Raw genomic sequence first — 72,089 nt, forward strand, 5'->3', positions numbered from 1 at the left:
AAGAAATTAGGAATTTCCAAGCGTAGTCGCTTCCAAGAAATTCAATTCCAAGAGGGGTTGGAATAGATCGAAACAATAATGTTTGTGGTCGATCGCTTTATCTCAACAAATTCTAAGTTTGGAGGACTCTAAGTACTCTAAGCTTGGAGTGAGCACGAACCCCCACAGTTCGGCTTTTGGTCTCTCCTATAAAGAAGAAAGGGGGGGTAGAAGAAGGGATGTTGCAAATCCCAGATAAAAAGAAGAGAAATTGAATTTAAAAACTCTAAAATAGTGGGAACTTTTAGAAAGAAAAAAATACCTCGAAATGGGTCGCCAGAAAATTTGGCAAGAAAAAGTCGCCAGAAAGTTGGATGGAAAAGTCATCAGAGGTCGCCAGAAAGTTAGCCGGAGCTGACGTGGCACCGGCTGCGGACGTGTTAGTCGGACGCTGACATGGTAGTCGGCTGCTGACGTGGACTGGGTGCTGACGCGGATCAGGCTTCTGGGCTGTCGTCAGTGGGCTTCAGGCCTGCTTCTTCATTTATGGGCCAAGGCTGGACTCCTTCTGCTTCTGGGCTGAGGGATGCTATCTCGCTTCTAGGCCTTGGCTGGTCTTCTTCTGGGATGGGTTGCGCAGGGTTGACTAAAGTAGGGGTTGGGATGATCAGGAAGGGCTGCCGGCGGTTCAAGATGGAATAGCTTCTTGTTGCTGGTTTGAGGGCCTTTTGGCCGGTTTAGGGAATAACTTTTCAGATTTCGGGTGTTTAGAGTATGGGCTCTGCTGGTGGTGGAGTACTGCTGCAGGAAGCGGGGAGGAAAGCGTTGAACCAGGCAGGGGGATTTTCATTATTTCCGAAGGCCGGTTCTTGGGGTGGCACCCGCCGGTTCTGGATTCCTGGAGTTAGGAGCTTCAAGATGGGTGGCGGAGGTTTCTGGGATTTGAAGGCTACGATTTTAGGGTTTCAGGGTTAGGGCTTCATGCTGATAACGTGTTTTAGGGAAACGATATTTGAAAGAGAATTGTTGTGTGTTCTCATTGATAATAGGGGCCTCTTTATATAGAGGATTACAATGCATAGAGTCTGAATTGTACAAGGAAAGATAATCATACAATAAATGGAAATCTCTAAGATATTCTCCGAGATTATCTCTAACTAAAACCCTATTACCACTAGGTCAAGTAACCTAGAGTTTGGGCCAAACACAATTTGGATTTACTTAAACAAAAGCTTGATAAATCCAAAATTTCTGAAATCAACTTCCCTAAGAAATGGATTATAGATTTCTCTTGCCTCAAAGTTTCTTATAGTGCAAGCAAGCAACTCAGCCTGCCAGAATCTCTGTCTTTAAAGATGCATTTGAATAGGAAAATATCATCTCAACATTTTTGTAGAATATTCTGTAAATATTTACTTTCCTTGTACATATAGATTACGTCTCTCTGTATAATTGTAGGAGATCGTTTCTTATTAGGATTACTCTTGTATCACTTTATAAATCCTATTCTTTGGAGGTGAATATTATTGAAGCATTCCAAACACATTGAATTCTTATTTTCTATTTGGTATCAAAGCATGCTCAATACCTGCACTGTATTCCTCTGAAACCCGAAACCGGAATTTTTTACGAACTTAACGAACTACCTGATCAAATTGATTTTCTCCACCATCCCAAGTCTATTTTTAAATTGCCACAGTCAACCTTGAAAGCCGTAGCATAGCACCATCATGTGGGTAGCTGACAAGCTGACAAGCCCTGCTGCCCTAGTCGAAATCCTGCTATAGCCGACAAGCCTTCTGCAACTGGCAAGCCTTACTTCACTGCTACAATTCCTGTTCTTTTATTTCTCATGAACATGTCCCTATTTTTGCTAAATGGAGGATGACGCGGCCACCCTTGCACTCCACAACATGCCTCCTATTATCAACCATTATCATACCACCGCTCAAGATAACTCAGCGTTTCCAACTGGCGTTGCCTTGAATGAATCCAACTACACCATATGGGCACCTCTTATGAAGATGAGGATTGGAGCATGAGGAAAGGTCGGCTACCTCACTGGAGCTAGAGCCGCACCAAATGTAGATTCTACTGAATTTGAAGTTTGGGACACAGAGAATGAAAAAGTGAAGAGTTGGCTAATTGATTCCATGAAGCCATCCCTCATGAATCAGTATATCTGACTCCCAATAGCCAAAGATGTGTGGGAAGTTGTTGAGAAGACCTTTTATGATAATTCTGATGAAACCAGGATTGTTGAATTAAACAAGAAGTGCTTTGGAGCAAAACAGAATGGCCGAACTCTTCCTACCTACTACAATGAATTCGTGGGAATGTTTCAGGAAATTGATCAGCATATTGCCTCTTAGAATAATACAATGGCTGCAGTTGTTTAAGAGACCATTGCCATGACACTAATGCGAGTTCACATGTTCCTTAGTGGACTCGATTCAGAGTATGATCAAGTCTGTGGTGAGATTCTACGCAAAGACCCGAAATTCGACTTGAAGCAAAGCTATGCATATGTTTGGAAGGTGCATTCTGAGCGGCAGGCAATGGGACACGCCTCTGAATCTTATGCCATGGTTGTCCAATGTAAACAGGGGCCCTCCTCAGGCTTCTCAACTCCCTCATAACGTCGCCCTCCATGTAAAACACATCCATATGCAAATACAAAGTGTCCGGTTTGTGGAGATTTGGGTCATAGCAAGCAACGGTGTTATGAAGTGATTGGCTACCCTGATTGGTAGGATTTCACCAAGAAACAGTGAAGGAACCTTAGAAAAGCTGGCATGGCTACTACAGAGGAAACGCATCCATCTAGTGCCTCCGCTAATGTAGCACAGTCAGGTATAAAGGGTAAGGTATCTGTGAATAGTTCTTGGATAATTGATACAGGTGCATCTGACCATATGACTAATGATCCTAGTCACTTAGAAAAGCTAAAACCCTCCTCTCAAAATATTGTTTCTGCTGTTGACGGTACTCCAACTCCGGTTACCGGAGAAGGTTCTGTTGTCTTATCTAATACATTGACCCTTGATTCTGTGTTGGTTGTTCCCTCATTGGCATATAATCTCCTATATATTGGCCAAATTATTCTAGCACTAGCATGTATTGTGACCTTTTATCCATCTTTCTGTGTGACCTTTTATCCATCTTTCTGTGTGTTTCAGGACATTCTGACCCGGCGGATTCTTGGTTATGGTGTTAGAAGGGGGAAGCTCTACTACTTGGATCTGACAGAGAGTGGAGAACAACAGTTGTTAGGACAAGTGAATCAGGTCAATCGAGTAGAGAATGCTAAGGAAACTGTGTGGCTATGACATCGTCGTATGGGTCATCTATCTTTTAGTTATCTTAAGAAACTACAACCTCATTTGTTTTTGGTTGTCAGTGATTTTGATTTTCGCTGTGATGTATGTGAATTGGCTAAAAGTCATAGAATTTCATATTCACCTAGTCTTAATAAAAGTCTCATTCCATTTATGAAGATTCATTCGGATGTCTAGGGTCCTGCCAAGATCACTTCCCTTTCTGGAGCTCGGTATTATGTGACTTTTATTGATGATTGTACTCGTATGACTTGGGTATCTCTATTAAAGAACAAGAGTGATGTATGTTCCATGTTCTATGTTCCATGATTTTCGTAAAATGGTGTCCACGCAATACCACCAGTTTATTCGTGTTTTCCAGTCTGACAATGGTGGTGAATATGTTAATGGCCCTATGCAGGAGTTTATGCAATCTCATGGAATTCGACATCAGACTTCAATTAACTCATATACTCCTCAACATAATGGATTAGCAGAAAGGAAGAATCGACAGTTACTTGAAGTTGTCCGTGCTTCTTTGTTTGGCATGCATGTACCTCGTGAATATTGGGGAGAAGCTGTGAAGTCCGCTACCTACCTCATTAATTGTACTCCTTCTCGGGTAATTGAATTCCAAAATCCTCAGCAGAAACTTTAGAAACTTCCATCGCTACCAAACCTTGAACCTCGCGTGTTTGGATGCGTAGCCTATGTTCATATTCCCAAGCCTCAAAGCAGCAAGCTTGATCGTCATGCCCATAAGTGTATATTTGTTGGTTATGCAGAATTCAAACAGGGTTATCGTTGTTATGATCCTCTTATTGGCACTATGTATGTTTCTCTTGATGTTGCGTTTCGCGAATCAGAGCCTTATTATTCAGGGGGAGTTTCAGAGTCTTCCCTTTAAGAGGAGAGAAATTGTGAAAGAAATCCTCGGGATTTATTTGCATTTGACGAATTCGAAGACTTAGAGGCCTTGGAGTCAAAATTTGGAGTTGGGAACTCTCCAATATTAGTTGAAAACGACATAGACGATGAGGCAGGAACGAAAAAGAATCTGGAGTATTGGGAGAATTGGGCGCTGGACCAGTTAGTGGACCAGTGGGGCCTTCAGATAGAGATGGTGACCTGACCATGGGGTCCTCAGGTGAAGATGGTAGGGGAGATAGACAAGTTGGTGGACCCGTGGGGCCTTCAGATGGATAGCTTTTTGACTCCACAAGCTGACGGCTTGTTTCCAGCCGATCATTTGGCTCCAGCCGACCACTTGACAAGGTAAATAATGCTGATGCTGCAAGCCAACTTGATGATTTGTCAGAAAGGACAGATGCAACATGCCAACATATTACTGTGCAGCCCCAAAGTGGCCTTGACTTGTCAAACAGAGACCCTACGCGCCAGGAGACTGACACACAACTTGAGGGTGACAACGATGCATTAATGCATCCTGGAAAATATGGAACATCATAAACTAATGAATTACTCATTGATAAGCCCAGCTATGATGCACGTTTAGGGTTTAGGGTTTACTCATTGCTTTGGCAGATCCTAAGTGGACTCAAGTGATGAATGAAGGACTAGAGGCTTTGCAGAAAAATTTGACTGGGGATATTGTGACTATGCTTGCTGGAAAGAAGACTGTTGGATGCCGATGGGTGTTTACAGTAAAACTTAACTCTAATGGGAGCATTGACAGGTACAAAGCCAGATTAGTTACCAAAGGTTACACTCAGCGCTATGAAATTGATTATGAAGAGACGTTTACCCCTGTAGCAAAGATCAATACTGTTCAAATCTTGATTTCACTTGCAGCAACTAAAGATCGTCCTCTACATCAGTTTGATGAGAAGAATGCGTTTCTTAATGGTAACTTGGAGGAAGAAGTGTATATGGACATGCTGCCAGGAGTCAAAAATTTGCCTTATCATACTGGCAAGGTTTGTAAGTTGAAGAAGTCTCTTTATGGTTTGAAGCAGTCTTCGAGAGCTTGGTTTGGAAGATTCTCCAAATTTCTGAGGATGTTTGGATATAAACAAAGAAACTCATATCACACTTTGTTCATCTAGCGTAGTCAGGGTAAGATTACCGCTCTGATTGTATATGTTGATGATATGATTGTCACAGGGGATGACTTAAAAGAGATGGAGGCTCTACAAAAGTATCTTTCTAAGGAGTTCGAGATGAAGGATCTTAGGCAATTAAAGTACTTTCTTGGAATTGAGGTTGCAAGGTCTAAGAAGGGGATTTCGTTGTCCCAACGTAAGTATGTGCTTGACTTGTTAGCTGAAACCGAGATGCTTGACTGTAATCCTATTGAGACACTGATCGAGATGAACCACAACCTTGCTGTCTATCCAGATCAAGTTCCGACTGATAAAGGAAGGTACCAACGTCTAGTAGGGAGGCTTATTTATCTTTCACATACTAGGCCTGATATTGCTTATGTTGTAAGTGTGGTTAGTCAGTTTATGCAGTGTCCCAGTGAAGACCATATGGATGCAGTATATCGTATTTTGAGATACCTTAAGATATAACCTGGAAGAGGTTTGTTGTTTGAAAAAAAGGGTGAGCTGGAAGTTGTGGGGTACACGGATGTAGACTGGGCTGGCTTTAGACAGACAGACGGTCCACATTTGGGTATTTATTTGTTGGAGGAAACCTGGTGACTTGGCGCAGCAAGAAATAGAAGGTTGTTGCTATGTCAAGTGCTGAAACTGAGTTTCGAGGTATGGCACATGGAGTTTGTGAGATGTTGTGGATTCGTAATGTGTTGAAAGATTTGGGTTTTAAACTCAAGAAACCTATGGACTTGCATTGTGATAGCACATCTGCTATTGAAATTGCTTGCAATCCTATTCAGCATGACCGGACTAAGCATGTGAAAGTAGATCGACATTTCATTAAGGAAAATCTGGACAGAAAGATTATTTGTTTTCCTTTTGTGTATACAGAAGATCAATTAGAAGATGTTCTTACGAAAGGAGTGTCAAGGAAAGTGTTAGACAACTCGATTGACAAGATGGGCATGATTGACATCTATGCACCAACTTGAGGGGGAGTGTAGAATATTCTGTAAATATTTATTTTTATTGTACATATAGATTACGTCTCTCTGTATAATTGTAGGAGATCGGTTCCTATTCAGATTAATCTTATATCACTTTATAAACCCTATTCTTTGGAGGTGAATATTATTGAAGCATTCCAAACACATTGAATTCTTATTTTCTACTATTTTTTAAAAATTGGCATTCCACAAACAAAAGCATATAATACAGATGCGTCAAAACAACATATGGAAACCAAAACTACCTACAATAAAAAATAAAAAATAGTACTTATAAAAGACTTGGAAAATAACAATGTGGGTTAAGCAATGGTTTTCAGTAGAAAGACAAAGTCAAATGATTCTCACCTTGACAATAGCCTTCTGGGTACTCAAGGCCGCAACTCTATCTCTAACATCTGTATTATGCATTTATGCATTTGGAAATTACCTAACAAGAAATTCGTAACTTGTGATGAACTGGCCATTTAGATATACAGCAAACATAAATTGCAAACTTAATGGTGAAAATCATCATTAGCTACTATTACTATTTAACCATTCATGCTCAAGTGCAAGGCCATGAGAATAAACTCAAAAATAAATATGTGAAAGTAGAATTAAAGATCCAAACTCACTAGGACATAATTCGATCTTCTTTTTGAAATTGCAGTCTGCTTTGGTGGACAACTATGATATGTATTTTAGAAATGGGGAGTGAAATCCACACTCTATGTTTCTTTTTTTAGTATCTTAACATCACATGTTTACAATCCACACTACAAAATGACAAAACTTAAGACACTATAAAAGGAAACATAGAGTGTGGATTGTAAAATGGAGAGTGTGGATTTCATTTCTTTGAGAAAAAAATAGAACAAAGAAAAATCAATCTTAAGGTAAAAAAAAAATAATAATAAAATAAAAAATAAAAAAACAATATTAAGATTTGCAAGATATAGAACAAGGTCGTCATTCATGATGATATAGTGATTATAGTCTTATGGTGAACCTGACCTGCCCATCACTGAAAGTGAAAATTATGGAGCTTAAGCATTTTTTGTTTTATCAAGATTGTGTTGTCCGAATTATGGAGTTCTGGGAATGGTTTGGGAGAGAGATCTAGGGAGATATTCCGGATCACATTTATTACATTTCTGTCAGGTGCAGACGGAGATTTTTCTGGTCAGAATTATTATTAATCTTAATTGAATTGTTTTAAAAAGAAATTAGTCTTAAATTACATTCTGTACTAAGATGAATTTCCATAATAAAAGAAAAGATCTTACTCCTATGAACATCACTGCATTCCTTATTATCACAATGTTGTTGTTTAAAAAATTTGCAGTAAACATTAGTGCCAATCATCATGACTTTCACACAAATGACTTTTTTTTCAATCTACTTGTCACTTATTCTTTCACAATAACTTTGTTTACCCATCTCTTTTACCGACTTGAAGATTTCTCACGGACTTTTTTGATTTCCACACTACTTTGTTGATGATTGCTTATTGAGTCCTTGGTTTGGCGTATGTAATCTTAATATCTAAAAGTTTAATCTTTCTTGGAAGAATGATTCGTGTTATGAGTCTAAACTATACCATAAGGAAGTATTGGAAAACAGAATCACCAAAATGTGAGACAAATTTTGTCGAAGAACCACTAGGCTTTCTTGAAAAGCAGAATCACCAGAATGGTACAGATATCTTTGGATTGGATCGTTGAGACGAGAATGCACGTGGTTGTCGATACAAGGAATGTGTTATCTAGCTCTTATTTTTATTTTTTCAAAAAAAAAAAGAAAAGGTAGATATGTTATTGACCCCCAATAAAACTTTTATTGGGAGGCAATAAACTTTTTATTAGGGGGCAATAAAAATGTAATCTCCTCATCTTCTTCCTCAATTAAAATTTTATTTATCTAATTTTGGGGAGATTAGTCTCTTTTCCTAATGCCCAAATTTTATTGGTTTTATTGCCCTCCAATAAATTTTTATTGCTAATAAAAGTTTATTGCCCCCCAGTAAAAGGTTAATAGGGCAATAAACTTTTTATTGGGGAGCAATAAAACTTTTATTTAGGGATGGCAACGGGGAGGGTAGGGTAAGGGGATTAAATTACCATCCCCATACCCGACTTCATTCCTCATCCCCTTACCCGCCCCAATCCCCGTAATAAGAAACTGAGGATTCCCCGTCCCCGTCCCCATTGGGGATTAGGTCCCCGTACCCGCCCCAATCCCCGTTAACAATATTACTAATTTATTATATAAAAATTCATTCAAATAATTATCGATTGTAAACTATGAAGTTAAAATCAAACATCAACATAAAATAAATTTTTTTATTTCAATCAAACAAAAACAAATATAAGTCTCGCTAAAAAAAAACGATAAAAGTCTGCATTCGACAAAAAAATTCCACAATCAACTGCTTAGTGTAACCTAACAACTTACTCATTCCCTCGAACAAGGTGAATTGAATAATATCAAAAATATATTGACAAAATTTAACTATTGACAAAAAGATGAAGTTTACATAGATATATATTTATAAATAATATCAAAAAAATATATAATAAATATATATATATATATATATTTTAGATAATTCTTATTGGGTGGGTATGGGGATGGGGATCAAAATACCATCCCCACCCCATACCCGATTTCAGAATTCGAATACTGGGGATCCCCATCCCCGTTACCCGATTTCCCCCAAAAATTTTCCCCATTAGGGTCGAATACTCGATGGGTACCCTATCCTATGGGGATTATTGCCATCCCTACTTTTATTAGCTTTTATTAGGGGGCTATAACAGCTTTTATTGAGGGTCAATAAACTTTTATTGGGGGCAATAAAACTTTTATTAGCTTTTATTAGGGGGAATAAAACTTTTATTAACTTTTATTGGGAGGTAATAACGGCTTTTATTGAGGGTAAATAGACCACCTAAGTTTTTTATGAGATCTCTGACGACCTTCTCGTAGGTGGATCTCCAGCAATCTCTTCGGTGACCTCCGACGACCGGCGAGGTTCTGAAACTAAAGTCCCGCGACCTCTAGTAAAATTTTGGCAAAATCTCTAGTGACCTCACACTCTCTTTCCCACTTTTACTTGACCCCAATAAACTTTTATTGCCTCTCAATAAAACCCAATGAGCTTTTATTGCTCCCCAATAAAAGGTTTTGAATTGATGTATTCTCCTCATCTTCTTCTTCAATCAAAGTTTTATTTGTCTAATATTAGGGAGATTAGTCCATTTTCCCCCAATAAACTTTTATTGCCCCCCAATAAAAGCAATAAAAGTTTAACGAATTTTATTGGGGGTGGGGGGAAGGAATAAAAGTTTCTGACAATCTTTCTAAAGAACTCCGGCGAAGTCCAGCAACCAGTGACCGGAGTCCCGCAAAGTCTCCAATGACTTTTCCCTATTCCACTCTCTCTATATGTGACAAAGGGGGAGAGGGCAGATGAGTCCCAAAAATAATCAAAAAACAATAAAAAAAAAATTAATTGGGTATTAGTGCAAAAATATGTAATTTGTTGGGTAAGTGGGCAATCTTATAAGATGTTGGGGTAAATGGAGTTAGAGTAGCTCAATTTTGGATAAATGGATATTTTCCCCCATTATTAGTGAGAAACAACCAATTGTATCAAATTGCATTAGCCAAAATAAACTAAAATCTACAGACAGAAAAAAAAAAAAAAAAAAAAACAAACAAACAAACAGACAAATAGTTGGAGATATGCTTCTACTATTCTATGGAATTAAAGCTATCAACTAATCCCATATTTTTTAACATGCTTGTTAAAGACTGAAACTTAATTATACAGGTTTGGTGAGGGGATCAACAATCATTTTAGTTGTCCTGATGTACGTCTTCAACAACCACCTTAAGCTCTTCAGTATTCTTCCTTACATGAAGAAACTTCAACTCTATTTGCTTTGAGCTAGAAGACCTCTTGTTATTCTTTGCAAAGAAAATTGCAGCAGAATTTTCGCAAGTGATGGGTATCGATCTTTCTATGCTTGGAACAACCTGAGTGCAGCGAATACGATCTCTTAACCAAACTGCATGAGTAGTTGCATGACTTGGTGCAATAAATTCAGACTACATGATAGATAAGGTAGCCTCAGTTTGCTTTGAACTGCTCCATGATATTGCTCCACCAGCCATGAGGAAAACAAAATCAGAAGTCGACTTCAAATCATCCTTATCACCTGCATATGATATGAGTCAGAATACCCAATCACAGCTAATGATTCACCGTTCTTGTACACTAACTTGTAGTCTCTAGTTTTCTTTCAGGTATTTTAAAACTTTCTTGTTTGATATCCAATGAATTTCTTCTAGATTAACTTGATACCTACCAAGCATAGTAACAGCAAAAGCTATATCTGGGTGAGTACAAACCTAGACACACATCAAACTTCCTACGAGTGAAGCGTAATACTGGTTTTTCATGGCATTCTTCTCAAAATCATTCTTCGAACGCTGTGACTTATTGAATTTATCACCTTTGCTCATAGGTAAAATCTTCACGTGCGCAATTTTCCATAGAAAAACACCTTAGCATTTTATCTATGTAACTCTCTTGAGAAATTCCCTATAGGCCCTATTTTCTATCTCTTGTGATTTTGATTCCCAACACAAAAGATGTTTCCCCTAGGTCCTTTATCTCAAAAGACTTGGATAAGAATGCTTAAGTCGATCTATACAGTGGTGTTCACCCGGTCAGTTGGTTTGGTGCTCAATCACTGTTGGATGTAAATCTAATGGTGGAAAAAAAAAAGTGATCTTAAAAGGAAAAAATTTGTTGGGGACCAGAACATATTGAGATGTGAAATGGTGCCACTCCATGAACAATAAGGTGCATATGTTAGGGGAATATAAGAAATAATGAGCAAATGCAAAGTATCTTTGAAAATTAAATAGAAAATATTGAGTCCTTGTTTGGTTGGTATGATGCATACAAAGACATATCTCAGACATATCTTGCTTTTATGTCTGAGTCCTTTGTTTTGTACAGAAATCTTGCAATGCCAACACAAATAACAGATGAAAGCGACTCCTTTGCTGCATGCAGAAATACACCAAAACTGGACACTGTATAAAATGCCATTGAAAATCGAATATCTGTTGCACAGATTTGTCCTGCATGGACGGCCCTGATTCATCTGGTCCCTCCCTTAAATCCCAGTGTAAGACATATCCTAAATCTGTATGTTGTAATAGGACTAGTGCTCCATATCAGAGGCTGGGGACAATTCCAGTTCCCTATTTGGGGGTGGTGGTTGAGAGCTATATGGTGAAAGTAAGTGAGCAAATGAACACTCAGAGAAAGAGAGAATCTCACTTGAGATATTCAGATCTAAATAATTCATATATCTTCTTCTCTCATCCCCCTGTGGTCCTTCTCTATCTTTTCCTTTCAATTTAAGGGATGCAAGGGTGGGGAGTCTCTTGCTATTTTGTTCAAAAATGGTTAGGTGCTTCACAAGTTGCATAAAGCCAGAACTTACAGTTACTCTGCGCTGTGGCTTCCTTATAGCAACCACTAGGAAACAACTAGTACCCCAAGATGGCTTACTGATTTTTTTCTATAATTGCATCGACTCCTTTGAAATGAATTTACAAGATCTCAAAATCTCAACTTCATAAAAGCTATGATCTGCAAAAGTGGTTCGATGTGAGCTATCAATACAAGTGTGTTATTTGATTGAGATAAAAGCATCATGGTTTACTTGATGAGGATGACAAGATTGTAGGTACGTGATCTTTACCTTAGGGAAGGAGGAGAGGAGAGGCAATCTTTTTAGCCTCTCTGGACCGAAGTTGCGATCGAAATGAAATAAAGACCCAACTCTCGTACTCTAATTTATTACCCAAAAAGCCTTTTCAATAAAAACGTTTTCTTTATCTTTTTTCTTGGGAAAGAAATCACTACTATTTATTAACAAAGAAGCATGCTAACCAATAATAAGAGCATAACGAGCAAGCAAGCCAACAACCTGTTGCATTAGCCTCAAGAAAAATGTGCTTAAGATAAAATCGGATGGGCAAAAGTGTAACATGCCCTTAACATTGTCTGCCTTAGCATCAACATGAAGAACAAATTTGAAGGTATTTGGCTATTATAGAACTAGGGTTAACATTGAACTATATATAGTACTATTGTAGCTTGCACATTACTAATAATTTTCCCCTTAAGGGTTTTGAATTTGAGCAATTTATTAATATGAACTGATCGAGTATTTGTCTTATGTAACACATCTAAACAACGAATTGCAATTCAAACAAATACAACCTAATACCAAAATTATCCTCAACTTGTAAAACAAAGATAATAAAAGACAGGCGAGAGAGGTCTAGAGTTGGAAAGACAGAGGTTGGCGTTGAGGCCTGTCCGGCGGCGCTCCCGCGTTGATGGCGACTTCCTGCCCCGTCGACGAGTGGTGGGTGTTGCCGGACGGGTTCCTGGGGCTCTAGGATTCTTCTTTTTCTCTGGGTTTAAGTGCTCTTGGCTGTGTATGCTTTTTCATCTATCTCAAGTAGCAGCGCAGACGCTAGTGAAGGGTGCTCGACTATCGGCGACAGGAAGGTGTTCAGTGACCAAATCGTGGCGGCGGCAGGCCATGGATCGTATGGCACTGGTCTTTTCTCTGAGGCATGTGGCTAGGTGGAGGATAGAGTGTTTGAAAGGGATTTTCAAATTGATGGGAGGTCGGATTGGTCTCAGATCAATTTGGGATGGATTTGCACAATGGGTCGGTAATGAGTTCAGCCAAGGCGGATGGTGGTGGCCTGATATCCCAAGCTGGTCGTGGCAGAGTACTTGGCTTGGGTATCTTCGGTGGGGCGTGCTCACTTAGCTGCACTCATGGTGGTTTGCTGGCGATCTGTTGTCAATGGTGAGGAAGATGGAAGTGGTTCAACATAGCTTGGTACTTTGTTTTATTAGGTTTTTATGTTTTGGTTTTTGGTTAGTTACTGGGCGGGTGGAGGTGGCGGTGCCTGAGCGGTTGGTCAATCATGGCAGTTTCTTTCAGTTTTTTATTAGAGTTTTAGTTTCAGGTTTTTAGTTAGGTCAAATAAAACGTCCCTACTCAATTGAGCTAGGGTTTGGAGGTTTTGGTCGTGGTGTGGAGCCATCTATATGGTGTTACTCCTGCGAACAATATGTTACAATTTCGATGCTGTTTGGTTATCAACGGAAAGGTGGATTTCCCTTACACGTGGTCTGGCGGTTTATGAACACGGTGTGGAAGAGGGTGGAGTGGTTCGTCTGGATGTTGGTGGCGAGGTCGTATCGTGACATTTGGGATTGGTTATCATTCTTTGTAGCCTGGGGTAATAGGCGTAAAAATTGGTTAGGGGTTGGACCTTTTCGGTTCATGGAAGTTACTATTAGTGACGGACCCATAACTAGGGATCTTGGTAGGAATATGTGTCATGGTGTTGATACCACAACCGGGTATTCCAATGCTTTGTAATTTTTTTGGTTATTAATGAATTCTATTTCTTCTCAAAAAAAAAAAGATAATAAAAGACAAAGTGAGGCTATTTCCACCCTATTAAATATTTTTTTCACCATTTCTTCTAATTTATGGAGTCAAAGTTCCAATATTGTCCATCCGATTCAATTTTATTTTATTTCTTAAAAAATAACAAAATTGAACAAACAATCCAACCCAGCCCCTCCCACTGTTAACACCCACAACCATCTTGTATTGCTGCCACTTATGGCTTCCTTATCAAAATATTGACGAAAATTAAATTTCCTCAATTATATACCCTTAAATTAGCATTTGTTGTTTCTCAAAAAAAAAAAAAAAAAAAAATTAGCATTTGTTGAACTCTGCTAGAGTGATTGAATCGCACCAACTTTTATGATCGACTATTAACTATCGAACTAAAACTGCACTACGAGCCTGCTTCATATATTGTTAGTCCAATTTGTGACAAGGCACGACTTATGTATGAGTGAAATATGTGCAAAGCATATTCAATTCCAAGGTGAAGAAACCAGTGCTCTAGATATGTTGTAACTTGTTTGATAATTAAATCAAGGCCTCAACTGAACGGTAGGATATTTCAAGGTCGCAAACACTACATTAGATTCTTAATGCATCACAGCAGCTTTAGAAGATGGTTCGTCTCAAGACGTATGATATTGGATGTTGTACAATTTTTATTAGTAAAAGAGAAGAAAAAGATCAACATTCATGAAGTGAATGATGAAAAAGAAAAATTCAATTCGAACGGTGGAAGGAGGAGAAGGTACATGTTGAAGGTGTTATAGGTTTTGTTTGATAAAACTTTTTAAATCATATTAATTAAATGGTAAAATTAGAATTTTCAGTCAAAAATTGAGGTGTAGAGTGAAAAGAGTATTTAGTAGAGTGAAAATAGCCTCATCCTAAAAGACAATAAGATGGTTAGACGAATCTGTTAGCGAGGCAGTCCAACTGATCCAACCGAAGAACTTCTCCGAAAACCCCTAAACACTATGCTTCCTACTCATCCAAAGCGTCATTAGAGCACCAAATACCTATGACAGACAACTGCTTATTGGCTAACCAAGAACTCAAAATCATGCTTGAGGGGGTAAAATATGGTCCCGAGTGATTCAATAAAGGGCATAATGTTCTCAGCAGAACCTGATAATCCACCATGTCTGCCCAATCCCGGCATTAATATTTCCGGAGAACCACCACCTTCCCTCGCACGTGCTACACTTCTCCCTCCGGCCAGCCAACAACTCCGTCCCTCCGTCGTGGGTCCCGCCGTTTGCCACGTATGAAAGGGGGACCATCTGCGCTTTACGAGAGAAAACGATTCTGTCTCCGTTTACGGTCTGCATCCAAGGAAGACAGACTTCCCTAAATGGAAAGCCGACGTGGACGCTCATCATTGGAGGAGATTTTCACGAGACTATAGGACGGCGCTACTCTGGTAGACCCCTATACCACAGAGTATGGACCAACGCTCAGTGAATCAGATCTCTCGCATCTTTTTGACACGCGTCGGTCTGTCATGCGTTTAGGGTTGTGAAGCCAAATCCCAATCCTTCCATCTCAATCTCAATTTAGGTTATTGAAAGCTTAATTTTTGTGCATGTAATTTGGGGATGATAAAAAATAGGTGAGGATTTGGTGGGTCATCAAAGGATTTGGATTTGGGAACTGTTAGATTGAAGTTTTTGGGATTGGGGTGGGGATTCAATTTCAATTCTTAAGAGGTCTTGTAGTGAAGAATTTCTGTGATTAGACCCATCTTAGGGTTGCAACTGGGGAGTGATTAATCAAATTCAATCTTGAAAGAGTGTGGATTTCTACATGGATTGCTTGTTGGACTGTATATGCATGCTGTGATCTTCATATATATGCATGTGATAGAAAGGTATAGGATTTACTTGGGGTCAACATAGTTCTATAACCACTCTCTGATGTTCAACAAATTTGCTTTGAATTTTTTCATCAAATGGTATTGTAGACAAAGCAATAAATTGTGGGTAGTAGCAAGCAATTGTTGGGTAATGCAAAACTAGTTTGAATATATGCTTTCATTTGTATGCACAAATCATGTGAGCTTATGAAGGATTCAATTCAAGGTTTCAAACCGAAAACAAATTGTGGGATGATTCAATTCAAGCCAACGATATGAGAACATTGATTATTAAGTCATTTTAAGTGTCAAAATCAGTGCTTGGTCCATCTTGTATGAACTTTCTTGAGTAATATACATATATTTACGGTTTTTTTTTTCTTTTTCTTTTTTTGAGAGGGTTTGGAACCCAGCACATATATTTAGGGTTCAGGGGAAAAGAAGCCTCTACAGCACATATGGTAATCAATGTGTGTTTCTTCTTCCCCAAGAAACAATAGCTCTGTTATTCATGGAGGATTCAGCAGCCTTTTGATGTTAACATGTATGATCACAAGGCATCATTGCGAGGCTCACCTTTCATGGTCAAATATCTCTCTTAGTCTATAAGGTTTTGCAGTAGCTAGCTAGTTCAATATATAGGGCTGAAAAGTTCTACATGTTTCATCCCACTCCCTGATATGCACCATTAAACCCTCTGTTACACTCTGAGTCACACCTTAGCTATATTATAGTCTTATAGACCCAGAAAATATCATCATGACCGACCCCGCTATAATGCGCCTTGACCAGAGCTGCTTGATGCTACAATGCTCCCAAAATTGCTTGCCACGCTCAGAAGACTTCTCTCATCGTTTTCCGACCAATGCCATTGCCTGCAGTGTACTATTCAGTCAATTCCTTCACAACTCGACACGTGTCCCTGGGTCCTATGTTGTTGTAAAGGAAGCCTGGGCTTTCTGTACTTCCTTGTTCGCCCTCCAATGGTGCGTGGCAACACGCGCGACCTTAATTTGTTCACCATTTTCACAGCGCAAAGTAGGGTTTGCCATTTCCATGTTCCTTTTCTCTGAGCACTTGGAAAAGACAGAGGAGATTGTGTGGTGGGGAAGTTGCAGAAAATGGGAGTGGAAGTAGCAAAAGGCCGAAAGTCAGTACACAACAAATCATACAAAATTACAAATTTACAAACTCGGTACTTGTTCTGAGCCTTGCCCTCTCTCATTTTCTCTTACAGCTTCATACTTTCTCTTCCTGAATCTCCAAACCCCAAACGCACACTCTCTCTTTCTCTCTTTTTTAAGAGACACACAGTACCCAAATCCAAAGCTATTACTCTTTCTCTCTGTCTCTCTTAGAAAACATTCACACCATTTGAAATCTCAAACCAAACCCAAGGCTTGATCTTTTTTGGCTGAAATGTACAGACCGGTGATGCTCATGGCCTCAGATTACCAGAGCACAACCCAAGATTCTTCCCGTTTTGGGAGCGAAGAATCCAAAAAACCCGAAACCACCACCAAAACCAGTACTAGCAGCAAAGGAAAATCAAGGAAGTCAGCTAAACCTAAAAGGCCAAAGCCCCAGAGAGGTGTTGGTGTGGCTCAGCTGGAGCGCCTCCGTCTCCAACAGAGAGGTGTGGGTGTGACCAAATTAACCCAAATGCCCCTCCCCCATATCCTACCGCAACCTCAACCTCAGACCCAAGTTATCCAAAATGTTGGTTTTCCAGATCACCAGCAGCGCCAGTTTCAATACTACCCAAACCCAGAAACCCGCGCCGACCCGCTTCTCAGCATTCCGGTACTCTACGGTGCGTCCAACTACGATGGAGCCATGAGTACTGGCTCTGGTTTGGTGGGCTTGGACCGCACCAGTTTGTTTGTTCAGACAGTTAGTGGGAATGGTGGTTCCGCTGGGTTTGGTTATGGGTACAATGTTCGTCTTCAAAATGATGTTGGTGGGTTGGTTATGGATCCGAACCAGTACGGTGTCGTTGGGGCTGGGGCTCCGAATCGTGGGGCTGTGTATGAGATCTCGAACGAGCTCTCTTCAATACCAAAGATGAAGCAGAAACCCTCCTCTTCTTCTTCATCTGAATATTGCTGCTGTTGCAAGCAGGTTTAGATTTCATTTTTGGAAAGAAAATTTATTATTTGCTTCTCAGAGATAACATGGGAATATAAAACAAAGAAAAGTGAAAATTTTGGAGCTTTTTATTTGTTTGATTCATTATTATAATATATTGCACATTTGCAGTCTAGTTAGAATGTTGCTCATTTCTTATTTCTTGGTTGTTGTAGAAGAAAAGATTCAATTGTGGAAACAACATGGGTTTTGGGGAATCTCCGGCTGTCTTTCCGATGGTCAACAGTTCTGATCTTCCCGGATTCGACCAACAAAACATCCCAAATGTCCGGGTAGCTGGGGAAATCGGCGTTGGTTTCAATGCTGGTACTTACTTGGACCGCCGCTCCAGTCTTGTTGATGAGGTAATTAAACTAAATCACCACCAAAAAAAAAAAATCCTACATTTTGATTTGAATTGATAAAAATCTCTTCTTCTTATATTTATGCCATGGAGAATTGGATGTGGAATTTGATTTGTTGTTTTTGGGAATTTGTAGAGTGTGGAGGTTAGGGCAGTTCACAGGAAGGGGAGACAAGCAGGTGGTGATATCATGAAGGAGTATGAATTCTTTCCTGATCACAACAACAACTCTTCTTCAGTAGTCTCATCAGGCACATATCCCATGGAGCATAATATAGTTGCTTCATCAACTAATTCTTCTTCAGTTGGTAGATCATCAGAAGCTTCTGATCAACATCTTGGTTCTGCTTTTGAGGGGGCTGACATGATGATGATGATGATGAGCAGTGGCCATAGTCCTGTTGATTTGTCACTCAAATTGTCTTTCTAGATGTTGAGGCAAAAAAAGTGTGTCTAATTTTGTTAATGCATATGGGAAAGAACCCAGATGCAACTTTTTGTTTTCCTTTTTTGTGGTTAAACTAATTAGCCCAGATGAAACAGCAGCTAGCTAGATTTTGTATTTCCTTTAATTCTTAATTAGCACTAGAACTTATGGCGTGGTATTGTAGCTCTGAGCTAGCTGTTTGATATAAGAAGCTATATGCTAGCTTTAGCTGTGTGTTTTTACCTTGAAGTAGCTGAAACTAAAAGCCCTAGAGGCTAGCTTGATCCCTCTTTAAAGAAAATGAAATGCGATTTCTGTTTTTAGGGTCGGTTTGTTTCTTTCTATGCACTGAAACACAAATGGGTATCTCTCTTTTCTGTTTATGTATGGCAGTCAAGCGAAACCCTCTGGTATTTTTTGAGCAATGTGAACAAAGTGAGCAATTAACTTCTGCTAATAATAATGGTCTTCTTCAATTCTTCTTTTTTATGCTTTAAAATCCCAATGAAACTTGTTTCATCAAGAGAGTAGTGGTACTTGTCTGTAGCTTCTACTTCTGATGAGTACACAAACCAGGCACATATTCCAGTACAAATCTGAAGACTATACTGGAATTGAGTATATCTATCTATCTCTATTTAGCTAGCTGTTCATATCATTATGTAGGAAGCAGCTGTCTGCAGGCAAGTACTGGCAGTAAGTATATGTACTCTCTATCTGTAGGAGTTGATCCGAGTAAAGGGTGTAATATAATTACACTGTGGCAGATGATGGAAGCTTTTTCTAGCTCTACGTTGATTGGTTGCACTTCTGCACAGAGGCACAGTGATCAACATATACTAATACACTCTGGCTACATTCTACATATATGTGTGTCCAGCTTTTCCTTTTTGCTTACTGATTTCTTGCTTTGGTATTTTGGGTTATTTTGTTAGTTTATTACTAGGACCTGGCTCAAATTTTATTGTATTGTAATACCCATCTATAAAGTGTGAGAACAAAAACTTTGGTGCTAATGGAATGACCATTTTCATGTCATTTTTGTGTTTTTAGCCCATTTATAGCATAATAACGTGATCTTGTGCGTTGTTAATTATAGAGTTGGTTTCGGTTTAGGGAGCAACAAATTATGGGCATCAAAAGTAGGGGTGTGCAAAACTTGGTACAAACTAGGGGTCATCATAGGCCGGGCTAGGGCCGGCCCTACCCTAAATTTTAAGGCTTGGAGTAGGGCCGGGCCGGGCCTAGTCAAAGTCAACAAAATTTAGGGCCAGGTAGGGTAGGGCCGAGGCTTAAATATGCTAACCCTTACCCGCCCGAAAAGCCCGAGTCACTAGGGCCAAAAGCGTCGGGTCGGGCCGGCCTTCTAAATAGGGCCGAAATGGGCCTAAAAGGGCTTTAATTTGTTTAACAAAAAGAAATACGTTATTCTTTTTTCCTTAAAATGTGGCTCTATGGTTATATAGGCAATATAAGACTCATTGTTTTTTGTTGATCATATTTTATATATATATATATATATATATATATATAGAGATTAATTTATAAGTTATAACATTTATAAATATTAGTTAATGAGGTTATAATTAATTAACTATCTCTCTAAATCTCTAAATTAATTTTTATTTAACAAAGGAAACAAGAATTAAAGAAAATAAAGCTTAGGAAATCAATTACCAAAAAAGAGATAAGTTGTATGCTACAGAAAAAAGAGAAATTTATTTTTAAAAGAAAAAATAGAAAATATTAGGGCTTAAACGGGCGAGCCTAGAGGGCCGGGCCGGACTTGGCCCTAATCGACTCAAACGGGTAGGGCCGAAGGGCCGGGCCGGCCCTCCCTAATGCAAGGGCCGGGTAGGGCTTAGGCCCTATGGGCCGGGCGGGCTTAGGGCCGAAGGGCCAATTGAGGACCCCTAGTACAAACCGACCAAATCGGCCATAACTGACAGATAAATATGGTTTGGTTAAAGTTTTTTAATTTTAAAAATTAAAATTGGTTAAAATCGGTTCAATACCGAACCAAACCATTTATGAACTGGGTTGGTCTGGTTTCTTTTGTACTTAAACTGCGGAACCCGAACCGACCGGTATGTTTGAAACATACGAGAAATTTATACACACATAATAAATATATATTCATTAGTCCGGTTTGCTCTAAGTAAGTTTTAAATCTCCAGTTATAACTTTATTCTCAACTGATATACTATCATATTGAATTCAAGGCTCAAAGGCCTGAAACCTTAGTATATAATCACTACAATTTTTTTGATCCTTTCATATCACATCTTTGATCTCTCAATCTCTCATTCTTTGACCTTTAATACTATCATATTAAGCTACTATTGATGGCTAAGTCGTTAAATAAGTGAATCAATTTGAATCTAATTTAAGTTTTAGTTTTGGACTATATGTTTTGGATTTGGAACCAAATTAGATTGGAACCACTTTGAATCATAAATAGCATGTTAATATTATATAGATGAAAACCGCCTGACCGACCAAACTAAACCATCTTTAATTGGATTGGATTGGGTCTGATTGAGCTTTTTTTTTTATGACCGGTTTTCCAAAATGCCTAAACCGCTCACTTTGGCATAGAGATGGTTTGGAGTCAAAACCAATCCAACCCAATCCGTGTGCAGCCCTAATCAAAAGAATTGGATTTCCAACAAAAAAAGGAATTTTAGATATTGAAGGAATTCAATTAATTTTTATTGAAAAAGAAAAACAAAATTTGATTACCAACCAATCAAATTAAAAAGTGTAAGATGAAAATGAAACCAATCAAAATTTGCTTTATTATACTGGTGTGATTTGTTGGGTCTCAACATGCGTCTCCCATATGGTTTGGTTTTGTCTTACAACAGTTCAGTTGTATAGTGTTACCTATTGTGTGGAATCAGATTGTTCCATTTAATGAAATGGAGAAATCCTCCTAATTTGCTTTGTTGTACTGATGTGCAAATAGGGGTGCTTATCCTAACAAGCATATAGATGACATTTTATACTCTAATTCCAAATCTCCTTATGAACAGTAACTCTCTTATGAATAGTGTGCTTCCCATTTTGCCCCTCATTTTTCCTAAATTGCAGCTATGCCATTCAACCTAGGTATAAAAACTCTAAACAACTACAGCCTATTTTTTTTTCCTCTCCCTTTCTCCTCGCTCTCAACTGAACTCTATGCTCCAGAGGTCTTGGAATTCAGTTAATTCACTATTTCAGAGCCTAGAGTGAGGCTGATGAAAGAGAGAAGGAAGGGTGGTGATGTTGCTGAGCTCTTTTGGTCTTTGAATCACTAAGTAATTGAAGACATGACGATCTTCTTCATTATCAGAGGTATTGGCTTGTTTTTTTCAAAATCAGTGTAAACCTTCATATATGGCTGATTTATGATTTGGGCTATGCGATTGCTTTCCTCGGAGGTGAAGACCTTGCTTACGTGGAATACGATTCCGATGTCTCGGTTAAGGATCTGAGTTGAAGAAATGCATGCCCAATTCTCAAAGTTGTCCATCAAGGGTAGCGCCAAGGCGCGGTGAGTGATGTTGGGCATCTTCTCTATTATGGGTTCTTTAATTTATGACTATGAAGATAATAATCTACAATTTAAGAGTTGGAATTTAAATGGGTTTGGCTGCATTTGCAGTACTGTGAAGGTATTGATCTTGAAGAAGACCTTAATGGGGAGGTGGTTGTGTCTGAACTTAATTAGAGAGATGTAAAAGCTTTGAACATGTCCAGAAGATGATTCAAGGTGAGCCTTGACATGTTTACCTTTTGTAACACTACATGCCTTTCAATAAAAGTTTACCCTTTTTGAGGAATTTCACAAAGAGAAGACAAGCTGCCATTGTGTGTGTGTGCACGTGCGTGTGTATCCTTTATATTCATGTAGATAAGCTACAAGCTAAATGCTTTTGTGACAAAAACTTTGTCTTTGGCAACTGATTTACGTAGAAGAATTGAAATAGAGAAAGACCTGCAACATATGAATTTGGTTGATTATTCAACATTTGGAGGTCTAACAAATCCATGTTTTATTACTGATTTAGAAATCAATTTGTTGTCTTTGAATTCTACTTGACAATTAATCTTAATTCATAACCAATAGAGAAATTGGACTTATTAATAGACGGTTTGTTTTCGTATCTGGGACTAATTAAATTTATGCTTTATCTACTGTTTGGCTAACTTTGAAGAGTCAATTTTTGTCAATTTTGATGAGATATATTTAGAGTTAGAGAACTCCTATAAGGATCAATTACTTTATTCCCGTCTAAAACACGATTTGGAAGCAACGGTTGACACTTGAATTGAAAGAACATCCCTTGCTACAAGCTGGAGATTAGGATACTTGGAGCCATTAAGCTTCCACCATAGTGAGATGCTAAATTCAGCTACTCTTGGAGGCTTTTCAAAAGGATCCAACAAATACCTATCTACCTCACTCTCCACAACAACTTCACAACTGTTTTCAAGCTATTTCTCCCATCGAGCATTTCAGCCATTTCGCCGGTCATATTCTTTGCTGCAGAACTACTAGTGCCATTGCCATTGCTCACAACCTCTCTTCCTCAATTTTTTTGACCATTTAGAGTAGCAGCAGATGACATGCACATACAAAATTGTTAAGGATACCAACAACTCCTTCACTTCAACTGATTTTTTTTTTCATACTTACAGTATCAAAATACAGCATTTTCACACAAATATGCTCAATATTCTTAAGTTTGTATTTGGGGTCCAAAACCAATGCTACTAACAGCATCTCATTCACATCATCTATGCTATCGAAATACTTCTGGAACTTTGTCATCATCTTCACAACCATCTGAACCATAAGCTTCTCAACTTCACTTCCATCTTGCATTTACGACATCCTAAATAATGCATTAATCTCTGCATTTACAGCAACAATATCGTGAAATTCTATATGTGCAGTAGAGTTAGTAGATGCACTGATCTGGAGTTTGACATTATAGAAGACTTTTAAAAACCCCACAAAAAATTCAGCCCTATCCCAATCTTAGTCCTTGGGAGGCCCTATCCTCTTCATCGGTTTTCCGTGTTTTGCCTTTTCAAGACCAGCTTCTTCTTCTTCTTCTTCTAATATTTCCTCATCCTCATCAAAATAGCTAGAATATTTCACATCTTCTTCTTCTGCCAGTCTAACAAATGCCTTCCTTAACTGAATTGCAGTCTCTAACATCAAAAATATAGAGTTCCATCTTGTTGGAACATTGAATGTACACACCTTCTTCTAGTTAGGCACTTCTTTTTCAACACATAGCTTAAATTCATCTAATCTAAATGAAGAACTCTTGACATATTTCACCTCATTCCTTATACTAGCTATTGATCTATCTAATATAGTCAAACCGGATTTCACAATCAAGTTTAAAATATGTGAAAGGCATCTAGCATGCTGCTTGCCTCACAAAACAAGGGATATAACCTAATTGGCAATTTTTTTTCTCAAATAATCAATGCCAACCTTATTTGCCGATGCATTATCAACACTCATAGTCAACACTTTATTAATTTTCCACTGAACTAAACACATTTCAAATATTTTTCCTATGGTTGTGCCCTGGTGATTGGAAATGACACAAAAGTTCAAGATTCTTTTGTGCATTTTCCACCCACTATCTATGAAATGGGCAGTCAACACCATGTAGTTCACATTTTGTACCGATGTTCATATACCGGTAGTGAGAGAAACCCTATGCTTGCTTAATTCCATTTTCAGCTCCTCTTTTCTTTCATCATACAATTCTAAAAACTTTCTTACAATGGCATGTCTAGATATGGGATTGTCCAATGAGGGATGGCTACTTCAAAAAAATGCCAAAATCCAGGTTTATCTACATGACTAAATGGTAGTTCATCGAGAACTATCATTTTACAGGCAGCTAAAGTACATGCTTCTTCTATTTAAGTTCTAGACACTAGACTATGGGAAGCCATCCCATCGTTAGTCAAAACTTGCTGCCCCTCTATATCAGCCCTACTAGGGTATTTTTTGCATACAGTCACAATGTGCCTTCCTAATGTGCTAGTACCACTAAAATAAGAATCTCTAGTAAGGTCAGTTTCACAACATCTGCACTTTGCTCTTACTTCACGTCCAACTTCCTGCTTCTTTCCATCCAGCAATTCCACCATAGGCCTATCTAACTTCTCGAAGTATACCCATACGATGGACCGCATACTGACCTTCAGGGCCTTGACTAGCTTCTTCATAGTCCTCTTCCTCTTACTTTTGACTGGTCTGGGAGGATGAGCAGATGCCAGAGCTATACGCGCAATCGTAGCTACTGGGTCTGGTTCTATTGGAGCTGTCAACAATGGCACACTAGCCTTCCCATTAGTAGCCATGCTATAATCACTTAGTACAGCCATGCTACAAATTAGATTTCAATCATTTCACATTAACAAGCACATTTCCAGTAAGGCAGTAACATTTCCAGCATAAGCTACATTAAAATCTATATCCAAATAAATAATCCAAAAAATACAACTCCCAAGCATATTTGCAGTCGCTAAAAATCAAAAATTTAAAGCATAGGATATAAAATTTCCATCAGATTTCAACCTCATTTTCTTAGCAAACACAAACACAAACACAATCAACCTCCAATCTACTTCGCATTTAAAAAACTCCTCTCAAGTTCAACCAAAAACTTCACTCTAGCAGAATTTCACAACAACTAAACAAAGAGACAAAAACCCAAAAAAAGAAACTCACAGATCTTAGCACTTGGCAGTGGTTTGCATTAGATATGGCGAATGAGAGAGACCAGTCTCAGCCATGCAGATGAAGTGAAGAGAGAGAGAGAGAGAGAGAGAAGTCTCAGTGTCTCGACTATGGCAGAGGAGAGGGAGAAAGAAGGAGGCGGCCTCTCGGTTCAGATTGGGATTTTGGAAAGAAATGAAGGCTGACGATTAGGTTTAGATATTTGAGTGAAGATTCTAATTTAGTGTGTCCAATCCTATGATAAGGATTTTGATTCTTATATTAGAACCAATAATACATGGACATTTGTTTCTTTTTATCTAAGACAGGCCTGACAAGTTTTTTCAACTTTGAAAGTCATGGCTCGGCTCGAACCATTTTGTTGAAAGTCAAGTCCCCAGCCCGAACCGTTTCGACAAAAAAGAAGAAGAAGTTATTTGGGAAGTTTATTCCCACGTCCATTAATGAGATGTATATCCATTTATGTTCATGATATTTGGTACCTCTCACGGGTGACGGGTACATGGTCCATAGGTTATTCTAAATCTAAGACAAATTTTAGGTATTCGCTGATAGGAACAACATAATCTCGATATATTAAATACAAATTGTGCCATGTAATTTTGGACTTTATTACTTTCCAACTATATATAGTGATATTATTGAAATAATCCATATGACAAGAAGGACATATATAACAACGGAAAACCCTCGAATAATATCAAAGGAAACCAAAGTTTGCTAGATGAGTCATCGCCGATTCTCCAACTCAGTTAGTCACTTAACTCAATTGTCCTTGGATTTAGATCCAAAAGTGGCAGTTGGAATAAAACTATTTCTTGTTAAGAAAAACAAAAAAATGAATTTATTTGCCTCATTATTCTCTACCAGTAAATTTCAATTAAAAAAGACACAACTAAGTAGAAATTGTTGAAGGAAAATCGACTTAGTGTGCCTTATCAAACTAGGAGTAGCAATAGAAGAGAATGTTCTAGAATTCTTAGTTCTATTCGGATTAGTTTTCCTTATAACATTAGAACATGTACTTTGTAATCCCTATATATAGGGCTCCTATTCTCAATAATGATATACAATTCTCTCATCAATCTCTCTATCAGCACGAGTTCTAACCACAAAACAAAAACCAAAACCCGAAAATCTTCTTTCACCACCGCAGCACCTAGCCCGAGCTAGCCGAGCCTTCGCCGCAGCCTGCCCTCGCACGCCCCGCGCTACGTCCTCCTTTGCTGCAGCCTGCGCGCTTGCCTGCTAGCTGCCCCTGCGCCCTGCGCCTACTCCGACTGCTGCCCCAGCAGCGCGCCTGCCCCCGCAGCTCCTCCGTGCCCCTGTGCACGTTGCTGCTCGCCTACGCACCCGCGCCACTGTAACCCTGAGTCGCTGCCCTGCCGTGCGTCGGCTACCCCGGCAATGCACCTGTCTCAACAGCCCTCCCCTCGCCTGCTGCAACCCATTGCCACTGCAACATCACCGCAGCTCCTGCTGCCCCACGTATTCGACACCGTTGCAAAGCCTTTACCATCTACTCGGTTTGCTTCGCTTCATCACGCCTGCATCAACACGCGCGTGATCCAAAACCCGAAATCAACAAGTGTTTTCAATAAAAGTTCCTGTTTTCCGAAATTTATATTTCCATTTTCTTTTCTCGGGGACTTGAAAACCTCCCTTCTTCTACATCCCACCTTTCTTATAACGTGGGTTCGATTCTTGAAAAGCGGAATCGTGGGGATTCACGCAATTAACGAACTAAGAGAGTTCGTAAGACTTCGGACTAAGAGTGTCCGCAAGCATCAATTTATGACCATATAAACATCATTGTTTCGGTCTAATCTAATCATTCTTGGAAATCGATTTCTTGGTAGCATAGCTCGGAAATCTTATTATTTAGTTGTCGTGGAAGTTTTAACTCCGAAACTAATATATTTCTTCTTCTTATTTCAGGATGTTAAAGCTTGATTTTCCTATCCTTGACTCAACTGGCTCGGAATATCATAGTTGGGTCACAGATGTTGAGAACCATCTCACCTCAAAAGGGATCCTACCCGTAATTCAGGCACCAAATCCCGAGCTCATATTTGAGCGTACAGCTACAAATAATTCCACTGCTCTCATCTTGTTGAGACGCCACATGGACAAATCACTTCGATTGGAGTACATGGCAATCAAGGATGCTAGAGAATTATGGGTTGCGTTAGAAGAGCGATTTGGTAATGTTAAGGATACCCTCCTCCCCGACTTGAAAGTTCAATGGAGCAATCTACGATTCGCTGACTTCAAGTCTGTAGCTGGATATAATTCAAAAGTTCTACGCCTCAAAACTATGTTGGGGTTCTGTGGACAACCTGTCACAGAGCAAGAACTAATTGAGAAAACTCTCTCCACCTTCCTCGTCTCAGCTATTTTGCTATCAAAGCAATATCGAACTGAATACAATACTGGACGGATCACAAGGTTTCATCAGCTAATTAATGTGATGTCTGTAGCTGAAAAACATGATAATATCCTCGTGAAGAATTATAATTCAAGGCCTATAGGAACTAAGAGCGTTCAAGAGGCGAATTATAATAATGCACCCAAAAGAGGGCGCAAGGAGCGGAACCCTAAAGGTAAGGGACACAACAGACGTTTTGATCCATATAACCACCCTACAAAGGAAGGTAATCGTCAGAATGAAGGATGAACATGTTGTAATACATGGCAACGTGGGAGAGGAGGCCGTGGGGCTCTAAGATGTGGAGGAGCCGCCCAAGGCCATGGGAATGGCGCCAACCCTTCTAGGGGATGCCACCCAAGTGCAAATAATACACCTCAATTAAGGGGAGGAAATCACAATGACATGTGTCATCGATGTGGATCGAGTGAGCATTGGTTCAAGCAATGCAATGCAAGCAAATAATTAGCTGTGCATTACAAGGCATATAGAGACTTTAGAGAGCATGAAGCCTATCTTGCCGAAGAAGAAGAAGATGGTGATGATGCCAACGTCAATCTCACCATAGCGGACTTCAAATATGACAAGAACTTGCACAAGGATGCTGCAGATTTTGATTAGTATAGTCCTTTATTTTTCCAAGAATTATGTAATGGCAATTATGCCTTAAATCAAGAATTATTGTATTAACTCTTTCCCTCTAGGTGTACTCAAGAGTAATTGTGATGTCTAGGCAAGGTTTGATATGAGAGAACAGTTTTAAAAGTGAGCAAAGGTCCACCAAAATCTCACCTTACCTAGTCACAACCAAATTGAAATTACCGAACGGATTAAGTGACTACGATTAGTCTACGATTTGATTTTTATGTTGGATTAGATTTTTGGTCATGAAACTTTGATGTAATCGTTGGCTATTATTAATAAAGTATCGATTTATTTTATTCAATGTCTTGGATATATTTTAATTTCAAACTTTATTATTTTTCAGTATTTTCCCGGAGAGCTAGATTGCCTTGTGGATAGTGCAACTACACATACCATCCTTCGAAATAGGCAACTATTTTTATGGATGACACCATCTCGATCTTCCGTGACTACGATGGCTGGATCATCTCAATTGATTCATGGTAGAGGACCAGCCTAATTTATGTTGCCAAATGGCACAGTTTTAAATGTCACTGATTGAAGCTCTTTATGCTCCTAGGGCAGGCAGAACCCTATTGAGCTTCAAAGATATAAGATCCAATAGTTTTCATGTGGAAACACATTGTGAGAATGGACAAGAATTCCTTTGCATCACCTCTAATGACTACGGACATAAACAATGTTATGAGAGATGATTTATGGGATTCCGACACATACTTTGGCATGACCGTTTGGGACATCCAGGTCGTGATATGATGATCCGTATATTAAAGACTTCACACGGACATCCATTTTTCAGAACTAAAAGAAGTAAAAATCAAATTTTGGACTCTGAAAGAGCCCCTGCGCCTCACGGCGTTGTTCACCCCCAAAACCGGCGATCCTTGGCCAGCTCTGCCGTCCCCTTGCGGCCTCAGGGTGGCATTGACACCACCAAGGCTCTTTTGTCTTCAAATTTTACTTCTCAAGTCTATTGTAACTTCGTGGCTCAACCAAAATCCTCCTTGGTTGTTTCTCAAGCCCATCATTCGTTCTGCAAAGCCTGCTCTTTAGCAAAATTAGGATCGAGACCATCCTATGCACATGACACTAAAGAAAATATTCTTACAAAGAATCCAAGGTGATATTTGTGGACCTATCCAACCAACTTCGGAACCATTTAGATATTTGGATTAATTTCAGTTTACCCCCCTGAGGTTTGGGGGTGTCATCATTTCACCCCCTGTACTTTCAATTTTGAATTTTTACCCCCTAAACTTTCCAATTTCAATCAACCGTGTCCAATTTCTACTATTCCGTCCAAATTCGACGTTAAGTTTGACTTTTGAGGGCTAAAATGGTCATTTCAACATAAAAAATTAAAAAAAAAAAAATTTTATTTTATTTTTCGGTTTCTTCGCTTTTTTTATTTTTTTTTATTTTATTTTTTTATGTTTCTTCGTTTTTATTTATTTATTTATTTTATTTTGTCTTCAACCTATACACCACAAGTTATAATAGGTTTATGAAAACAAAAAAATACTCTAGGTAGTTGAAAGCCGCTCGCTGGTCTACGATATTTGTGACATATCTCCGATAAAGTGAAGAATTTAGGATATATCCCTAATAAAGTGAAGAAATATCTGTAAAAAATAATTTTACACTTTATCTGTAAATAAATATCTGTAAAAAATGATTTTACACAGATATTTCTTCACTTTATTGGGGATATACAGATATTTATAGATAAAGTGTAAAATCATTTTTTACAGATATTTCTTCACTTTATTGGGGATATATCATAAAATTCTTCAATTTATTGGAGATATATCACAAATATCGTGGACCAAAAATGATTTTACACAGATATTTCTTCACTTTATTTGGGATATACAGATATTTATTTACAGATAAAGTGTAAAATTATTTTTTACAAATATTTCTTCACTTTATTGGGGATATATGCTAAAATTCTTCACTTTATCAGAGATATATCACAAATATCATAGACCAGCGAGCGGCTTTCAACCACGTAGAGTATTTTTTTTGTTTTTATAAACCTATTATAACTTGTGGTATATAGGTTGAAGACAAAATAAATAAATTAATTAAAAATTTTAAAAAAAAATGAAGAAACAGAAGGAAAAAAAAAACAAATTATTTTTTTAATTTTTAATTTTTTTTAATTTTTTTATGTTGAAATGACCATTTTAGCCCTCAAAAGTCAAACTTAACGTCCAATTTGGACGGAATAGTAGAAATTGGACACGGTTGATTGAAATTGGAAAGTTTAGGGGGTAAAAATTCAAAATTGAAAGTACAGGGGGTGAAATGATGACACCCCCAAACCTCAGGGGGGTAAACTGAAATTAATCCTAGATATTTTATGGTGTTGGTTGATGCATCGACACGCTAGTCACACGTCATGCAATTGTCAACTAGGAACGCTGCTTTTGCTAAACTCCTAGCCCAGATTATTAAGTTAAGGGCTCACCAGCCTGATCGTGCTATTAAGTCTATAATATTAGACAATGCTGGGGAGTTTATATCAAAAATTTTTGATGATTATTGTATGTCCATTGGGATTTATGTTGTATCCAGTTCTTCATGTTCACACCCAAAATGGTCTCGCAGAAGCCGCCATTAAAAGACTACAAATGGTCGCTAGGGCATTGGTAATGCGCACCAATCTCCCTATTTCTGCTTGGGGCTATGCAATATTGCATGCAGCTGTGCTTATTCGTCTGAGGCCTACTGCCACTCAACCCTTTTCTGCGTCCCAGATGGTGACTGGGTATGAACCTAATGTCTCACACTTACGCATATTTAGGTGTGCAGTATATGTGCATATTGCGCCGCCACAGCGCACCAAAATGGGTCCTCAACGACGATTAGGCGTTTACGTTGGATATGATTCTCCAACCATTGTCCGCTACATAGAACCCTTGACAAGTGATCTCTTTACTGCTAGATTTGCGGATCGTCACTTCCATGAGACAGTCTTCCCGTCGTTAGGGGGAGATAAGAACATAAATGTTCAACAGGAACGACAGGAATTGCCGTGGTCTATCCCCACTTTGTCTCATCTTGATCCCCGAACCACACAGTCTGAAATTGAAGTGCGGCGAATTCTTCATCTTCAGAATGTAGCAGAATCGATGTCTGATGCATTTTCTGATATCGCTAAAGTGACAAGATCACACATACCCGCTGCAAACGTGCCTGCAAGGATTGATGTCCCTAAAACTATAGGGCATGACGCCATCTCAAGAGTACATGAGCATGGCGGCAATGTCCCCTATATGGGTAATGCAATGGTCAGGCCAACGGCTCCTGCCAGGAAGCGCGGGAGGCCCATAGGTTCAATGGATTCTAGCCCAAGAAAGAAAGCGAGTTTGGCACAAAATAATCCATTAATCATCGATGTAAATAATCCATCTCATGAGAATATTCCAGATTATGGTTATGTGCAAGAGACATCATTGGCTGACGCTCCAATGTCAGAACCAACTCTAGAGGATAGAGAGATCTTCATGAATTACACTAGTGTACATGAGATGATGGATAGAAATTCTATGGCAATTGATGATGCATTTGCATATCATGCTGCAAAAGGAATTATATAATATGATGATGTCGAATGTCGCTCTGTCGAAGAATGTCAATGAAGAGCGGATTGGCCTAAATGGAAAGATGCGATCCAGGCTGAATTGGATTCACTAGCAAAGAGACAGGTATTTGGGCCTATAACGCAGACACCCCTAGATGTAAAACCTGTTGGCCATAAATGGGTCTTTGTTAGAAAGTGTAATGAGAAAAATGAGGTGGTTAGATATAAAGCTTGCCTCGTGGCGCAAGGTTTCTCACAACGCCCTGGAATCGACTACAAGGAGACATACTCTCCCGTAATGGACGTTATAACGTTCCGCTACCTTGTCAGTTTGGTAATTCCGAAAAACTTGACATGCAACTTATGGATGTGGTTACAGCATATCTCTATGGGGATCTAGATTCAGAGATATATATGAAGGTTCCAGATGGACTTCAATTACCCAAATCAAGTAGCTCTAAACCACAGAGCGCGTTTTCAATAAGATTAAAACGCTCACTATATGGATTAAAACAATCTAGATGGATGTGGTATAACCGTCTAAGTGACTACTTGATTGGGAAGAGATATATTAATAATGAAATATGCCCATGTGTGTTCATTAAAAGAAAAAGTTCCGGATTTGCAATCGTAGCAGTTTATGTCGATGACATGAACCTAATTGGAACTCTAGATGAGTTGAAAGAAACTGCTAAATACTTGAAATCCGAATTTGAGATGAAAGATCTTGGGAAAACACAGTTTGTCTCGGTTTAGAACTCGAACACCGTAGTGATGGGATTTTGATCCATCAATCTGCATATACTCAGAAAATCGTAAGGCGCTTTAATGAAGATAAAGCAAAGCCTGTGAGTACTCCCATGATTGGTCGTAGTCTTGAGCTAGGAAAAGATCTGATTCGTACAAAGGATGAGGAGGAAGAACTATTAGAGGCCGAAGTGCCCTATTTAAGTAGTGCAATAGGCGCATTATTGCAATTAGCTCAGTGCACAAGACCGGATATCTCATTTGCAGTGAACTTGTTAGCTCGACATAGCTTTGCGTCAACATGCCGCCATTGGATTTGTGTAAAGACAATCTTTCGATACCTAAGAGGTACGATTGATATGGGCTTATTCTTTCCCTACAGAGAGAAAAGGAATGACGGAAATTTGGGATTGGACCCCAAGTGGCAAAATGCCACCGTCCAAGGGTTGGTCGCCGGCCATGTTGCTGCAGCCAGCGCCGCCCATGGTGGCCGGCCTCACCCTATTCCCCTCCATCAAAACGACAATGATGTTTTGATGGGTTTTGCTGATGTAGGGTACCTCTCTGACCCTCACAAAGGTCGCTCCCAAACGAGTTACGTCTTTACCATGGGAAGCACTGCGATATCTTGGAGGTCTACAAAGCAGACCATTGTTGCTACTTCCTCAAATCATGCAGAGATTATTGCTCTACATGAAGCTGTGCATGAATGCATATGGTTAATGTCTGTAATTAGACATATTCAAGGAAGTTGTGGTTTGAAGTCTACCAACCTACATGCGTTTATGAGGATAATGCAGCTTGTATTGAGCAAATGAAGTTAGGTTTCATCAAGGGTGATAACACCAAGCATATATCGCCTAAGTTCTTTTATAATCAGCAACAACAATCACTTCTACAGATTGAAGTGAATCAAATCCGATTAGAGGATAATGTAGCGGACTTATTCACTAAGTCGTTACCTAAATCCACTTTCGAGAAACATGTGAAGAGCATCGGATTGAGAAAGTTATCCGAACTCCCATGATTGTAGCAATCATGGGGAGATATCGACATCAGGGGGAGCTATGATGTCTACATGTTCGATCTCGAAAAGTGAAGGACGTGTTGTACTCTTTTTCTCCTCCTCGAAGTAGTTTTTGTCCCACAGGGTTTTTTCACTCGAGCAAGGTTTTTAACGAGGCAACGGATGAAGCGTCACCACCAAGTTTGAGCGGCACAAGGAGGAGTGTTGAAGGAAAATCGACTTAGTGTGCCTTATCAAACTAGGAGTAGCAATAGGAGAGAATGTTCTAGAATTCCTAGTTCTATTCGGATTAGTTTTTCTTGTAACATTAGAACATGTACTTTGTAATCCCTATATATAGGGCTCATATTCTCAATAATGATACACAATTCAATCTCTCTCAAATATCTCATACTTAAATAGAAATGAATTAATTGACTACTAGAGCATGAGTTGTCGTACTGTCGATACCGGACAGTTAGAAAGTTTGACTTAACCCTAATCCTTTAGGCATCACCCATGTCTCCCTTTGACTATGACTTGACTAATAATATGGAAAGAATTTGGAACAATTTTGCATTCTAACAACCAACCAGTCCTCAATGATCTAAAGCACATTATGACGATCACATTATCATCAGAATTGCAAAGGGTGCCATATCCAATACAAAGAGTTCCTCAGCTTACTATCTTTTGCCACTGCTGATGACGGATTTTCAGTGATCATGACCTTAAGACTTGTTAGACTAGGCAGTAATGGAGGGAAGGTATTTTTGTATTCTTCTGGGAAAATGAGAGCCTACAATATCCAGAATTAGCCAATTAGAATGGGAAATTATTTAGTGACACACAAACTGACATAAACATGTATAAGCTGATAAGCAGATTGAACATGGAATGTCAATCAAAACCTATACCAAGCGTATAAACTCACCTCAACATTATTGGCGAATAGTCTTATTTCTTGGCAGGAACCAAATTCTTTCAAGAAACCTTTCAGAGTGGAAAAATGTTTCCACGACAAGTCGAAGGTGCTTTGCCAGTCCTAAAGTCGGATTATAGCCTTCGATAAATTTGGAGCTTCCATAGAAAAGCAAGAGTTGAAATATCCAAAAAAAATTAAAGTAAGCAGATTTGGAGTATTGATTGTGATCTTCACACTGCTGTGGCATCCACCTAATTCAAACTCTTGAAGGTATTGAGCATTGACGTTGATATACTTCAAGCTGTGGGAATAAATTAAGGTGTGGGACCCCCTTCTCGGGTCACCCACATAAGGCAACCCTCTTGAGGTGCCTATATCTCGAATCGAGTGTAAAAGATTCCAGATTTATTCCTGTAACTCGAATATATGAAAACATGCAGTCCCTAACTTCCAATGTTTTGAGATTATTATAACTTGAACTAGTATAGAGAAATAGTGTTGCAAGTGACATTTTGCCTCGGTCAATTAGAGAACATGAAGTTAGTGACAAATACTCCATGGAAGGGCACTCCGAAATCAATCTATGTATAACCGAGTAGTCCATGCGCACAGTCTTGAGGGACACATATTTCAGGGAAGGAAGGCTCAACTCGTTAGAGATCTTATCGATTGCTACATACTCCAAATTTAATGTTGTGATAGATTTTCCACCAAGGTTTTCCAAGGATAAGTAGTAGTAGTCTGGCCAGATACTTCCAAGGCTGATATCTAGTTCTTTTATGCTTCTCATAACTGCAAACCTTACCCATATATCGACTACAGTAACAGTTCTACCTTCTCCATGATATCTCATGTGAAGCCGGAATTTATCCAAGAGTTGTTTGTCTTTCAGACAGAATTCCAAATACCTTTCCAAGATGTTGATGAACTTTATGTTGTCCTCGTCATCAGTGTGTGTACCTCCCTGGTCGAAATCTATAACAGGGGACAAAGGCCACACTCCTTCCCATTGTTTGGAAAGAAAGCTCATGCGGAGGGCAGATTTGGTGGGAAGGAGTGACTGGATTTGGTGGATAACAAGGTTGGGTAAGTGAGGCTGTATCTTGTCCACCACCACCATCACTACTAGAATTCTGTTCATTTACATCAGTCCAGAACCGATGTAAAACTAAATTCTGACCGATTTCTTTGTGGCTGATGTAAAAGATATAGACATCACTTTAAGCACGTCACAGACCGATGTCCTAGATAACGACCAACATCGCTTCTTAAACACAAATCGATGTATAATCGTTACAATCATCATAATTTTGTATGTTAACTATATTTAATTCTTCATATTTTCATATTTTATGCTTAATAAAATATATCTCGAACAATATCTAAGTGAACATTTAAATCGATTACAATTTCAGAAATGATGTCTGGAACCCTTCTAGACATCGCTTGTTGTTTCAAAAACCGACGTGTTGTTTCATTATATACATCGCTTTTGTTTTATAAAACCAATGTTCTTTGTTTAATGATACATCAGTTTACTTTATGGTAGGTGATTTGTGCGTTGACAATAGATTACGTTTTGGTATTTAGAAATCGATGTGCACTGGTTTTGGGTACATCAGTTCTGTAAACACAATTCGATATATTGATAACATAAGACATCGATTTTCAATTTGGTACTGATTTCTAATCTCTCAACTGACATCGTTTTCCTTGGCATTACTGTTTTGTTATGCTTTTATATACTTCACTTTATTTTGACAAGCATAATGTGTAAAGTTTGCATCTAGCTGCTGTTGGGAAAAGAAATGCATTCCCATCATCCAAAAATTGAGGATTTCCATTAATTTCTTTTCAAATTCATGATTCAACATAGTTCACAAAATAAAACCTCAAAACTTACAAAGGCTAGCCTAGACATTTGATCCAGCTTTAGAATTCTTATCTGTAGCCACTTTAGTAAACCCTATTGGAATTATTTCAGTGTTTGGAGCAACCACACAATACTCAAGAAGGATCAGTCTCAATAACCTTGAACTCGACACTCCTCATTCCTCCTCTCACAATCAAGAGATCACCCTTCCTCACTAGGGTGTAGGCCTCCAGGAAATAATCTGCAACATATCAGAAGAGTACGTAAAGTATAATCAATTAGCAACTTCTGGTCTCTGCCTACTGAATGAAGTATAATCATGAAGAAATAAGTGCAAAAAGGAAGCTAAAGTAAACCTGGGCACTGAAAGACTTAAGGGGGTCCTTATCTTCCTTGAATTTTTTCTTGAATACACGGCGACCAAGGTTGGCAAGCTTAACTCTCTTGCTGGCTTCTTTAGTTGTTGCATTCAACAGATAAGCAGGCACAACTCGGTGAGAAGCAGGGGGCTTCTTGCTCAGAACCTTGTCATGTTTCAACAGATCTGCACAAAAAAAAAAAAAATTAATAATGCTCATGTCTTGCAACTTGAACTAATACAACGAGTATAATATAAGACTCAAATACATCCAACCACAGAAGTTTGGTACCTAGATCCTTTCGGTTAGCTACATATTTAAGCTGATTACTTCTCATTGGCTGATTACTTCTCAATAAAAATGGCCTAAAACAAACAAACAAACAGAGCACCAAGAAATCACAGGAGTGCTATGGGAAAACCAATTCCTCCAGCAAGCTGTACAACAGTAATAGAATTTCTGTTGTCCTATTGACATACAGCATAACAGGTACAAATGACCATGCATATAATTCCCCATTCATTTTTAAGCCTAAAAAACGTGTGTTACATACATTCGACTAGACTCAACATGTATCTAACTGCAAAACTGATGCTACCAAGGAAACAACTTGAGTACATGACAAAAGACCCTGATTAACTTTTGTATAAATAACAAATATAGTATATATCAATCTGTACACAAATTTCAATACTCAAACAACACAAGCCATCACAATTGAACTTGTTGTAACTCAAATTGCCTATTCAAGACCCAGTAGCAATTCTCATGTTCTTGGAAAACCCAACACGAACACCTACTTTTTAAGAGAGAGTGAAGAATAAAAATATTTATTCTATAGCAAAATAATATGTAGCAAATTATATAGCTTATATTTAAGAAGCTACAGAATAAAAATAATATGTAGCAAAATATTTTAACCCTCTATTCACTACTAGATCCTTTCGGTTAGTTATAGAATTCGGTTAGCTACATATTTAAACTGTTTGTTTGTTTGTTTGTTTACTTCTCAATAAAAATAAACTGCCAAATAAATTTCCAAGTTCAACAGATGTGTAAAAGTTTTGGTTAGCTATATATTTGCCAAATATATATAAACTATGCCATGTGTAAAACTTTCTCTAAGGTAACTCCTCAACAGTGGTTGATAATAAAACCAGTATCAATAATTTGAGATTAAAACATGGTGACATATGCCAAACTAATAGTAATATATATATCTTCAATAACTATAGAAAAGTCAAACTAACAGAACATATGCCTAAGATTAAAAGTAGACAGGTATCATATGCTTACTTGTCAAAGAAGCAGATCCACTCCCACCGTCAATTTCAACATCTTGTGTCAGTAGACCTTTATGGGGAATTGAATCAAACTTTCTTGAGTCATAATCATCTTGAAATGCACTACCAGAAAATCTTGTGAATAAAGAGTAAATAAAGGCCAAGCAAAAATAATACAATATCGTAATAGAATTAAAGAAAGAAAAATACTACAGATAAGTGTGGTTGGTGATTGTGTAGATGTATTCAATAGACAAAATAATCTTGAAACTTTCAAAAAGAATTGAGGGGAAAAAAAAAAGGACCTCAGCTACAGTAGTTCTACTCTCAACAGATGCAGCAGCATGAAGTGCATTAGACAAATCTTTTCTCATTTCTTCAACCTGTTTGATGGCATTTTTTATGGTATGATCGCGGTCAAGTACAAGTGAGGGCATTATTTTCTCTTCTTACAATTCTCTTTTAGCATCAGCCCACTGACTTTGATAAGGAAAATCATAATTTCAAGTTGTTAACACCCAAACAATAGTCCTTTGAATCTCAATAATATGGTTCCAATTCAAAAGGGTAATAACATAAATTCAAAACAACAATAACACAGTTCAATTAATCAACCAGTTCAAAAAAAAAAAAAAACAAAAAAAAAAAAAAGCAAGTTAAGGGCCTAGGATTAAGTCTCAAATGAAATTCATAAACAAGATTCAACCCAACGTACATAGTTAGCCTTGAACTAAAAGCTAACACTAACTAACCACATTCCAGAATATAATTCATCAAATGCTCTCCAAACAAGTAGATACAAATATACATTCCCAATAACATTGAAAAAGGATACAATGTAGATGGACACAAGAACATTATGTATAAACACTGTCCTCATATAAATAGGGCCTCGTAAAAGTCTTTTTGAGCTTCTGTGAGTTCACAATAAATCAAAGTTGATAGTGTCCCAGGAATCAACATCAGTAATAAACTTTAGGCAATGAGACACATAACACAATAACAAACCTCAAGCAACTCCCTTCAAAATTATTAATACAGTCTGCAAATCAAAGCCAGTCATCCTAAGTTGCCAAATCAAAACTCACAAAAGACACAAATAATAATATGCCAATAAATCATGTCACACCACACAGATAATAAAAATGGAGCACCATAACATATATATATATATATTCAATAATTCATACATATTTATAAGTACCATACATAAATTAAATGCTAAGAAAATAGCGCAGACCATTAATGTTTTTCATCTTTATTTTTTGTGTGTGGCATTCCTTATCTTTCTAAACCTTTCAGCTAAAAGATGAAGCAATGGAGCATAGGCTGTGCTCTTAAATCAAATAAATCTAGAAAACCCCCATGATCACAAAGAAACAAGAAACTTTCACACCATAAATATCTCAAACCTAATAAAGTAATTCTCTTTAGAGATATTGAGTAGCATAGTTATTGAACCAATAAGCTAAACAGTTGCAGGATATCAGTGTCCAAACCTGGAGCTAATCTTCATTGGTATGCCACTATAAGTTACTCTTTTCTTTTTTTTTCTTTTTTTTAAGCACATACTAATTGCCAGAGGCTAAATGGTATGTAGAAAGTGGAATAAAAGAAAGGGGGAACTGATCCTTCCCTCCTCTACACATTAGTAGAACTTATTTCTCCTATCAAGAAGCAACGTTTGCAGGTGGGGCAATCGAAACACAAATGTAAACCAAAGATATAACAAGCATTACCAAAGGATCCAAAAAGCTTCGAGAAATAATAAGAGGCAATACATCTAAAAAAAGTCCCAGAGCTGTTTCTGACATTGCAAAAACCTGCAAAACCATATTAAGAAATACAAGGGATTATAGCCAGCAACTAGAAAGACTGAATAACTCAGGCTTCTGATTTTCCTTTAAAAGGTACAGGAAACAATCTACATATATTTCTAGATGCAAATCCTAATTGCATCCCACAATAGCACTAAAGCTGCTATTAGTAAAACTTTCTTACTTCAAATGGGAGGTAAATTGATAAACCTACCAAATTCTCAGTTGCAACACGGAGTCTACCATGGACGGAAGCACCAGCCCCACCTCCCATGATAATTCCATTCAAAATTGAAATCTTCAATGAAGGGCGAATACAAGTGTGGAGAACTGAGGTAGTTTGTATCTCTTTACTGCATAAGACCCAATTAACTTAACATGGCTAGCATGGTAAAATAACTCATTCATCACCAACTATTCTCAAAAAATTATTACTTGGGTGTGAAAAACAAATAGCTAGGGATTTTGACCAATAATGAACTAACCTGATATTACAATTAGAAAAAACATTAGGGATGAACATTATACCTTCTGTAGCACTCTTGGATGAGGAGCTGAGAAGAGACATGCATCATTGATTGCAGGTGCGGAAGGAACCGAGTGAGAGGATGACCCTACAAATGTTAGAATAAAGCAATTATAACCAAAATTTCATAGCTCACAATTTCAATTTGTACAAGTTAAGATTGGAAGGAAGCAAGAGAGCACATACCCAAGCTGGATTTCACTTTCTCCAGAAATTCACAGTTCTTCAACCCACCCACAAACTCGTTGCTTCTTAAACTCTAAACAAAAACAATCATACTTCAACAATAGCCCATAAATCCATACAATAATTTTGCCCAAATGAAAACAATAGCCCACAAAAACAATCATACCTATAAAGATTACTTCGTCCCCGACCGGTGACTCGCAGCACTGTCCAACAATGGAATCGTAATCGAATCCTACAAACCCCGCAGTGACCTCCCAGTCGTTCTCTGAAGCCACTAGCACCGAATCATCGCCGCTCTCTTCCAGTCGCCGAGCTTCGATTCAAAGCACTAAGACTGAACGCCGTCGTTTAGAACGGCTTGGATGATGTCCTCATCCTCCTTGAAGCAGCGGCGTCGTCGTCCTAGTGGGAGGGCCGTGAGCTTCTCACTGGACCAAGTCGATGACGAATAAGCCGAGGACGGTAACAATGGCGGCGACTTCGACTGAGGAGGAAAGGCTCGAGTTTGTGAGGAGCTCGTGTTTGGGAGAATGGAGGTCGAGCTAGAGTCAAGACGCACAGAGCACGAGTTAGGGTTTCTATTTTGGGGTTGGTCGGGTTTTTTTTCTAAGTGTTGAAATTTTAAGTTTTAGAACCCGCTTCCCCAAAATCACTTAAACACTTAGCGCTTCCACCAAAATTTGGTTCCCGCAAATTTTGAAACAAAAATATAGATATCAGTCATTTTAAGAACTGATGTTAATGATACACATTTAAATAGGTATTTTTTGAAAACGATGTAAGACTACTTTTTTACATCGTGGGCAAGTCTGACCGATTTAAATGTTATGATGTAAATGAACAGAATTCTAGTAGTGCATGGGGATTTGGTCATCTTGATCTTCTTCATCGCGTTTTACTATTTTTGTATTTGTAGCCTTGTCTGGTAGGTGCACTAGGGTTGTAGAAGTGGATCCAACTCATCCAAGTTTATAAATAGGGAAAATTTCACAAACAGTACATCAAGTAAAGGCCACTAATAAACTTATACATAATTTTCTAAACTGATCATTTTAGTACACGAAATCTGAATCTCGACCCACTATCCATACATGAAGTTAATGACGTCGTTAACTTTATGTCATTTTTCATTTGTCAAGGGGTAGTTTAGTACTCTCTGACTCTGACTCTTCTTTTTGGTCAAAAACAAAAAAAAGGTTCTTCTCTCTCTGACTCTCTCTCTCTCTCTCTCTCTCTCTCTCTCTCTCTCTCTCTCTCTCTTTCTCTCTCTCTCTCTCTCTCTTTCCACATACCAAAACCCAGAAAACTCTATGACTCCGGCAACCACTGCATCTCCTCCACCATCCAAATCCACACCCATCAAACTCAATCCCACTTCTAATTCTACCACAACCCTAATTCTAGCTTTAACCACCTCGCAGTACACTTTCAATTTACTCTCACATAGTCAACACCACAACCAATTTATGATTTCTGCACTTTCATTTCTTAATTCACCATAGCCACAACTCCACCCTAACAGCTCAATGCAATTAACCCAAACATCACTGGTTATCCATTTCAACAATTTAATCAATCTCCCAAGCCAAACAATAAACATAAACATTTCCATCAAAAATCTCGATAACAAGTCTTTAACTTCACCATAACGACCAAACTCAATTCCCCAGTTTTCGATCACTAACACAAGAACAAAATAGGACTCAAGTTCTAGATTATACCTTCAAATTCAGAAATAGACTTTGATCAACCCACTCTCAGTTCCCAGAACAAGCTTGATAATCCAAACCCAGTTCCCTAGCTCCACTGCCGAAGATGAACTGGTACGCAGGCCTCACTTTTATTTAGTTGAGCACTAAAGCACAGTCCTCAGATCCTCTGCGGCCAGCTTCAACCTCCTATCCTGCACCCCTTCATTCTCCTTATTTATGTAAAGCCACATCTCATCATCGGTCCCTTCCGTGCTGTCGCTGCCGATGAAGATGCGGTTCAAGTCGGCGTACTTGTTTAGCCATTGATCCGTTGGTTCTGTTCGCGTGGGTGGCGACCCATTGGAGAGAGGCCCTGGAGTCCTCGTAGCAAGCGGGTATGGGTTGGGTTGGGAATGGGTTGGGTTGGGAAGAGGCCGTACTCTACGGAGACCGCGATGACGCCGGCGGCAGAGCAGATGGTGGAGACGTAGTCGTGGTAGGTGGAGAAGAAGGAGGACACGGTAAGATATGGGTGTGAGAGAGAGAGAGAGAGAGAGAGAGAGAGAGAGAGAGAGAGAGAGAGAGAGAGAGAGAGGGGTGGCCAGAGTAAGAGAGAAATAGATGGGTGGCGAGAGCAAGAGATAGAGAGAGAGACCAATTTACCCCTTAAATTATACCAGGTGGCAGAGGTCTTCACGGCGTTAGTGACGGTGTGTCTGCAAAGTGGGTCAGGCTCCAGAGTCCGTGTACCAAAATGATTGGTTTGAAAAATTATGTATAAGTTTTATTAGTGGCATCTACTTGGTGTACTGTTTGTGAAATTTTCCCTTATAAATATTACCAGAATCCTTGACATAGTAGGAGACCTAGCTAGTCGAATCAAGCTCCAAGAATGGGGATTTTAAAATAACGCATATAATTACTCTGAATTCTAGCAAATTAAAAAAAGAGTTCCAACAAGTACATTAATTTTTTTCAGAACAATTTCCACTAATTCCAGAAAAAAAATTATGCATAATCAAATATTACTCGAGTACTCGAGAAACTAAGTACTAATTAAGAGATACAATTGAGCTCAATTATAGACCATAGTCACCATACCATATTAAACTATTATTATTATGATTTTAAAGTGGAACTAGAATAAGGAATGACGACCAAACAAACTAAATAGGGTTTTCTCTCTCTCCAAAAAACTCGGACTCGGCGCCTCAGTTTTGCAATTTTATTCTCGTCCGGCGGCGCTCGAGATCGGCGTTGGCTCGCCATGCCGGTATTGGGTGGCTGCCGGGCGGGTATTTGAAAGCTATGCCCGTAGTCTCATGAGTACGGTGCCTCTGGCTTGAGGTTTTGAGCAGAATGGATTATGATGGAGTCCAGGTCAGCCAGATTTGTGCAGGTATGGTGGATGTTGACAGCTTCCAGGACGCAGCGGTGGGCTTCCTCGGCATGGAACTTCCAGGACCTGTGGCGGCGTGGCTGTGGAGGTTTCTGGCGGTTTGATGTAGCGATAGGGCTTTGGTGTTCTGAGACGACTGGGGCGGCGTGGCTATGGTGAATCTGTTTGGATCGTGGTGGCGGCGTGGCTGGGGGTATCTGCGGGTTCCATGTGGGTGGTCATGGCTATTGTGGATTGGGCGGCGTGGTCGACGGTTGGAGGTTGGAGATGGTGTGGCGGGCTTGGGTCATCCCTTTGCTGCTGGGCCTTGAGCTGGGCCCATGTTCTTGGGGCTACTCCCTTGGGCTGGGGTGTTTTTGCCCTAGGCCCTTCCTATGTTTTTAGTTTATCTATTTACAATAATTTCCTTGTATTAGGAAGCTACACATTTCTATGCATTCTATGTACCTCTAGCGCCTTTGGAGTAGTACCAAAGGTGGATTCCGCTATCTCTACGTTTTTGACTGTATAATGAGTAGGTCTATTTCTATGTATCACTGTGTGTACTACCACTATCTTCTTGTTTGCCTATGCCCTTAAATGGCAGCGGAAGGGTATGTAACGGCCTATTCTAGCTTGTGATGAACATTACAATCATTAATCGATTGATTCAAAAAAAAAAAAAAAAAGTGGAACTAGAATAAGAAGAGTACAACGATAGCATATTATAACATCTAAACTTAGTGAAGAAATACAATTATTCTCGAATAGGACATCCTAAATTACACTATAATTTTTTATTGTTAAGCAAGCATATGCTTTACTGACTACTATAACATACTAGTATTAATTAATATTTTTCACCAAGTTCCAACTTGACTGTGAAATTGTTGCTATCATATGTATCATCTCAGTCACTGAGTTGTAAAACAGCTCCTTCATGAATGCCCGAAGCCCACAACACTGCACGCTCTCAAGAACAACTCTGCTACCATGGATTCGGAGAACCCTATTTTCTATATCATCCACGTCAGGAGGTACTTTATTCTTCAAGTCGATCACCGACAGTGATATTTTCGGGGACTACAACCTCAAAACGAGTGGTGTCCGTTCTGATGCTGACTTTGATTTTGTTAATAACATGGAGGGTAGCATCTTCGGGAATTCCATAGTCCTCCACGGTTATTTCATCATCACTTAGTGACATCCCATCCTGTTAATGCTTGGATCCGTGGGGATCTAATTAACGATAAGTAAGAGAGAGAGAGAGAGAGAGAGAGAGAGAGAGTGACACAAGATGTATAGTCGTTCGTCTCCCGCTTTAGCGGGAAACTACGTCCACTTGAATGTTGTACTAGTGTGTCGAGCCTTGCGGCCTAACAAGATTACAAGAGATGTAATAGGATTGGATGGAATGGTGTTTAAGTGGGAGGAGGCATTCCTTTATAGGTGAAGGAAGCCATCTCCTTTACATTTTCTTAGATGTGGGATGACTAAAATCACTATTCTAGTCTAGAAATGCCTAGTTGTGAGGGCATGTTGGCAAGGCCGGAAAGGTGGCTTCCCGGCGACGGATTTGCGACTTCCGGATACCGTAGCGTAGCTTGAACATAGGGCTACAAGATGCAAGTAGCGGTTGGGCCTCACCATGGCTTGTGAGTGTCCCAAAGAGGGTGTTAATTATGCTTGGTGATGTAGCAAATAGCCTTGCTAGTAGAGGTATCTACAAGTCCCCGAAGTCCCCAAGTAAGAGGAGCTTCTTGGTTGGGGAGTTATAACCACGAAGTCATCAAGCATAAGTAACCGGGCGGCACGGAGCCCCTACAAGTCCCCGAACTCCGTAAGCAAGAAGGGACTCATTAACCTGCACAACAAAGACAAAAAATAGGCATATGTAGAATGCTTGTTGCGTTGGGCAACAAATGTGAGTTGCATTGATATGCGTTGGCATATACGAATGTATGAGGTGCGTGATACATGATCGTGTGAGCATATGGATTGCATATGATAAATGTGTGACGCGCGCAAGGAGACGAACGAGGTCGAGTTTGACGGGGTTATGCTCGTGAGATGCAAGTTGCATGAGCGCCGCGAAGGTATGCTTTTGTAACTTATGAATGATGACCGCGCGTACGGTTTGTGTCTGTTTGGTTTTCGGTCGTATTAATGGAACGCGAAAAGAATTTGATTTGTCGCGGTCGGTAAACGACAAATGGTAGAAAAATTCAATGTTCCATTAACGTGTGGTGTGTCGAGTAGACATGAGCGTAAAGCTCGAGGATTGCCGGGAAGGCATGAGCGGAAGCTCGTGGGTTGTCGGGAAGGCATGAGCGGAAGCTCGGGGTGCCGGGAAGGCATGAGTGGAAGCTCGGGGTGCCGGGAAGGCATGAGCGGGAACTCGGGGTGCCGGGAAGGCATGAGCGGGAAGCTCGTGGATGCCGGGAAGGCATGAGCGGAAAGCTCGTGAGCGGAAGCTCAAGGGTTGCCGGGAAGGCATGAGCGGAAGCTCGGGGTGCCGGGAAGGCATGAGCAGAAGCTCAAGGGTTGCCGGGAAGGCATGAGCGGAAGCTCGGGGTGCCGGGAAGGCATGAGCGGAAGCTCGTGGGTGCCGGGAAGGCATGAGCGGAAGCTCGGGGTGCCGGGAAGGCATGAGCGGAAAGCTCGTGAGCGGAAGCTCAAGGGTTGCCGGGAAGGCATGAGTGGAAGCTCGGGGTGCCGGGAAGCATGAGCGTGAAAGCCCGGCGGTACGAAAGCTCGGCGGTGCGGCTGAGGTGAGAGCATGAAAGCTCGGCGGTGCCGCTGAGGCACGAGCGCGGAGCTCGGTGTTGCCATGAGGCATTAACGGGTAGCTCGATGGTGATGCCCTGAGGCATGAGCGTTGCCGTTGCTAATTATGCTGGGTTGTATGTATAAGTCCCCGAAGTCCCCAGTCAAGGAGGGTGTTCTTGCGGGTTGATACCAAAGCGTAGCTTTGTGCCGTATATCAAGCATAATTAGTGCGAGTGTGTCGTCCATCTAGAATTGGTTGGAGCGAACGCTTTTGCTCTTTCGGGTGGGCCCCTGCCAGGCCCTGCGAGGAGTCCCCCACTCCTGGCTATAGACCTCCGGATGGTCGGAAAATTGTTTGATGAGGGGAGCTGCGCGGAGCAGAGGGTGTTGGGTAGCGAGCCCAATCTTTGGTACTCAAGCGTCGGGGTTAACTGCCGGATCAATGGCTGCCGTGGGCTGTGTTAACTAGTCCCTTTGCTATTTCTCGGAGGAGAAACTTGACTGCAATGCCGCGTAGCGGTCATTGTCATTATGAGGCGTTGTCTTACCGCTTGGTGGTTGAATGAAAAATGATAAACACATAGAGCAAGTAATAATATTTTGTTCGAGTGTCCCATGTTTATTTAATTGAGTTGCAATTAAAAATAGAAGCATGGCATATGTGTATAGCATGTACTTGTAATGTGGAAGCCTATATCATTTTTGCATTTTTTGTAGATATGCTAAAGGATCATTGAGATCGGTATGTGAAGCATGACATATCTAGTATGTGAGATCTAGAAAGTGTTGCCAAATCTACGAAATGTTGTAGGCATGCTTAAAAGTTATGGAAGCACGTAAAGATATATCAAGTGTGATATTCTATAAGCATGCTTAAAAGTAGTGAAAGCATGTAACGGCTCTAATTGCGAGAGCGTAAGAGATAAGACATAGTAACTTATCTTATGCCGATTTGGAGGCTAGCGGAGTTGGCCGAGCATGGCGGTCCATTGCTTGTGGCGGATAAAGTATTCCGATAATGTACGTCAACTCGTAGTTGAGATTGAATGCTCAATAGAAATAGTTGAATTTCCTTGAAACAAAATAGATGATTAATATGTAGATTTGTAAAATCAACATAAATAATTTGCATATGTACTTTGATAAAATTCGAAGCAAAGTGTATAGTAAGTAATAGTTGATGATAAATAAGTTGCATTATATATCCATTTTGAGTGTCAAATTTGTGAGGAACGGAATTCCTTATGTGTAATGATTGAACATAGCCTCGGCCGCATCATATATATGTAAGTGCATTAGTCATATGGCACAAGTGAGAATCACTTTGATGTATTCATGCAATAGCCTATATATGTGTATGAGCAAAATCTACTATGAATTTCAATTGGGCCATGAAATTTGTTGACACCTACATGTGTAGACCTTGTAAACATGTATGGATTGAAGGCTGGAGTTCCATATACATGACCACGTACGTGCAGACGCACATTTGAATCCTATTCGAATTAGGTGAAATAATGAAATGTGATTATACTGTGATCATGAGATATTGAACTTAGATAGGCACAAAGGTCATTTACACACGAAGTACAATGTGTGAAAGTATGAATGAGTACTTGTTGCTAGATTGCTAGTTCACAAATATAATCATATTAGTCACAAGCTAATGAAGCCATGCAAAATGCAATTTCAGATTGTGAGCTACCGTCACTGATGACCATAAATCAAAGTATAGTTTATATAATAGTGGTATTGATGACATGTTTGATTATATGCTTGTAACATGAGTTTCGAATTGGCAATGAAATGCTACAGAAACATGTCACCGTGTTTCGAATTAGAGGTGAGAATGTTATATACGCATGGTAGTTCGCAATTTGGACTTGGCCAAATATGCATGGTTGACTTCCATATCCAATTCATACGTGGGCATGCTCTGTTAATCAACTTGGATCATAAGAATATAGATATAGCTATATATATATACATATAGCTCATGCCATCACATGCAATTGAGGATAGGACAAGACTAGTCATTAAGACTTGTGACGCACTAGACGTCCAGTGGAGGCATATATGCACAATTAACACAGGCATAATTGGCAAGGCATTAGACATGTGCTTTCACATGATAATTAGCTTATGTGTCCATAGAGGATGGGGGAGGCACAAGAAGTCCATGCATAAACGGTGGGGGCGCAGACATATATCATGAAGACATGAACGTAATTAAACATGAAGGTACATGTATGTGAAGGCATCAAGCAATTAAACATGTGTAAGCTATGCGCATGTAATGTGTCTGGTGACCCCGTTATCGAGACATGTGGCTACGGACATGCACCAAACATATATGTGTAGGCTATGCACGTGGCTATGTATTCACAGGTGAGCTGCATGCTTGCAGGGTTGCACACGTGTGTTAGGTACTTAAGTGAGATGATTGCAGGTTTCACATGGCCATGTGCAGCTTGCAGTGGTTTATGTTTATAAACCAACAAGAAATTAGTCGGAGTCAATGAAACTTATCTTTGAAGTTTGAACTGGAGATTTGCGCGGATAACTGAGGGCCGACCAACAACTGAGACGACCTCAAGTTCAATTTGATCAGATGGAAGTGCAGCGATCTCCGAAGAGTGGGCGGTGAACGAAGTGAACACCAAAGAGTAAGGTGATCGACGTTGAAGCACCATGACGGTGAACGGGGTTCTAGTCACCTGAGCTCCGGGCAGCGGAGATCTCGTCAGCGGCGTTCCAATCAGCGATGAGCCTGGCGGCTGGCTGAGCTGTGGCTAGCCGGTGGCTCGTTAGCGGAACTGGTGGTGGTTTTGAGCCAGCGGAGGAGCTTGGCCAGTTGCGGAGACATGGTGTTCTTGACGCGTGAGGTCAGCGGAGACCCAAGGTCGCCGGAGGCTCAGAGAGAGGCGGAGACAGCAGGCCTAGCGGTGCTTGAAGAAATGGGTTCTTGGCGGAAGTTTTGCTTGGCTGAAGCTTTGCTTGGCTGTTAGCGGTGGTGCCCGGAGGCCAGCGGTGGTTCCCGGCGAAGGCAGCTTGGAGACCCGTAGCGTTTGTTGCTTGCTAGTGTCTAGCGGAGGTTGGAGCGGAAGAGAGGTTCCGCTGACGTAAAGTAGCGGAGCAGTTGAAGTTGGCGGTGCAGCCGGTGCTGGCTGCCGGTGCTGGTTCTAGCGACCATTGCAACTGATGGAGCCTAGCGGAAGAGAGCTACCGCTGACAATGATTGGCGGAGGATGCCGGCGTTGCCGCTGGCGGAGGTACTCCCTAGCGGTGTCACTGGCGGTGTAGCTGGGAAGCATGCTTTGGCGCTGGTTGGAGCATTCGACGGAGCTCGGTCAGCGGTGCCTGGAGCTCGGCGAAGCTGGAGTGCAGCGGAGGAGGTCCGCTGACGGATATTGGCGGAAGGAGTGGAAGAATATGCCGCTGGATGTGCTTAGCGGAGGATTTCTTGGCGGACTTGGCAGAGCTGCTAGGCCTGGCGATAAAACTCAGCGGAGAAGCTCGGCGGAGGTTGCCCAGCGGAGCGAAGCTTTAGGACATGAGCGGGTCATGGACGGCGGAGCTCTTGGCCGGCGGACTGTGATCAGCGATGGTAGGCCAAGAAAGGTCTGCCGGCGGTAGCTATGGCTAGCGGAGGTGGTGTGCCTAACAATTGTGGCTGTTGGAGCTTTCTTAGCGGTCGTGGCCGGCGGAGTTTGGCTTTTGTCCAGCGGAGCGGAGGACGGTCGACGGAGGGACCTTGGCATAGGGGCTGTCTCGGTGCTCAGCAGAGCACTTGGTTGTGACTTTGAGCTCGGCGGAGGCTCGGAGTTCAGCGGAGGATAGCTAGCGGTGGCAGCTGGTTGGCGGAGCGGATCCTTGCTCGTGGTCTTGCAACCTGGCGGAAGATGCCCGCGGTGAACAGTCTAGCGGAGCGGAGCATGGTGCTCGGCGGAGACCTTGGCCAGACTTGGACCTCTGGACAAGCTTGGCGGAGCGTTAGCCGCTGGATACGCGTGGAGGAGCATTAGCCGCTAGGGCTGGGCTGTCGGTGCCGGAACTGATGCTTGACGTTTGTCGGCGACAGGCGAGAGTCAAGAACCGTTGGGTGATGAGCGACAGGTGCTGGGTGACGAGTGAACCGCTAGGCCTGCTTGCTATATTAACGCCAATGTTTGGAGTCAAACCCTGCAATTTGAACACTAGCGGTAGGGGTTGCTGGCGGTGCGGAGCTTGTGCTGTGGTGGCGCTGATGCTGGCACTTTGTTGCTGGCGTGCTGGCAATGGGCGCTGGCATGCCTGCTCTAGGCTGGGCTGGCGGAGTGGAGCCGCTGATGATGATTGCAATTTGGTGCTTGGGCGCCCAGAGAAGTTTTCTGGGTGTCCAGAGTAGTTAGCGCCATTTTTTTTTTTTTTTTTGTGTAGGTCAGCGTTGACCACTCCAATTCGGCGTTGACCAACCTTGACTAGGCTTTGATAGACCCTAATGGGCGTTGACCAAGCATGATGGGCGTTGACCAAGCCCTAATTTGATGTTTACCGAAGTTCATGGTACGTGACGAAGCCATTGTATTGGCTTCCCACAGACGGCGTCAATGTTAATGCTTGGATCCGTGGGGATCTAATTAACGATAAGTAAGAGAGAGAGAGAGAGAGAGAGAGAGTGACACAAGATGTATAGTGGTTCGTCTCCCGCTTTAGCGGGAAACTACGTCCACTTGAATGTTGTACTAGTGTGTCGAGCCTTGCGGCCTAACAAGATTACAAGAGATGTAATAGGATTGGATGGAATGGTGTTTAAGTGGGAGGAGGCATTCCTTTATAGGTGAAGGAAGCCATCTCCTTTACATTTTCTTAGATGTGGGATGACTAAAATCACTATTCTAGTCTAGAAATGCCTAGTTGTGAGGGCATGTTGGCAAGGCCGGAAAGGTGGCTTCCCGGTGACGGATTTGCGACTTCCGGATACCGTAGCGTAGCTTGAACATAGGGCTACAAGATGCAAGTAGCGGTTGGGCCTCACCATGGCTTGTGGGTGTCCCAAAGAGGGTGTTAATTATGCTTGGTGATGTAGCAAATAGCCTTGCTAGTAGAGGTATCTACACATCCCAATTCAGTTGTTGCCTATTTGGTGCGATAGGGATAAAAGCTTCTTCCGAAATCATCTGTTTCAATTTCTCAATGCTTGCAGTAATTGGAATATCCAGAGGAATTCTTGCTCAGCCCCAAAGAACCTTGATCTTCAAGGTCTATTAAAACACAAACCATTTCATTATATTGTGCACATGAATATACTATTCACAATTAGGAGTATTAGCTATAGGTATAGTAATTATTACAACATAAATGTTCTAAGAGATGAAGCTCATTGAGTGGAAAGAAGATTACCTTAGGGAAAAGGTTTACTGTAGAATCCTCACTATCGCTATCCATTGTGCAGGGTTGGAAGAAGTGTTTTCAGCTGGTAAAAATGTGTGCCACTAGCTAGTTTTCAATGCATGGGAAGAATTATTAGCCAGGTAGCTTTTAAAAATATCTTTTCATGAAATTAGCATGGGATTGCTTGAATGTGATTTTCATGTGAAAAGTACCTTCATGCATATTTTCTTCTAAAACTGTGGAGACTTTTAGATTACTTATGAAGAAACAGCAGTCTCATCTTGACTGCTCCATGGCTCATGAAAAGACTCGTGAAAAGAGACATTTTGCGAAAATAAAGATGTAAGGATAAAAATGAAAAACCCTAATCTATTGGGCCTTTTCAGTTTAATTGAACTGGCCACAAGTATATTTGCAAATATATATTATGAAGTATATAATGCTCATTGTTAAATCACTTTGCACGTAGATGTTCTGTCTCATAATTCATTAGGACTAGGTATTGCGGTTCACGCGATGCTGCAGGTGTTTAGCTTAATAATACTACACTAGAATAGGTGCCCGCGCGTTGCTGCGGGTGTTCAAACAGAATCCGCAAGCTTGGATAGCTAGAGACTTATATTTGCAACTAACATTACTATTAATATAAGTGTTTTGATAACGTGCAAATATATAATACAACTGCTGTTGACACAGCTTGTCAAAAATATATTGTTCTACTTATAGGCTAACCTAGCTACATTTGATCGGTCTGCTGAGAAGAGGTGTTGATGTTTGTTACCACGTATCAGCGGAGGTTTTTCAAAATGATGCTTCCTCCAGTTACATTTATACCAAAAGTGATAGCAGTTGTTGAAGAGTCGTTAGCCTAGCCAAAAAGGTGCTACATAGTTGTGGAGGTTGTTCAAAAAAGTGTTTCCTCCATTTGTATTTACAGGAAAAGCCACATCACACTTCAATCTATTTTTTCTTTGTTCAGTGTGTGTCTGTTGTTGAGGCCGCTGATTCAATACTTGTCTCTGTATCATTGTGAAAGCAAGAAGTTATAAAAGGTGTGAAAGAATTTATGAGTGGAAAAATGGAGTTGAAATGTATGTAGTTGTTACCAGCGAGGTTTTTTCTCTGGATTGGTAGCAAACAATTGTTTCTTGCTTCTATCAACCAATCTTTTTTTTTTTTCATACAGTGGATGAGCTGGTGTGCTGGTACCTGGTTGATGATCTGTGTGTGGAAAGATTGCTTTTACTATGAAGTCGTTTGTCTTAGTGATTTGGATTTGGAAAACATGGATCTGCCCGTGTTTGTAATATCTCTGGTGGCAGTGTTTCTTTTTATTACCAACAACATTTAAACATTCATACCTGAATTCAAAATACTTGCAAATTTGATAGCTCGCTGTTACCAATATCTGCAAAACAAAAGAGGACCACTCTTTGTATGAGAGTTCTACTTTGTAATACCTGGAACCCGAAAAAAACAAATTTACTTACCACTACGTTGCTTTGCAAAATCTACTTGACAATATTGCTTTATGCCATTTGCAGGTGTGTCCAGAACCAAGTACAACTGCATTGAAGTTCCTGGCTTGTCCTTCTTTACAATCCTGATATCTGTGTCAGCTCATTCAACTAATAACAATAACAATAACAGAGAGAAATGATCACACTTGGAAAACTTACAACAGAAAGCAAAAGGCATAACAACAAAACTTGAAGAGCAACATATTTGATATTTCAAAGCTAGTTGTAGACATGTGATCAAGTATCTAATTTAACCCTCTACAAAAAATCCCCTAACGATATTTAAATATAAAGATTTAAGGTGATAGGTTTTGCTTAAATAAAAAATAAAAAAAACAATAAATCAAATGTTCAATACAGAAAGACACATGAAAGACAAAAAGAAACAATGATAACATGTTAACTATGCTGAGACTGAATCCTCTACAAAATAACATAGATACATAATGATATACCAGAAAAGAAAACTAAAAATAAAATACAGGCTTCTCTAATGACAACACTAAACAGTAGAATAAGGAAGAGTGGCAATCTAATGATACACAACCTTTATTGCATTAAATCTATAAATAGAAAACAAAATGCAGATGAAGATACATTAGTGTAACAATGGCATGCAGAAAAAATAAATGGCATAAAAAAAAAAACAAAACTGAAGACACTTTATTTTCTTCTGTTAAGCAAAACAACAAATAAAACTAACCAAATTAGATGAGTTTACCTCCAACAGAGACTCCAAAAGTAAGACCTCTTTCCTCAGAAACATCTGCTCTACGTTAACTGTAGACATTAATACATTGATCATTAGCTTTAGTTCATTAAGCATTCATAAAACTCAATTAAAAGTCCATTGCAAAATCTCACAACCGTCTCCCTTAGAAAGGCAGAAAGCAAATTCAAATTCAGAGATTGCATATTAAAAAGATTTAACAAAAAAAAATAACAGGGAAAAAATTTGATTAAATAAAAACAACCATAATTTTTTTGACGCTGTGTGTATACTATATCCACTGAATATTGGTTTTGCAGATCAGGATTACCTAAATGTTGTTTATAGTTTGTGAGATGGCAAGAGTGAGCTTTGAGGTTACATCACTACGAATAAGTGCGCACGTCCTTGGAAGATTCCTGGGGTGCTTCTTTTCATTCACTCCTAAAAACAGAACCTTTAGCTTTGATGCTTCAAATATGGCTGGCCCAAAATATCGTTGCAACCTAATGAATCAAACAGACAAATGAACACCAAATTCTTGTTCTATTTCTTTTCAACCCAATCCTTTTCCCTCAGAATCTTCAAAAAAAATTGGATCTTGGGACCATTGAAAATATAAAACCCAGACTACCAAACAAAGCCAAATCACATACACTAATCTAATCAAAAATCACAAAACAAATCCATGAAATTAAGGAAGCCACCGTATAACTGAAGAACATCCAAATCCTACCAAGTGAAAGAGTTTGTTTTATTTGAATAATTGTGGAAATCCTAATCTGGTTTGTGATGACCAAGTCTTTAGGAAGACCAATTCTTTAGGAATATCCCTAAAGATTAGGAGACATAGTTTAGTTGTTGTTATCAGTTGAGTAGACTAGTCATACTGTAGTAGACTAGCTGTTGCTTTCTTTTCGTAGAGTTGGTTGTAGGTTTACTATTTAAACCATGCTGATTAGTCAATAAAGGCACTTTCGAATTCCAGAAAATCCTCTTCTTGTTTACTACTTTCTGTAAAAGCTATTTTCTATCAGTGGTATCAGAACCCCCACTGGGCCTGAGGTCGGGAGAAAGCAGCAGCTTCCAACCATTATTTAATTGCTGAACTGTTGTCACAAAAAATAATGGTACCCAACTCTTCTCTTACTTTTGCTGAAAAGAAAACCACAAAATCCAAACCCAGGTTAATTGAAAACTACTTAGATTAGTTCTGAACAGGAACAACAAACTGGAGCTCAAACAAATTCAAACCCATCACCGTATATTCATGGAAAAAATGACAGACCAACAAAAAAAGTAAATCAAACAAATTCAAACCCATCGTAGGATACCTGGGATGATCAGTTCACTCAATTTCTGTTCCAATCGACCATCAACTTCTTCCCATCTCCCTCTTCTTCAGTCTCAAACTCTCTCTCTCTCTATCCCTAGATAGATATAACGCAGCCTGCAGCTCTCTCTCTTTCTCTCACGCTATTTCTCTCTCAAACTGAAGCCCTCTGTCTATTTACCTCTCGGTGGAGTGAGGTATCATAGACACGATACCACTGAGCAGGACCCCAGGTGTCAAAGCAAAAGATACACACACTGTGTGAAGCGAAGAACAAAGACACTAAAACTTTGAAGTTTGAAATGATATACAGGTGTCGGGCAAGAAAGATGAAGTAAGGACAACGTCGTCTTTTCAGCCAGCACCGGCTCGGCTGGAGCCGTCACTGTTCATAAGCCGATGAACAGTGACTTGAGAATTAGTATATAGTAAATTTGCAAACATTACATACATTATACATGCACAATGACACTCAAACATAGCAACCTACATGTACATTGATCAAAAGGCACTACTTGGTAACCAAAAGTAAAAACAATTTCTCACTCAGTTAAGAAAAACCAAAATTCACAGTGACCAAAAGCAACCAAGAAGAATGATGCTTCAAAAAGAAAACCCTATCGCCCTTGAATCTTCCAGCCATAACGATCAACACAATTTCCAGGATAATGCTTGCCCTGCATAGTATAAAATGTAAAGAATCCCTTCAGGTGCAAAGTAAACGCAGCGGAAAAATAAAAAAAACCATTTCACAATAACTTCCAATCTCTACTGTAATTTCATGGTAGAAGGAAGTTTGTAGTTTTTCCAAATTTGAAACAACTTGAGATTTTTATACAGTTGAAAAGTTGCTTTGGAATCGTACATAGCTTTCATGAGTTATCGCATCATTTCTATACCTCGAAGCAATTCAAAAACATTTCTCCAAACTTGCACTCTAAACCAACACAGAAGGAAGAATAAAACACACTGATTCCTAGACAAAAAATTAGTACTGTAAAACAATAACTACATGCAGGTCAATAATACTGTCCTTCACAAAGATAGAATCTCTCACTAATATACCAAATCTCAGTATGACATAAGAAGTTATAGATCAAATAACTATATATATAGGTGTCAACTGAAGGAAGAAGATGTAGATACTGATAGAAGTTTCAAATTTAAGATGTAGATTTTACTTTTTAATCGGTCATGCACTCATGCTAGTTTGAGGAAACAGATTGTCCCTTAAAACTTAATAAGACATGTTGAATTAAGAACTAATAAGCCCCATACACATGAACGATCAGCTCGTGCAAAGCAGAGTAAGCGAGTAAGAAGATGAAGAAGAAAAAACTCATCAAACTCAGAGGATTTTTTATTTTTTTTTCTAAACAACAGAAAAGCTGAATGAACTTCAAAAGCAAGATCACAACGAGCCATCAGTAGAGCCTAGAAACAGAGTATTACTCCAATTGGAGTAATTGAAATTATGGTATACTTTTTGGAACAATTCAAAAACGAACTGAAATTACATGATGGTATACTTTTTCAATTACTCTGTTGCAATCAGTGTTACCATAATAATATTCACAATGAGGCTAGAAACAATTCAGCTTAATTCAAAGATGAATCTAGTAGAGCCTAGAAAGGTTACATATAAGATAACCTTAATATATTGACTCAATTGGGCCATTAGACCTAGTTGGAAACATAAGTACATGGCTTTCTCATGAGATTTAGTTAAATCACAACTAAAACTTAATTATCTTTTCACACAGTGATGATTACAATAGAAACATGACCATTAGTATCATGAGTCCTGACATCTGCTTAAATGCCATATCTACATGCAAGCTTATCATCTCGATCACAATCATTATAAGTAAAAACTGTACCGTCAATTCCCCATTAGCAATACATATTGATGTAGAAAAGAGTTTATTAGTGTCAAATTGTGTAAATTACAGAGGTAATTGACTTGAACATGAAGACAGCATTAAAAGCAAACTGTTTGAAGCCATTTAATTAACCCCATCAATTATCAAAAAAGCATAAAATCATGTAGCCTTATCCAAGTATCAGGCTTCACCCTATCAAAGTATCAAGCTTCACCCAAAATAATTATCAAATCACGCAACTCTTAGCAACTCATACCATTAGTTCAGTTTGAGACATGAATAAACTGACCAAGAATAACTTGTGAATTTACCCCTTCTGCAACCTAACAATGTAATAATGTCAACTCATGTACAAATGAACAATAAAATGAAAATGTTGTGAACAAACTCATTCGATAATACCCAGCATCATTTTTTAAATTCCATTAAGAACATCAAGTAAACATTTGTACTTGGATTTGAAATACTTGAAGATTTTGATAACACACTGTTCCCGATATCTGTAGAACCAAAAACAAATAACATTGTTAAAATAGTTGATCATCAAATTCGACAATTCATATTTAAGAAGTTTTCTTGAATGCAGTTGATGTTTTTCTGCAATGTATTGATCCTTGAATTCCTTTTTATATTGATAGATTTAAAAAACTAAAAGCAATGGAGAAAACGGTATGTACCTGTTTTTTGTCTATACTTATTGAATTATGTCTGTTTCTTTCAATAAGTTGGCCAACTTTCTTTTGTGATGATCATCCAACTTGGGTATAATGACAACAGAAGAATATCTCGAATCAGTACATTGATTAACTATTTTAAATGCTGATTTCTAGCGCAACAAGATGATAGTTGAAATGATACAGCAATGAAACTAATCAAACTATTGTCAAAGCTCAAATATGGGTTTTCAGTTTTGGTTTTAATTCAAATGTTAAGAAAATAGCCTAAAAAGGCAATAAAGGTTGAAAAGGTTTACTGAAGAAAATGCCACTATTGTTTTCAGAAAAGCAAGTTAAAGGAAGATAGTTGTGTTTCTTAAAATAGAATCAAACTTACCGATATGAATATCGTGGTGACCCTTGGAAATGAATATATATAACAGTTGGATTCAAAGTTGCTATGAATCTTACCTGTGATGCTGTTTTTGTATTGGAGTTAGCATATTATTTTGCATCATCCAAGAAGATCATTTTCTCCAATGTTTTCATTTCTTTCCTTCATTTTTTCTTCCAGTTTGTGCTGAATGAACTTCGGAATGGTTGGTTAAGGCTGTGATGAACCAATAGCATAATTATTCAGAAAAAGGAGAAGGAAAAAAAAGAAAAAAAAAGGGAAGATTAAAGCAAATTCAATGGAGCAGAAAAAGCACCCTTTATGAAAGCAACACACAACATTTTGAGGCCGTTTGTTTTTGGTTCTTCAGGATCCAAGCTGATGATGTGTATTTGGATTATAATGGAAACCATGAATTTCTGAAAATTTACATTTACTCATAGTTTCTAATGTCAATCAATTAAATCTAAGGTAGCCAACTTTCATTAGAACTACCACTCTTTTCTACATGCTACTGATCTATATCAAAAATTTATTTGGCAAGTATGATGGACTTCTTTATGCAATCTTCTAATGATCACAGTGATAACACCATTTAATGAAAACTTATGAAAGATGTATAATAAGGCAGTTAGGCTTAATCCTATGAAAATTCAGCGATGCTTATGTAATCTGGTAATGATGGAGATCGAGTAATAAGACCATTTAATGAAAACTTGTGATAGACAGGAAGGTAGTAGGGCTTAATCAATATGCTAAATAATTGTGGCTTTACAAACGTACACAACAGTAAGGCCTAATACTATCAAATTTCAGTTAAGCAAGCTAGTTTCAGTTGATAAGAAATGAAATGAGGGCAGATATCTTACACATAGGTAGACATATATGATGAACGATTATCTTGTTCCTACGTTTGAAATCAAGAAACTGAGCCACAACTGTTGTTTTCTCTGGAATAATGGCTTGTTCCACGATCTGACAATTGAAATTCAGTTAATACAGTAACTATAATTAATTTAATTTTCTTTTCTTAAATAAAGAGAACCATTACATCACATTCGCAGAGATTCTAACTTTACCTATGTAGTATAAGCCAATCAATTGCAGTATTTTTTTCTTCAGACCAATTTCAAAGATTGCACCAAAATTTTGCTAGCTGACTTGGATGGCTCGGTTCTTGATTGTAATTTTATGTGTGTAGTATAAGTCAACCAATAGCTTGATACTACAATTGGTTGACCTATACTACCCAGCTAAAGTACAACCGGAGTTATGACAGTGCTAAACGATTGTTGAAGCCAGATCAAGTTTCAGATCATGAGATACTGCACTGTAAACCGTAAATGTCACTTATGCATGCTATCTATGTTTTTAAAATATAAAGTAAAAGCTTATCATTATTTTGGACAATAGAAGAGATCTCGATATTAAATCATCAAAAAGTTTTATGCAGTTGAGAAGTTTTTGTACAAACCCTTAACCGTGAATCCTAAATTTTTAATTTGATTGTTGAAAGTGGATACTCAGTACAGCTAGAACATATACACACATCAGATATATAGTGTTTAATTTGAGTAGGCTGCGACACAATTTTTGATATAGATCAGTAGCATGTAGAAAGAGAGTGGTAGCCAACAGATGTTGAAGTAGTATAGCAAGTGATTGATAAGGATTTTGATTTGGAATTTGAGTAGGCTGTGACACAATTCAGCATGTAAAAGTTTGTTTCACTTATGTGTTTGTAGATCGAAGGAAATGGCAAACTGATTAATAAAAGTAATGAACAGAAAATGCTTATTCACAGAACATCAAGTAAATCGCTAAACTCAATCACAAAACACTAATGTTCTGAAATCAAACAACCAAAAGTACATAGCAATCAATCAGGAACGTAGAATAAGAACAAAAGCTAATACCTGATCAAGTTCTGGCCCCATAGGTGACAGAACTAATGCTGTGCAAGCTGGAAATTGTCAATGCCTTAGATGTGAAGCTTTTTAACATCTGTTTGAAAAAAGAGTATTCTTAGAAACAGAGTTGATCAGATAATGATAAAGTGACTGTCATAGGATGAGCAAAGTTGGTAACTAAATCTGATTATAACAACCTCTTACTTGTATGAGCTTCTTATATGAGTGTTGGACTGTCTAAAATAAAAATAAAAATAAATCATAAATCCAGTATTTTCTACTGAAATCCATAAATAGGATCATTTACTAAATAACAAAACAGGTGAAGGAGATTAAAAACGTAATCTTTCCTCTTTGTTTCCAGTGCAAACTTTTGTCTCTGAAAGTGTGAAAAGTTCTTGTTATGTTAGTTTCTAGATATAGGATTAAAGATCAAACTGCATTTTCCTAATATCAATGAGATTTTCAGAAGAAGGAAAAAAAGTGCGAGTTACAAAGAAGTTAACCCAGATTTTTCATGTGATATATTCCAAGAGTAAAAAGTCCTTTGATTTTCATGATCAAGTAATTAACGTTTTAGGCTAAATACTGTGTACTACTTTGTAATTTGAGTCCAAAATCAATTCAGTTTCTGGACTTTTAATTTCATCAAAAACACCCTCAGACTATGATTTCTCATTCGATAGATCACTCCGTCATGATTCCGTCAAATGAAGCTGTTAATCAGCTGACGTGGCATTTCAACTGATCACAAGTAGGTCCCACATGAAAGGCAAAACTTCCAAAATTTCAGAAAAATAACAAATTTATTTCTCGGTTTCTCTCTCATCTTCCTCTGCAATATCTTCTTAATTCTTTATATTTTGAAGACACATAGCAGAAGAATTCTCTCAAGAATCATAACCCAAGCCAAGTCATGGTGAGACAAATTCATAACCCAAGCTGTACCCAAACCAAAATCTTCCTCCACTATCAAGAATCAGTATATATATATGAGGGCGTTAGCCAAGTCAACCCCTCCCTTCGACAATTTGAAATATTTCTGAGAACATTGATAAGAGTTCAAGAGATATTTACTTAGAGCTGTGACTGTGGGGATTGTGGATATGTATCTAATTCCTCCGCCATTACAGTCTTCGTTATTGCTTCCACCGAGCGAGCACAAAGTCCTCCCGCCTTGTTCTTGTCACCTCTCTCGCTCCGATTTCTCTCTCAGGCTCGACACCCTGCCGTTCGGAGATGACACGCCGTTTTCGTCTTCGAAAACCCTTATCACCGGCGGCGGCGCCTGGTTCACTTTGATCTTTAAGCAAAGGAGACCATGAGAACAGATCTGATGGGAAAGAAAAAAAAATCCTAAATGTGAACATACCAATGAATCCAAAAAACCCCCAAAAACTCATCGATGATTATAAAGATATCGAGTTGCCGACGGATTGGCATCGAATCATAGATTAATACTTTAATTATTTTATTGTTTTCATGTTGAATCATTGCTTCAGGTTGAATCATCGATTAATACTTTCATCGAATCATCAAATCACTTTGGGATCTGTCTCTGTTTTATTGTTTTCGTGCGGAATCATTGTTTCAGGTTCCATGGATTCAATGAAAATTGTAGATTTTGTGCATTGCAGATGAAGGTGAAGAAGTAAGAAGATATTGAAGAGGAAGATGAATTGAGGAGAGAGTGAGAGAGAGAAATAAATTTGTGTTAAAGGAAAAACATATTGTGTGCCTTCGTCAAAGCAACTGACGGAGAGGGAATCAAGGAATCAGTGATTACCATCAATCAGCGTAATTACGGATCAATCAGCATTTAGTATCATTAATGTAATCGATATTTCCGTCGTAATTCTATCCCTATATAAAGGGGACTATGAAATGAAATGAGTAGACCAATTCCAATTCCAATCTCAATTTTACTTTAACACGTTATCAGCATGCTCAGAGCAAATAGCTAAGAAAAACACTTATAAATATACAACAAATTATATACTACACATAATAATAGCAAGAATATATCATGCATAAAATAAAATGTAAACAATAGCATAATACAAAGCATGCGTAGACATAATTTATATAAGCGTAAATAAAATAAAAACATGCTCAAAATTTCATAAATAATATATAACAAAATATATATAGATATATATGGCATGCTCAAAAATAAAATAATAAAAGAAAATGAGATATGCTCTGTATGGACCAAGAGCTAATCGAACTTTGTTAATTTTCAAAGATATTTGTGCCAACGGTTATCCAGTAGAAACACACTGTGACTGTGAGAATGGAACTGAATACCTTGATATTAACTCTAATGAATGTGGAAGGAAACACATTTTAGAGAAACTTATGAGTCAACCTAGTGGACTGTACCTCACTACGATTTGGATAATTGAATCCTATGCTGTCACCAATAATGAAATGTGGGACACTGACTCATACATGCTTTGGCATTAAAGAACTCATATGGACATCTCTTCTTTCGAGTGAAACATAAAATGGGAGAAAAGTCCGCCACACTGCAAGGTGTCGGTCCTAGTACTACTCAAATGCAGCCATTGCCTTTTGAAGTACCAGAAGCACTACCTCCCTCCCATTATGCCTCATTGACTATTTCAAAAGCACATCACTCGTTTCGTAAAGCCTGCTCTTTAGCAAAAACAGGATCGAGATCTCCCTATGCTAAAAATTTAACATAAATCATTTCATTCTTACAAAGGATACAAGGACATATCTGTGGACCTATCCATCCAGAATGCGGACCATTCAAGTACTTTATGGTTCTGGTGGATGCTTCGACACACTGGTCACATGTCGCTTTATTGTCCACAAGAAATGCTGCATTTGCAAAACTCCTAGTACAGATTATACGTTTAAGGGCTCACCACCCTGATCACCCTATCAAGTCTATAAGGCTTGATAACGCTGGAGAGTTTACATCAAAAGCATTTGATGATTATTGCATGTCTATCGGGATCGATGTAGAGCATCATGTTCCCCATGTGCATACACAAAATGGTCTCGCAGAAGCCACCATCAAAGACCTACAGATGGTGGCTAGGGCATTGGTTATGCACACCAACCTGCCTATATCTGCCTTTGGTTATGCAATATTGCACGCAGCTTTACTTACTCGTTTCAGACCCACTGCTAGCCAACTATTTTTTGCGTACCAGTTGGTAACTGGATATGAGCCTGACATTTCATACTTACGCATATTTGGTTACGCAGTATATGTGCCTATTGCGCCCCCACAGCACACCAAAATGGGTCCTCAGAGACGATTAAGTATTTATATTGGATACGAATCCCCAAAAATTATCCGCTATTTGGAAACCCTTGACAGGCGATCTCTTTACCGCTAGATTTGGGGATTGTCACTTTGATGAGACAGTCTTCCCGTCGTTAGAGGGAGATAGGAAACAGAATTTTCCAAGGGAACGACAGGAATTGTCGTGGTTTGTCCCCACTCTGTCTCATTTTGATCCCCGCACTTCACAAAGTGAAAGTGAAGTGAAAATAATAATTGATCTTTAGAACGTAGCAAATTCGATGCCTGATGCGTTTACTGATATCGCAAAAGTGATGAGATCACATATACCAGCTGCAAATGTGCCTGTAAGGTTAGAAGTCTCCAACAAGGGGCACGGTGCCGCAAATAGAGGCACTGCAACCACACTTAGTGGAGGTGTGGTTGAGGCCGTGGCTCCCCAAAGGAAGAGGGGGAGGCAACTTGGTTCGATTGACACTCACCCAAGGAAGAAGAGGGTGAGTAAGGCACAAACCAATCATCAATGTATAGAATCCTTCTCATGAGATTGTCTCTGATTATAGTTATGTCTATGAATCAATACTGGAGGACGCTCTGATGTTAAAAATGATTTCAGAGAACAAAGAAATCTCAGAGGATTATGAGAGTGCTTATGAGTTGATAGAAAGATCTTCCATACACATTTATGATATATACTGTTGCTCAAGGAATCATAGAGCACGATGATATCGAACCACGATATGTTGCAAAATGTGAACAATGAGTAAATTGGCCTAAATGGAATGAAACAATCCAGGCAGAATTAGATTCTCTGACAAAGAGACAGGTATTTGGTCTGGCAGTGCTAACCCCACCAAGTGTAAAGCCTGTAGCACATAAATGAGTCTTTGTCAAAAAGCGTAATAAGAAGAATGAAGTCCTGAGGTACAAGGCTCGCCTTATGGCACAAAGTTTCTCACAACGCCCTGTAATTGACTACGAGGAGACATACTCTCCCGTAATGGACGTTATAACGTTCCGCTACTTAGTTAGCTTAGTAGTTTCCGAAGGACTGGAAATGCAGCTCGTGGATGTGGTTACTGCATATCTCTATGGGGATCTAGATTCAGAAATATATATGTAAGTGCTTGATGGCCTTACATTACCCAAGTCATGTGACTCTAAACCACGGAGTACGTTTGCAATTAGGTTGAAACGCTCACTTTACTGATTGAAACAATCCGGGTGGATGTGGTATACCTGTCTAAGTAACTACTTGATTGGGAAGGGATATAAGAATGATGAATTATGCCCATACGTATTCATAAAGAAAACAAGTTCCGGATTTGCAATTGTAGCAGTATATGTCGATGATATGAACATAATAGGTACTCTTGATGAAATAAGAGAAACCACGAGCTATTTGAAATCTGAATTTGAGATGAATGATCTTGGGAAAACTCGATTCTGTCTAGGCCTTGAACTAGAACACCGAGTTTGTGGAATACTAATCCACCAGTCTGCGTATGTCCAAAAGTCAGGCAATTTAACATGGACAAAGCGCATCCTGCTAGCACTCCCATGATCGGTCGAAGCTTGGATGCAAAGAAAGATCCATTTCATCCAAAGGAAGATGACGAAGAGGTGTTGGGAGCTGAAATTCCCTATCTAAGTGCAATAGGCGCATTATTGTATTTAGCCCAATGTACTCGACCAGACATTGCATTCTCAGTGAACTTGTTAGCTAGATTTAGCTCATTGGAATGGTATCAAGAACATTTACGATACCTAAAAGGAACCTTTGACTTGTGACTGTTCTTTCCCTACAAAGAGACAAGAGGGACCGCAGATGGAACTGCAATCCCTAAAGGAAATGTTGATGGCGAAACCGCCACTCACTACACTAAAACGCCAAATGACGTTTTGGTCGGTTTTGCTGATGCTGGATACGTCTCTGACCCACATAAAGATCGTTCCCAAACTGGTTATGTATTTACCAATGGGAACACGGCGATATCTTGGAGATCAACCAAGCAAACCCTTATGGCTGCCTCCTCGAACCACTCAGAGATCATTGCTCTACATGAGGCTGTTCGTGAGTGTGTATGGTTAAGAACTATCGTTGCACATATTCGAGGGACTAGTGGTTTGAGTTCTACCACTGAAGAGCCTACTTGGATTTATGAACACAATGCAACTTGCATCGAACAGGTGAAGCTAGGTTATATTAAGGGTGATAACACAAAACACATATCGCCAAAGTTGTTCTACAATCAGCAACAATAGGCTCTCCTCAAGATTCAAGTGAATCAAGTAAGGTATGAGGAGAATGTGGCAGATTTGTTCACCAAATTATTGCCCAAGGCCACATTTGAGAAACATGTGAAAAACATAGGAATGCGAAGTCTTTTCAAACTCCCTTGATTAATGCAAGTATCAGGGGAGTCTAACACACACATGTCAGCCTCAAATGTAGAAGGTGCATTGTGCTCTTTTCCTTCGACCAAGGTGTATTTTTTGTCCCACAGGGTTTTTATTATTACTTGGCAAGGTTTTTAGTGAGGCAACAACTCATGCACCATTTCGTCTTTAACTTGGCACAAGGGGGAGTGTTAAAGGAAAAACATATTGTGTGCCTTCGTCAAAGCAACTGACGGAGAGGGAATCAAGGAATCAGTGATTACCATCAATCAGCGCAATTACGGATCAATCAGCATTTAGTATCACTAATGTAATCGATATTTCCATTGTAATTCTATCCCTATATAAAGGGACTATGAAATGAAATGAGTAGACCAATTCCAATCTCAATTTTACTTTAACAATTTGCTATTTTTCTGAAATTTTGTTTTGGAATTTTGAAATTTTTGCCTTTTATGTGAGCCCCACTTGTGCTTAGTTGGCATGCCCACGTCAGCTGCTTAACGGCTCCATTTAACGGAATCATGACGGAGTGATCTATCGGATGAGAAATGATAGTTTGAGGGTGTTTTTGATGAAATTAAAAGTCCAGGAACTGAATTGATTTTGGACACAAACCACAAGGTAGTAAATAGTATTTAACCCTAACGTTTTTATCTAGTGATTTCTTTCATCCAAACAGTAGGACACCATATATCAAAGGGCAACGTAGGCTATAATTCAAGGATCAATTAATGAAATTATTCTGGGAATCATCAAAAATTTTCTAAAAAAAAGAATATAATTTGTATTCAATTGGATTTTCAGTTTTGGATCTAATGATTTATTTTATTAACATGTATTTTCAATATTTATTGGTTTAAATTCTAAGAACACCAAATGCAGAAATTCATATATCTAGAAGACAAATTGAAGCAGAAAATTAAGAGAAGTTACCTGCAATACAGGAAAGTATCCAGGAATGGTTTGACAATCTCTGGTGTGATATCAGTTGTGTTGCATGTTCTGAAAAGGGAACCCTATAAAGATGCAAATATAAAAATGAAAAATCCTGATCTATTGGGCCTTTTGAGTTGAATTGAACTGGCCACAAGTATAATTGCAAATAATATGTTATGTGTTGAAGGATATCAGGATTATGTGTGCCTTACTAAATATTAGGATTACTTTCTATTGTTGTAATAGGAGAAGACTGTTCTAGATTCCTTGTTCTAATTAGAATAGGATTCCTTGTACTCAAAGATTATGTTGTCTATATATAGGGGCTTCTATTATCAATGAAGACAAAATTATTTTCCCAATTCTCTTTTCCTCAAATACGTTATCAGCACGAGGCCAAATCCTAAAATCAAAAGCCAAAACCAAGAAAATCCTCCACCGTTAGCCTTGCCATTACCCTGCCTCATCCTGGTTAGCCTCGCTGTCCCTGCACGCCCCCACGTCTCACTCTGCTAGCCTCACCCGATTAGCCTCACTAACCCATTAGCCTTGCTTGCCCTCGCAAGCTCCTACGCACTTGTGTGCTTATACCTGCTGTAAACATGCCTACAAGAATTGATGTCCCCTAAAGAGAACATGGTGCCACCTAGAGGAGCTAGACACGGTGCCGCTGCCATGGGTGGTGGCATGGTGGCGCCACAAGGTGGCATAATGGCATCATAGGCCGTGGGTTCTGCTAGAGAGGGTAGGAGACCCACAGGTTCGATGGATTCTCACCCTAGGAAGAGAGCGAGTTTGGCACAACCTAATCCATTGATCATTGATACTCAAAATCCGTCTCATGAGAATATCCTGGATTGTGGTTATGTCCAAGAGACATCGTTGGGGGACGCCTCAATGTAAGAACCAATTCCTGAAAATATAGAGATCTCTACAAACTACAATAGTGTACATAAAGATGTGGGATTATTGAGACCAATGATATCGAACCTTGCTCTATTGAAGAATGCCAACATAGAGAAAATTGGCCTAAATGGAAAGATGCAATCCAGGTTGAATTGGATTCACTAACGAAGATGAAATATTTCGGGCCTGAGATGCCGACACCTCCTAATGTAAAACCTGTTGACATAGATGGGTCCTCGTTAGAAAGTGTGATGAGAAAAATGAAATTATTATAGACTCACATCATGGCGCACGGCTTCTCACAACACCCTAGAATCGACTACGGAGAAACATATTCTCTCGTAATGGATATCATTGCACTCCGGCCACTACCTTTTCAGTTTGGTAGTTTCCGAATAAGTGAACATGCAGTTTACGAATGTGGTCATTACGTATCTTTATGTGGATCTAGATATGAAAATAATCATGAAGATCCCTGATGAACTTCATTTACCCAAATCAAGTACCTCTAGACCACGAAGCGCGTTTCCAATGAGGATGCAACGCTCACTAAAGTGACTTGCGTGTTTCCATGACAAGTTCTAGATTTGGAATTGTCGCAGTTTATGTTGATGAACATAAATGGAACCCTTGATGAGTTAAAGGAAACCGGTGTACACCTGAAATCCGAGTTTGAGATGAAAAGCCTTGGGAGAACACGATTTTGTCTCCGTTTAGAACTTGAATCTTGCTAACACAATGGATGCTTAGGAATTTTGATAAAGTCAAGCCTATAAGCACTCCCATGGTCGCCTATAGTCTTGACCCTAAGAGGGATCCGTTTCATCCCATGGATGATGACGAAGACGTGATAATAGCAAAAGTGCTTACCTGAGTACAATAGGCGCATTATTGTACTTAGCACAATATAAGACCGGACACCTCATTCGTTGTGAACTTGTTGGTTACATAACCCTGTGCCAACGCGATGTCATTGGACGGGTGTAAAGACAATCTTTTGATACTTAAAAGGTATGATAGATGGGCCTGTTCTATTCTTACAAAGAAAAAAGAAAGGACAAAAGAATGGCATCAGACTCCATTGGCCTGAAGGCCGCCGTCCTTACTGTCGTACACGGAAATGCCACCACCACCGAGGGTGGCTGGCGTCCTGCCTCCCTCCATCAAAACATTGGTGCTGTTTTGATGGCTTTTTGCTGATGTAGGGTGTCTCTCTGACCCGCAAAAAAGTCGTTCCCAAACTAGTTATGGCTTTGCCATAGGAAACACCGTGATATCTTAGAGGTCTACAAAATAGACCCTTGTCGCTACTTCTTCGAATCATGCAGAGATTATTGCTCTACATGAAGCAGTTCATGAATGCATATGGTTAAGGTCCATAGTTTCACACATTCGAAGAACATGTGGTTTGAAGTCTACTACAAAGGGAACCTACGTGCATTCATCATGATAATGCAGCTTCCATTGAACAAATGAAGCAAGGTTTCATCAAGGGCGACAACGCCAAGCATATATCGCCTAAGTTCTTTTATAATCAGCAACAACAAACACTTCTTAGATTGAAGTGAATCAAATCCGATAAGAGGCTAATGTAGCTGGCATATTCGCTAAGTTGTTACCTAAATCCACCTTCGAGAAACATGTAAAGAGCATGGGAATGAGGAAATTATCCAAACTCCCACTATTGTAGCAATCAGGAGGAGATCTCGACATTAGGGGGAGATAGGATGTCTACATGCATGTTTGATCTGGAAGAGTGAAGGGCGTGTTGCACTTTTTTTCTCCTCCTCGATGTTGTTTTTGTCCCACAGGGTTTTCATTACTCAAGCAAGGTTTTTAACGAGACAACGTTTGAAGCCCCATGGTGTCACGATGACATCACGTTTGGACGGCATAAGGGGGAGTGTTGAAAGATATCAGGATTATGCGTGCCTTACCAATTATTTTTTCGTTAAACATTATAAAATACATAACACTAAATGTACTAAAGTCTCATAATGCATTGATTAGTAATGAATTACTGACTTATATTGTAACATAAAAGTTATTTTCCCTATGGAGCATTACATTCTTCGATACACCTCATGTGTGGTCATACTTCGAACTACTGCTAGCACGCGTATATGCCTCAAATATATATATATAGTAGTTCAAAACATATTTCTCATAAAATTACTAGATGTCTCAATGTTTTATTTAACATGTGCTAAAAGATTTGCTATACTATTTGCTTTATAGTATGCTGTATTTGAGAATAGTTTAACTGAGCCAAAGAGACTATATATATATACATGCACACACACACACACACACACACACATATCCTATCCAGAGTGGAGCTCCGCTTTGAAATTAACGTGTGAAGTTTGATTTTTGGGTCACTTTTCGGTCGCATATCCACATCTCGACCGTTCTGTTTTTAGATACCAGTGTATAGATCATCTATGCAAATTTTCAGCCAAATTGATGATGATTAAGGTATCTAACTATGTGTGTGTGTGTGTGTGTGTGTGTGTATATACAGATCATATCCAGAATGGAGCTCCGCTTTGAAATTAACGTGTGAAGTTCGAGTTTTGGGTCACTATTCGGTCGCATATCTAAATCTCGACCGTTCAGTTTTTAGGTACTAGTGTATAGATTGTAATGCCCCGTACCTACTAGTTACTTTTTACCGTGGTTGACCGAGGATTGACTTTTTCTTTAGTTCGGTAAATTAGGAAATTTATTTGAGATTGTCGTAGAATATGAAAAATCGAGTTCGTGGACACGTAGTTTGTTTAAATTGGATTTATATCGGAAAAGTTATGACCAAAAATAGAAATTTCTATTTTTGGCATGGTTTGTGTTTGTGAGCTTCTATTTGTAGTAAGGAAGGAATAAAATAGATGGAAGAGAGAGAAAGGGAAAGAATCAGAAAAAAAAAAAAAAAAAAAAAAAAAAGGGAAAGAGAGAGAGCACGGGTAGAACCCGAGTCACCCCCCCCCCTTCTTTTTTTTCTTCCGTCGCTGCTCTCCCTCTCTCTGGCGATTCCGTCGCCGTCCTGCCACCCCAGGACAAAAGCTTGGGCACGGCGTGATCCTCGCTTCGTTCTCCTTCTAGCCATGTAAGTATTTCACCTTGGGTAGCTTTGGTTTTGGAGATATGAGGAGAATTGCAGAAATGGAAAAAAATGGATTTTTGCTTTGATGTCCGGTTTCCGGCTATTTCCGGCCGGATTATTTGGGGGTTTTGGTTGTTGGGGAAGTACTGAACGTATTCCTAACCTTGTTGCAGCTCATTTTGATCGGTGGAAGAAGATTTGAGGGTGTTTGAGACTGTGAACAGTATTGTGAACAGTAACTCTCGAATTCTTGGGTTCTTGTTTGATTTTTCTGGTTATTTCTACTTGAATTTGGTTGTTGTTGCAGGTATAGGAACTGTTAGTTGTAGTCTATAAATTGTTGTGTTAGATTTAAGGTTGTTGGTTAATGAGTTTCCTTGGAGTTTGATGTTGGTTGTGGTTCTAAGGTGGTTAAGATTATTATCTTGGGTTGAGAATTTGTTGTCATGTTTTTGGTGTTGAGTTGAGAGTGTTGAGAGGTTGAAGAAGTATATTGGGTTTGGAATGTCAAAGAGAAATTTGGAATTTTTGGATGTTTTAAATGTTTTAGTTGATGAATCTTTTGACTTAATCTCTTGGTAATTTATTGTCAATGTTATTGTGGGATTGGTCTATATTGTTGAGGAATTTTGGTGTTGAAATTGTGGTTTGGAAAAGAAAATTTAGAGAGAATTTGAGATTGTTAGAGTTGAAATTGTGATTTTTGCAAACGAGAAAAATTAAGAAAGAATGTGGAATTGTTGGAAAAGGATTTATATTATAAATTGGTGGTAAATTGTGTTGAAGGCAGTGAATTAAAAATTTGTTAAGTTATCGAACGGTCTTTGTGAAGGTTTAGATTAAGCGAGGTCATGGAATGGTTAAGGAATCGATTTAAGAATCGATTGAGTGGTTATGAGTTAGAGGGCATCGAGGTTGTAAAGGAATGATAGAATTTAATCCCAAATTAAAGGATGGGAGTTTTATGACAATTTGTGAATAACGGATGCTTATTCCGAGGGGAATGAGTTGTTTTTGAGAGTATTTCATTATATGGTTAATTATA

The 72,089-nt window shown here is 39.2% G+C and overlaps 2 protein-coding genes and 1 long non-coding RNA gene across 6 annotated transcripts; 1 reads left to right on the plus strand and 2 right to left on the minus strand.

Moving 5' to 3' along the window:
• Positions 1-16,955: 16,955 nt before the first annotated feature.
• On the plus strand, positions 16,956-18,928 carry LOC121049660. The gene is made up of 3 exons (XM_040507550.1): positions 16,956-17,856; positions 18,039-18,227; positions 18,363-18,928. The coding sequence occupies exons 1-3, from the start codon at positions 17,155-17,157 to the stop codon at positions 18,654-18,656; spliced, it is 1,185 nt and encodes a 394-aa protein (XP_040363484.1). The 5' UTR covers positions 16,956-17,154; the 3' UTR covers positions 18,657-18,928.
• A 16,165-nt stretch (positions 18,929-35,093) lies between these two features.
• On the minus strand, positions 35,094-35,873 carry LOC112170803 (putative F-box/LRR-repeat protein At4g15060). The gene has a single exon (XM_024308100.1). The coding sequence runs from the start codon at positions 35,871-35,873 to the stop codon at positions 35,094-35,096; it is 780 nt and encodes a 259-aa protein (XP_024163868.1).
• A 17,116-nt stretch (positions 35,874-52,989) lies between these two features.
• LOC112174888 lies at positions 52,990-56,007 on the minus strand. Of its 4 annotated transcripts, none has more exons than XR_005801036.1 (5): positions 54,572-55,232; positions 54,253-54,311; positions 53,502-53,639; positions 53,118-53,419; positions 52,990-53,030 (listed from the first exon to the last, which is right to left on the minus strand). It is a non-coding gene; the product is annotated as an uncharacterized LOC112174888 (long non-coding RNA). The 4 variants fall into 4 exon arrangements; XR_005801037.1 differs by lacking the exon at positions 52,990-53,030 and adding an exon at positions 55,575-56,007 and having other exon boundaries at positions 53,156-53,419; positions 54,572-54,684; XR_002926200.2 differs by lacking the exon at positions 52,990-53,030 and adding an exon at positions 55,575-56,007 and having other exon boundaries at positions 53,156-53,419; positions 54,572-54,746.
• Between the last annotated feature and the right edge of the window lie 16,082 nt (positions 56,008-72,089).

This window comes from Rosa chinensis, chromosome 6 (assembly GCF_002994745.2).
Source record: "Rosa chinensis cultivar Old Blush chromosome 6, RchiOBHm-V2, whole genome shotgun sequence".
NCBI classification, from domain to species: domain Eukaryota; kingdom Viridiplantae; phylum Streptophyta; class Magnoliopsida; order Rosales; family Rosaceae; genus Rosa; species Rosa chinensis.

Excerpts from the sequence above, each read along its gene's own strand:
- LOC121049660 (XM_040507550.1), top strand. The coding sequence starts at position 17,155 with ATGTACAGACCGGTGATGCTCATGGCCTCAGATTACCAGAGCACAACC. Across the intron at positions 17,857-18,038 it reads ATTGCTGCTGTTGCAAGCAG|AAGAAAAGATTCAATTGTGG; the intron begins GTTTAGATTTCA and ends TGGTTGTTGTAG. Across the intron at positions 18,228-18,362 it reads GCTCCAGTCTTGTTGATGAG|AGTGTGGAGGTTAGGGCAGT; the intron begins GTAATTAAACTA and ends GGGAATTTGTAG.
- LOC112170803 (XM_024308100.1), bottom strand. The coding sequence starts at position 35,873 with ATGGTGGTGGTGGACAAGATACAGCCTCACTTACCCAACCTTGTTATC.